General features: G+C 48.6%; 1 protein-coding gene across 2 annotated transcripts; it reads left to right on the forward strand.

The window, feature by feature from the left end:
* Positions 1-1,476: 1,476 nt before the first annotated feature.
* On the forward strand, positions 1,477-59,887 carry USP31 (ubiquitin specific peptidase 31). 2 transcript variants are annotated; one of them, XM_040973206.1, is made up of 16 exons: positions 1,477-2,150; positions 28,174-28,311; positions 29,470-29,558; positions 29,648-29,740; positions 31,071-31,206; positions 33,417-33,561; positions 38,300-38,480; positions 41,643-41,754; positions 42,257-42,351; positions 43,613-43,690; positions 44,583-44,712; positions 47,799-47,918; positions 50,378-50,603; positions 54,408-54,566; positions 55,954-56,106; positions 58,248-59,887. In XM_040973206.1, the coding sequence occupies exons 1-16, from the start codon at positions 1,506-1,508 to the stop codon at positions 59,816-59,818; spliced, it is 4,071 nt and encodes a 1,356-aa protein (XP_040829140.1). In that variant the 5' UTR covers positions 1,477-1,505; the 3' UTR covers positions 59,819-59,887. The 2 variants fall into 2 exon arrangements, with proteins under 2 accessions (XP_040829140.1, XP_040829141.1); XM_040973207.1 differs by lacking the exon at positions 47,799-47,918.
* The last annotated feature ends 10,311 nt before the right edge of the window (positions 59,888-70,198 follow it).

Below are 70,198 nucleotides of genomic sequence, written 5' to 3' on the forward strand. Positions count from 1 at the left end.
GTAAGGTGGCTTTCATGATTTGAAAATTCAAAGGCCTCTTGCTTCCCTCATCCCTGCCTTCTGCAGCAGCCAGGTTAACCCTGTTAGAGGCCACACCTGATGGACTGGGGGGCTGAAGGCAGCGTGGTGCGCGCGCGCGCGCGCACACACACACACACACACACACTTTTTTCCTGTACTATTTTTTCTTAATTGAACCAACACTCAAAAATAGACTTTTCACTTTTTTTTTTTTTTTAAATCAGATGATCTGGCAGTGCTGAGGTCTCATTCCTGCATGGGAACAACCGACTACAGCTGAGTGGTAGCTGCCCCTTTCGAAGGACATAACCGGCAGTTCACCTCTGTCCCTATGGTTCTCAGCCCCTCCCCAGGTCACTTGAAAGGTTAGTAGGTCAATGTGAGACTCAAGATGCACGGCCATGCCCTATCTGGTTCCCAGAATATCTGTGACCTTTGATTGAGAGGTCAAGTTGTGAGACTTTGAAAGCAACTTCCGTTCCAATTGGATAAGAACGTTACCAATCTTTCGAGGTACTGACCATGAAAGACGATATGGCACCCTCGGCCTGAGGTGTAGAACATGAAAACTAACCCATTAAGAGTATAAGCTGCAGAAGGGCAGAAACCACACTACTTTAATTCTTCGACTTAATCCCAGCATTTAGCACATACAGTGTCTGGCACATAAACAGGTGCACAAGTAACTTTTGATTAACTGAATGAATGCATGAAAGGGGTTGGTATGGAAGAGAATGTGATTCTGAGATGACCGTTTAGCCTAAAGTGTAGTCTGGAAGCGCTCTTTCCCCTTCCCCGCGCCTCCCGCCCCGGTTCCCATCCCGCCCCGCCCGAGCGTGGCTGTGTTAAAGCGCTGGGAGGGCGCGTAGGTGGCTGGGAATCTGCAATGCCGTTCCTAAGGGGCCAGGCGGGCGCTGACTTGCCCAGGATCGATGACGGCTACGTGCTCCAGGTGTTTCACACTCTGGTAAAGGAAGGCATCCTGACTCCAAAGCATCGCTGCCATCTGCTCGCCAAATTCTGACACAGATCCCTGAAGGGTCCCCACCACCACCAGCATCCAGCCCACCGCTCTCCCTGCAAGCCTGGACCGTGCCCACACTAGACATGGCCTCCCACAGGCTTCACGCAGCGGGACCGTGCCCGGAGCCTCGAGTCATGGCGTCCAGTTGCAGAGGAGACCTGGTTCCCGTAGTCAACATGGCAGCCACGGTGGCTTCAGCGCCGGGCGGGCGGTGCCAGGAGGCGATCACGTGAGCGGCCCAGCTGGGCTGACCGGAGCGCGCGCGCCCGCCCGCCGGCCGTGGCTGGCTCGCTGGCTCGGCTGGCTCGGCCGTGCTGTGAGGTGTGTGGGGCGCCGAGCGTCCTCCCCGATCCCCCGGCCCCGGTGAGGCGCGGCGCGCGGCGGGATGCGGCGGCGGCGGCCGTGGCGGAGCCGTGGGCCGGTCGGGCGGACGCGGTGATGAGCACCGGCAGCCGCCGCCATGTCCAAGGTAACGGCGCCCGGGCCCGGGCCGCCGGCCGCGGTGGTGGTGGCTGCGGCGGGCGGGAAGGAGAAGCGCTCCTTCAGCAAGCGGCTGTTCCGGAGCGGCCGCGCGGGCGGCGGCGGCGGCAGCAGTGGCGGCGGCACGGGGGGTCCCGGGCCGGCCGCGCCCTCGTCGGCGCGCTCGGTGGGCAGCTTCATGAGCCGCGTCCTCAAGACGCTGTCCACGCTCTCGCACCTTAGTTCCGAGGGCGCCGCCCCGGAGCGCGGCGGCCTCCGCAGCTGCTTCCCCCCGGGGCCGGCCTCCGCGCCCACGCCGCCTCCGTGCCCGCCGCCGCCCGCCTCGCCCGCGCCGCCCGCCTGCGCTGCCACCGCCGAGCCGGTGCCCGGCGTGGCGGGGCTCCGCAACCACGGGAACACGTGCTTCATGAACGCCACGCTGCAGTGCCTGAGCAACACCGAGCTCTTTGCCGAGTACCTGGCCCTCGGCCAGTACCGGGCCGGCCGGCCGGAGCCCTCGCCGGACCCCGAGCAGCCTGCGGATCGCTTTGCGCAGGGCCAGGGCGAGGTCACGGAGCAGCTGGCGCACCTGGTGCGGGCCCTCTGGACCCTGGAGTACACCCCGCAGCACAGCCGCGACTTTAAGGTGAGAGCGCGCGCGCGCCCGGGGCGGACGGGGGACGAGGGGGAAGGGGTGCTGCTCGCCAAGTCCCTGGTGGGGGATGAGCATCAATGCTTGGGTGACTTCCGAGCTTGCTCGGACAGACTGAGACAGATCCCGTTGGTTGTAGGAGAGGTCCGTGCGTTCGTTCATTCATTCGCCATGTGTTTATTGAGCGCTTACTAAACGCACTCCGGGCCCTGTGATGGGCATGGTAGAGGGGAGACTGCCTGGACCCAGAACACCTGGCTTCTCGGAACTTGCATTTTTTGTGGGGTGTGTAGAGCCTGCTTTCAAATCTCGGGGTACTGCTCCTCAGGCAGCCCTGTGACCCCACAGGAAGTCACCCGGCCGGTTTTTGGTATCTCCCTAGTGAGCTGATAACGTTTGTTGGACACTGATGATGACCCATTTTGGACTTTGAGACTGATGCTTGGATAGTGTTGGACCTCCTGGGCCACAGGCACGTTGATGCTGCAGCTGTGTCTGGGGCCCTGTGGATTGGACGCTGCTATTTTTCCAAGTTAAGGGCGCCTGTCAGGCGCAGGTTGGAGGAGGGTGAAGGCTGCTCCTCCGTGGGGGCTGTGGCTCTGGGTGCGTCAGTGTCAGAGAGGGAGACGGTGGGGAGGCCAGGGCTGCGCTCAGGTGTTGGGCAGAAGGGGAAGGTGGTCTCACAGAGCATCAGGCCTGTTTTTAGATGGGGTATGGATATGGTGCCAGGGAGAGACAGTGAAATCTCACAGGGAGGAAATTGATTGCTTTACCATTCTCTTTCCGGCGGGATCATGTGCCAGAGAAGGCCCGGGTTGGTGTTAGACTGCTTCTGACACCTCTTGCTCATTCCCTCTCCATTAAAAAAAAAACAAAAACAAAAAACAAAAACTAATAAAAATAAAGCAACTTCAAGTTGAGAGGCTCTGGCAGGGAACAGCTAGCGTTTAGTAAGGTTATTATGGGTTGTTTCAACTTGTCTTCCATATATGGCAAGTGGCACTGGTCTTCCATTGGAGCTATCAAGGTCTTTTTGTTGTTTGTTTTGTTTTCATATGCTTGTTTAAGTAAAAGGTTTGATTAAAACCGAAGTGGTGATTTAGCAGGAGAGCGTGCGTTTGGGAAGGAGGAAGGCTGCCAGCGAGTGCTCTCCAACTCCTCTGAGTCTGTTTGCTTGTTTTTAACTTAGATTTTGTTTGTATCTGTTTATGTTGCTGGGCTCTGCTGTTTGATCTTGGCAACTGCCATGGAAATACTTGATTGAGATAAGGAGATGGCCAAAGAAGAGAGTAGAGGAGATTGGCAGCTCGCTGTCTATTGTACATTAAACAAAGAAGCCTCTGCTTCTGGAAGCCCCACAGGCCGGTGGACACTTCACAGGGCTAAAGGTCTGCTTCCCACGAGTGTTCTCTCCTGAAAACGTCCCGTGTGTGTGGACATTGCCGTTGCTTTTTATGAAATTGTTTTCACTTCTTCCTCCAGGAACGTGTAAACTGGAGTGGGGTAACAATTCCAGACAGGCAGAGCCTGACGGGCAGGCATACTTTGGCCAGCGTGGACAGATTCTTAGAGGTTGTTACCATTGCCTTTTATGAGGGTGTGTTCACTTATTATTTTTTTTAATCCATTAAGCCGTGAACAGAAGTGGGTCAATAATTCCAGAAGTGCAGGGATTGATTTATGGGCATCCTTTGGCAAAGGTGAACAGATTCTTAGAGGCTGTGTGTGTGTGTGTGTGTGTTTAATGTGATCTTCTGACCCTGATTTCACTCTGCATTCGTTTCTTCATCTCGCTTTTGTTTACAGTCAATTAGGAACGCCTTCACTGCAAGGAAGAAACATCCCTGACCGACCGGGATCGCCTTATGCAACTTGCGTATTGAATCAGCTCCAGTAGGGGACTGGAAGGTGGCCATGGTGACTGGGGGGGGCCCCACAGGGACTCAGTCCCTTTCTGGGGTCTGCCATTTTTAGCTAGTGTTGCTTTGTTGTTCTCAGTTTTGTCACCTCATGGTTGCCTGACGGTGGCAGCTGCAGCACCCAGTCACTCTGCCAGGAAGGCAGGAAGTCATTAGGAAAGTGCAGGTTCTTCCAGAAGCCCCTTTAGCCGGCTTCTGCTATCATCTCGCCGACATGGCCTGTTGTGCTAGAAGCTGGCATTAAGGTTTTCCGACTTTGGTGGAGGAAGTGATTTACAGAAGGGCTTACCTCGCAGGCAGCCCACCACAGTGCCCACTTGCCATGTGCCAGGCCCTTTCTTTTGGGGAAGACACTCCATGCCCACAAAGAGCTACCTCTCATAGGGCCAGGCAGAGTCCCTCAGACAGCCCTTCTCTCATGTTAACATGCACGCAACTCACCCTGGGATCCTGTTATAAAGCAAATGGGCGACTGGATAGAGCTGGAGGGGGCCCAGGATGTTGCGTGTCTGGTAGGCTCTCAGTGAAGCTGCTGGCAAGCTCCAAGGAGCAAGCGAAGCATCACAGAAGAGGCCACTTTGCAACAGAGTTGTGGTGGGGAGGAGGCAGGCTGAGAACTCAGGCACCTCATGGCCAAGAGCCCTACGGAGAGAGGCGAGGGGTGCAGGGAGCCTGCGAGAGCGGGTGGATTGTGAAAGGCCTCTGGGCTGTGCTAGTTCAGAGAGCCTGAATCCCCTGGGTTGAATCCCCTGGAAGCTGAGAATCTAGAGCTGATTTGTAAGTAGGGCAGTTTCATCAAATTGTTTTTTCTACCCCCCTTTATCTCTTTCGATGAGATAAGCTTGGTGGCTCTGTGAAGGCCTGGCTGTTTCATTTTTGTAAAATGTCTTACGAAAGCCAAATTTTGTGGCCTTTATTTTGAATACAAAGGAAGCTGAGCGCTAGGAGGGTGGGTGGGAGGCGGTCCTGTCCGACTCCCTTGCTCCTGTTCGGATAGCTCACGGTCAGCCCCGAACCCTGCACATTGTGGGCCGTGGCAGCCATTACCTGTTGGCTGGAGTTGGCAGAGGAGAAAAAGCCAATTTGCCATCTTCAGATAGTTTGCCTGGAAGTCTAGAAAAGCACTTAGCTTTTCTTTGTGCTTTTATTGTCTTAAAACTTCTCCCCCCCCCCTTTTTTTTTTCTTTTAATAAATGTTTCGCTTAGAATTCATTCCTGCTCTCCAACCACATTGATGTGAACTTGTGAGATCACCAGGTAGGCACTTGTCTGGTTGGGCTGGGTGTGGTAGCGGCTGATGTGGGCTGTTCGCCTCCCAGAATGGGGTGGGTTGACTGGTCCTGACCTTGAGGTGCTGGAAGAGATTACCCCTGGGGACACCTGGATGGCCCCTCGCCCGTTTTACCCCTGCTGTCTCCCTCCCAATCGTGGGCCTGGATGTCTTTGGTCACAGTAGGGTGAGAGTGTGACTGGCACGTGACGGACAGATGTTCTGCAGCCAGGACAGCTGCACACTGGGGCGACCCAGCCTGGGAAGGGCTCAGGGGAATGTTCTGAGCTGCCTCAGCCTGAGTTTTCCAGCCTTGGGGTGACTACCTGCTTACTTTTTTTCTTCCATGTGTGCTTGCAGCTGCGCCAGGTTAAAATTTGGACTTTACTTCCTTAGTAAAACGGTGCGAGTGAATGAATCATCCCGAAATCTGAATACTCAGAATGCCAGTTTAAGGGGAAGTCAGCTTAATGCCTTAACTATATTTAATAGGAGTGTGGGCGCACCAGGTTCTTTCGAATGCCTTGTGCTGTCTAGTACTCAGGGCCCAGAGACAGTTAGCAGGAAGATGAGCGGTGATCTCTTAAGTAACAGAGATAAATTCTGCAGCAGCAGTTTTCCAACTGTCCTCCCCAGGAGGCCAGAACAGAGTGCTCTGCTGACCAACAAACGGTGATGACTCCTTCCAAATGTACAGTAAGCCAGAACGGAATTGATGAATGGACGTTTCCCATGTTTCTTCCCCTGAAATGAGGGTGCCTGGTGGGGCTTATTTATTAGCGGGGTTTCTCAGGTTACAAAGGGAGTACATGTACAGACGGAGAGTGGCACAGAGCCAGCAGTCAGGGGATTACGCTTGCGCGGTTTCACACCGTGCTTTTCCACGGAGCTCGGAAGTGAAGCTGCAGACCTATAATAAAGTTGCCCTGACTTGGAGTATGTTCATGTTTCCCAAGGTCTCCTGCAAAATACTTTAAGGGCATCGCTTGAACTAAGGAAACAGAAAAATAAATCGTATAGATCTAAAACAACAAGTATTTCTCTTCCTATCGGTTTCTTTGTGCCAGACACTGCCACTTGAACTTTAGTACAGCCCCAAGTCTTTGAAGGAGAAAGAAGGCGATAGAATCATGGCGTTCCAGACTTGGCAGGAAAACTGGTTGTGATGTGTGTTGGGCCGCAGCCTTCCTGGGTCAGGGAACAGAGGTGTGCTTGCTGGCTGGAGGCTGCTGGAGCAGCCCGCCCTGGCTGCCTCTTGCCCACCTCTCTCGGACACCCCTGCCTGGCTTCTGCACATGCGGATGCCTTGTCCATGTCACCGCTGACATCATCAAACTTAATCAGGCAGTGTGGGCATGCTGAGACCGGCAGCATTTTTTTCCCTCTGAGATTGTGGTTCTGAATCATGGGGAAAGTTTTCTGCATGTAGGTTTGTGTATCTGTATCTGCCATGGCTCCTTAGGCTTATGTACTTTTGGAAGTCTTCCTTAAAAACACAGCCCTCTGAGTCTATGTGAATGGGTGTGTAAACATGTGGATCCCTCTCCCAATCGGAATGATTATATGTGGCTTCTTATCAAGTTTGGTAAATAGAAATCTTAAGAATTGTAAGAAATCTTCCAAGAGGGCTGTTTGTATAGAATCAAAAACCACAGGACAATTACAGAACTCCCTGTTGGCTGATGCTATAGTGTTCCGTGCTGCTGTACCAGAGTCTCACAGACTGGGTCATTTATAAAGAAAAGACATGCATTTCCTACAGCTTTGGAGGCTACTATGTCCAGTACTGAGGGGCTCACATCTGCTCAGGGGCTTGTTGGTGCAGCTGAGAGAGCTTGCGTCTGCATGAGAGGGATGAGAGAGAAAGGAAGGGGGCCAGACTGGGCCCTTTTTCTGGAGCCCACCCCTGTACCAATGAATCCCCGTGGGTCCGAGTACCTTTCAAACGTGATGATTGTTTCCAACACACACACCTTGGGGGGCGGTCACTTCCCAACCTAGCAGCTGACAGCGGCTACGCTGGCTGCAAATTACTGTTTATAAAGGGGCTGTTTCAGGTTAGCTCGGTGTGAAGATTACAGGGCAAAGGTTCTGGCCCTGAGGAACTCAGATGCTTAAAGGGAAGCAATGTGAAACTGCTCCAACCAGCCGAGCAGCTGAGGCAGAGTTCAGAGAAGGCGAGCTGGTGAGCTCAAGTGTGAGTATGAGATGGAGTTATTTGTCTTCTTTCACTGTGTGTCAGGAAGCAGCTTCTGCAGACTTGAGTTTCCAGCTGCCTGTGCCGCACTGAGCTAGGCACTCCGTCTGGGAGACCAGCAAGGCAGTGAGAACAACGCAGACCTTCCCCTCCATGGAACTTTGATGGTCACAGAGGAGGCAGATGGTAGCATTGGGGAGGTGCTCTGAGCAAAGGGGTGGGGAAGCTCCAGGGTCACAGCAGGGCTGTCCACTTGGGTGCTGGTTGGGCTAGATCGTAGTCTGTTGCGGGGGGCTGCCCTGGCATTGTGGGAACTAGAGTGAAGTCCCTAGCCTTCATCTTCCAGGGATCCCCCTTCCCCACTCTGATCAGGAGAATCAGAAATGTCTCAGATGTGATGATGGCCCTGGGGCAGCAGAGCAAGGGAAAGCTGGTGGAGAACCACTGGGTGGGATTAAGTGGGAAGTTAACGTAGCAAGCCAGGAACGGCTCAGCCTGGAGGCTGCCCTTGCCAGTGATGCCCTTGAGCCTTCCTGAGTTGTGCAGACTGACCTCGGGAGCATGGTGTTTTAGAAGAGTGGGTCTGGTGGCGAGCTGGCATGAAGCTGGGGAGGAGAAGGTAAATGCATGTAGAGGGCAGGTGTGAGGGGAGGAAAGGCGGACCCAAGAGGCCTTTGGTAGGACGTTAGGAGAGCTCATGGTAGAGGTATAGGGATGGCCCGTGCTGCAGGTCCAGGTGGTGGAGAAGCGGTGATTCTCAATAGGAAATTAGGTCGTTTTAAAGGAGAAGTGGTTTGTGGAGCCTGGGGGTCAGAGAGGATCATGCTTTTCATTGGAATATGTGCGGTCATAATACCTCTGCTCCCCCAATAAGAGGATTTGAAAGTTGGTGCAACTTTGGACCAACTTAGTAGACTTGGATATCACTGCATAGAGGTGTGTTAAGTGTACTGGTCAGGAGTCCAAGGCCAGGCCCTCTGGGGAAGCCACCACTGAGCAGGTCAGGAGAGAGGATCTGCTGACGGGATGGAGAGGGGGAGAGCTGAGAACACGGTGAGGTCTGGTGCATGCTACAGTTTGACAACCTTCTGTCAGCCCTGCATCCAGTGTAGAGCTGCACAAGTGTAGGTTATACCCGTTCAGAACCAAACCCAGCTTGATATTTTGCAGACTGGATGTGGATTTATACAGTCCACAGGTTTCCTGCACCAGTCCCGTGTTTTAAGTCGCCAGAATCTAAAGATGAGTGAGGTGGGCTGTGCCCTCAAGGATTCAGGATCTAGAAGGAAGACAGGTGACTAAGGAAATGATTACAGTAGGGTGGAAAGAGTGCTGTGACAGAGTTAAGTGCAGAAGTGCTGTTCAGGGTCATTGCTGTGGCATAGTAGGTTAACATGCCATCTGTGATGCCAGCATCTTATGTGGACATGCGGTTAAAAGCTTTGGCTGCTCTACTTCTGATCCAACTCCCTGCTAATGACTCCAGAAGGCATCAGAGAAAGGCCCAAGTCCTTGGGCCCCTGTACAGTGTGAAGGTAGCTGCAGGCTTTGGTCTGGCTTGCTCCCAGCTGTTGTGGTCAGTTGAGAAGTGAACCAGTGACTAGAAGATCTCTTCTTCTCTCTTAAATCTTTTTTTTTTTTTTTAAGATTTATTTTTATTACTTTTTTTTATTGGAAAGGCGGATATACAGAGAGGAGAGACAGAGAGGAAGATCTTCCGTCCGATGATTCACTCCCCAAGTGAGTGCAAGGGCCGATGCTCCGAAGCCAGGAGCCTCTTCCAGGTCTCCCACGCGGGTGCAGGGTCCCAAGGCTTCGGGCCGTCCTCGACTGCTTTCCCAGGCCACAGGCAGGGAGCTGGAAGGGAGGCGGGGCCGCCGGGATAGAACTGGCGCCCATATGGGATCCCGGGCATGCAAGGCGAGGACCTTAACCGCTTGCACCACCGCGCCGGGCCCTCTCTTAAATCTTAAAAAGAGCTGTGCGGGCTGGCCAGGAAGTAACTGATGGAAGGATGGAGGCATTTAGCAGTGCTTTTTTAGGGGGCAGAGTTCTTTCTAGGGCAGCAACCCAGCCAGTTTAAAGGCTTGGAATCTCCGAGAGCCTGGCTCATCCTGAACATCTCCAGGTCCAGTGTGCACAGCAGGCAGGGCAGGTTTGGGATTGGGCCAGGATGTGGGGAAAGAAGCTGCCCGAGTGAGGACCTGGGCAGAGTGGGATCGGGCAGTCAGTCCTGGGGTGCAGTGCCAGAGAAGAGCATCCTGTGTGCATAGCGCCACAGCCTTTCAGACAGTTTTGGGGTACTGAGACAGTCTTCTTTTTAAAGGAATGGTTGCTGAAGGGTTAGGGCGCTGAGAATGGCTGCGGTGATAGAGAAGGGCAAAGCGAGAGACCAGGTTCAGGCAGCACAAGTGTACATCTTAGCCTCTTGGGTCACACTTGGCAAGCTGAGATGATAGGCATGCTGTCTTAGACATGTTAGAGCTCGAGTCCACTGGTAATGCATGAATGGGGGAGGTGCTTGGTAGTTGAAGTTAGAGATTTGCATTTGATATAAAATCCAGGTGCTGAGGTTAGGAAAGAAGCCAGTGCAGCCAGCATCGTGAGCTAGCAGTGGTCTGTTACTCTGATTCTACTCAGTCGGGTCCTTTACCCATTTGCAGAGCCCTGACGGGGGAACCCAGGCAGTGTGGCCACATCTGTGCTCTTCACTGGGCGCTTTGCTCTCATGTGCCACTTATGTACATTTGGGTACTTGTCCATGTGTGTAGGCATGTGACACAGCTGCCACCGAGGCTGGTGTAGATAATGCAACGTACAAGACTGTCTGCCATGCTTCTAAGTAGCAGACTTCACAGTGTTTAATGTTTAGCATGGTATTACTGCTCTGCCACTGTTAATTTACTTACCCAGGTCTCTTTTATTGGGCTTTTTCTCCATGCTGTTTCCTATTGTAGTAAATATGAATCGTGTATAGATGCAGATGTTTTGTTATTTTTAAAACATTTATTCATCTTTTTATTTGAAAAGATGGTTACAGCAAGAGAGAAGAGAGATCTTCTTTCCACTGATTCAGTCTCCTGATGGCTGCAGCAGAACAAGCTGGGCCAGTCCAAAGGTAGGATCCAGGAACTTCTACGTCTCCCATGCGGGTGCAGGGTCCCAAGGCTTTGGGCCATCCTCCAATGCTTTCCCAGGCCACAAGTAGGGAGTTGGACGGGAAGCGGGGTGGCCAGGATTAGAACCAGTGTCCATATGGGATCCCAGGCATTCAAGGTGAAGACTTAAGCCACTAGGCTATCGTGCCAGGCCTGATTTTCCATTAACATTTTTGTGAAAGGAAAGTGATATGAAGTCAAAAGAATCCATAAGCTTGGGCCCAGCACCATGCCTTTAGTGGCTAAATCTTTGTCTTGCTTATGCCAGGATGCCATATGGGCAATGGTTCATGCCCTGGCTGCTCCACTTCCCATCCAGCTCCCTGCTTGTGGCCTGGGAAAGCAGTCGAGGACGGCCCAAAGCCTTGGAATTCTGCACCCATGTGGAAGACTTAGAAGAGGCTCCTAGCTCTGGCACTTAGGAAGTAAACCAACAGACGAAAGATCTTTCTTTCTGTAAATCTGCCTTTCTAGTAAAAATTGAAAGAAAAATCTTAAAAACAACACCTAAGTTTTTGATACTCTGAAGACATGTCTGGAAATTTATCTTAATGAAACAGTATGGGACTGCACAGTGAAATAACAGGATAAGCCCCTGCCTATGGCACCAGCATCCTATTTAGGCACTGATTCAGGTACCATCAGCTCCACTTCCAATCCAGCGCCCTGCTAATGGCCTGGGAAAACAGCAGGGGGATGGCTCAAGTCCTTGGGTTCCTGGTTCCCAGCTTCGGATTGGCTCAACTCCCACCATTGTGGCCACTTGGGGAGTGAATCAGCGGATGGAAGATCTTCTCTGTCTCTCCTTCTCTGTGTATATCTGACTTTCCGATAAAAATAAATAAAAACTGATGGAAAATGTATGCTGTGAAACAATTACATGGATTTCGAAATTGGTTTGCACTGAATAAACTTATTGCTTAATTCTGTTTTTCTATGAACTTTTGAAGCACATGGGTGTATAGTGTCATGTTTGGAAAACCAAGAAGTCACGCACAAAAAAAAATCGATGTGTTTGACCATAAACTTTGTTCCTCCCTGTGTCGAGTGAGGCGTGCTACAAGCATCAAAAAATCCTGTGTCGAATTGAAGTGCTGACAGTGAATGTCTTGTCTTGCTTCTTGGGATTCGGGGGCACGCTTTCAGTCTTTCACCGTTGACTATAATGTTAGAAACAGGCTTTTCATACGTGGCTTTTGTCATGCTGGGGAGGTTGCCTTCTATTCCCGGATTGTTGGGTGTTTTATCATGAAAGAGTGTTGGATCTTGGCAAGCGCTTTTCTCCGTTCCAATCGAAATGGTCCTGTGTTTTGTTTTTGCCTCCATCATCCCTGTAATGTTTGGTGTATGACGCTGGTCTTTGTTGAAAAGGAGTAAACCCAACTTGGTCATGAAATCTACTGAAGTTTTATGGTTTTAATTTATTGATTGTTTTAATTTTATAATCATTCTTCCTAAAGTATTTGTGAGTATAAAGTGACAAGTTTATAAGTCTTTGATATATTTGATGTAACTTTCTCCGTCTGTGATTCTTTCAGTTTGATGCCTTTGTGTAGTTCAGATTTTAATTTATGTTTTTTTGCTCCTGCTCCTTGCCCATATTGCTTTTATTATTTCTTCTGTGGATTTGGATGTTTATTTGGATAATGTTTGGATTATCCAAACATTTGGATGTTTAGGATAATGTTGCAATTCTTCTATAGTTTTTTTTTTTTCTGTTCTAAAATATTGGTCCTTAAAACAGCAGTTTGGGATTGTGTACGGCCCATGTGTAATTTGGGAGGTTTCTGTTAAGGCTTGCTACTTCTGCTCTGTGTAAGAGCGGTGGAGGGCTGGCGTGCCCTGCTGCCCCTCATCCTCCCCACACCGGCTGCCAGCCTCGGGGTCTGGGGCGCTGCCCTCATGGCCTGCACTTCCTCCTCTGCAAAATGGAGATAAGAGTGTGTCTACCTAATAAGGCTGTTTTGACAACAAATGAGAGAAGAACTTGGCAGAGGGCCTGGGACAGCATCCATGCTCAGCGACTGCTAACCGATGTCACCATTGTTAGCCCAACCTTGTCACCGCCCGCTGGCTCACAGAAGAGGTTTGTGTGCTTGGTGTGGTGACGTAGCTCTGTTTTTGGTATGCTGTCGTATTATTACTGCTTAATCTTCTCTTGCATGCAGTTCTTTAAAAGTGCTCTGAATTTTATGATCCTTGTATCAGATAGTACAAAATTGAGTAATTCTGTGCAAATTTTAGCATTAAACATCTATTAATTTGGAACTGATAATAATTATGTTTACCAAATGCCTTCCTGTCACTGGTAAAATCAGTAACTTTCAACAAAGCAGACCAATAATAATGTTACAGTAACACAGCCACAATCAGCTGATAACAGGAAAACACGGAGAGTTCATTGGAGAACTGGCTGTTCGGCCGCAGAGTGAAGCATTGGGTGGACTGGGTCACACGCTCTTCCTGGGACCACATAATCCTTGCGTTGTATGAACTGTTCAAAAATTAGAAAAGTGGACTCTCAGTGGCGAGAGAATTTTCTTTTTAACCTGTTGTTGTCTGTCTTCCCCAGTTCCTTACAGGCAGCCACTGTGACTTAGCTTTTTTTTTTTTTTTTTGCTTTTTTTTAAATTATATTTTTGACAGTCTTTACATTTGACTTAGCTTTGGATGTCTGTGGCTAGTTTAAAAGAAGTAGATGCTGAATTGGTTAATCTGAGGCCAAGAGGCCATGACCAAGGACAGTGTGCAAATGAGCCTCTGGCACCCAGCTCTGTCGCGACCTGAGTCAGTCCTCTCTGTGATAACTTTGCACTTCAAGCTTTGAAAAAGAAGGGGCGGATTGGAAAAGGGGTTGGCTGGCCTCAGTACGCAAGGTTTTAGGAGGAAGTTGCCTGACCATAGAGAGCTGCCCCCACGTAGTGGCATTTTCCCGGCCCTGGAGACACTAATGCAGTTTTGGGTGGTTCTGTATAGGGTCACACGCCCTACAGTGCATCTGGCTGGGTTCAGTCTATGTTTCTCTACTCGTCTGTCCTACTTCCCCTTGCCTCGCAGGCAGGACCTGTGGCAGCAGTGGCCCCGTGTGAAGCTGGCAGCTTTGTGTGTGAGGAGTGACCCCAGAGCAGGAGGAGAAGGCTGGGATCAGGGTGTCCTTCAGAGGGCGCCCGTTGAGACTGGGGAAGCACAATAGCTGCAGGTGGCTGGGAACGCCCAGTGCAGGTGGGCCGTAAAGGAAAAAGGATTGGAGCGGAAGAGTCCTGGGAAAGCGTTTTTTCAAATGATTAAAAAAGCATATCGTTTTCAGATCCTGTGCAGGGTGAATGAATGAAGTTCCATGGTGACACATGTGGAAAGGAGCTGATGTGTAAACAGAGAAGGGTGTCTCCCCCGAGACATTGGAGAGGCACATGTGACAATGGGAGTGCAGGTGCTTGTCCCTTTGTCCCTCTTTTGTGTGGCGTGAAGTGCTTAGTTGACTGTGCCACCTTTGTCGTTAGCGTGTGGCTTGATGGATTTTTCCTGTCCCCATCTACACACTCGCCACAATGAGGGGCTACTGAATAGGGCAGTGTTTTCTGTTTGTGTAGTTCCCCACAGCTGTTTCCTATAGTAAGGACACTGGAAAACAATGACCTCATCGTTTGCACAAAAAACCCTTTTATATATGGTCGTGGAAAAGAAATCATTCAAAACGGAGTGATTTAAAGTTTTGTCCCGTTGTGTGTGCGTGCGTGCTTCTTGCTTGTTTCCTCCGCTAATGAATCGTTCGCTGGCTGTTCCTCAGATGACCTTTTGTGTTTCACAAACAGCATTTTCACAGCGGAGCGCATCGCATCCGGCTATCTTGGCTTGCACTCGATTGTGATCCTCCTCTGTGGAGAAGTCATTGTTTCATGCTGGGGACCGTGACAGTTCCTAAAGCAATTGGCCAGGCACCCAACATCTGTTGCTTCTTCCCCCCCAGTTGTCGGGCTCCGATGGTGGCAAGCAGTGTGTCCACAAACAGTTTGTACTGCGGGAGGTTTCGTGGGGCTGGTCAGGAGACGCCACCCTGGATGTCTGCCTCCACTTGGAAGAAAGCAGCCTGTCTAAGCTTGTCACTTTAACTCTTGGTTTTCTCATTTCCAACCCCCCTCCCCCCCAAGGTATATTTATTTAAAAGGCAGAGTTACAGGGGCGGGGGGAGAGACAGGGAGAGCTTCCATCTGCTGGCTTATTCCCCAAGTCGCCACTGGGCCAGGCCAAAGCTTGGAGCCTAGACCTGTCTGTGGTCTCCTGTGTGAGTGTCAGGGGTCCAAGTACTTGGGAATCTTCTTTCTGCTTTCCCAGGTGAATTGGCAGGAAACTGGATTGGAAATGGAGTAGCTGGGACTCGAATCCATGCCCACATGGGATGCCAACCTCACTGGCAGTGGCAAAACTTGCTGTACCCTAAAACTGGCCTTGGTATTCTCATTTTTTAAACAAGATTTATTTATTTATTTATTTTTATTGCAAAGTCAGATATACAGAGAGCAGGAGAGATAGAGAGGAAGATCTTCCCTCCTTTGATTCATTGCCCAACTGACCATGACGGCCGGTGCTATGCCAATCCAAAGCCAGGAGCCAGGAAATTCCTCCAGGTCTCCCAGGCGGGTGCAGGGTGCCAAGGCTTTGGGTCGTCCTCGATTACTTTCCCAGGCCACAAGCAGGGAGCTGGATGGGGAGTGGAGCTGCTGGGATTAGAACCAGTGACCGTATGGGATTCCGGCGCGTTCAAGGTGAGAACTTTAGCTGCTAGGCCACTGCGCCGGGCCCCCATTTCTCTTCTTTAAAAATCACCACTTTATACATACAAAATGTGGTGTAAACTTTTAGCTTGGTTTTTAAGCTTTTCCCTGGAGGGGCCCCACCTTCCATGTTTTCATCGGGAGTGAGTGGGACACAGGGAAAGAACTGAAGAGCCAGAGGCTGTGGTTTGCATTCCTGTAGTCCTGTGTCCTCCTTTATGATGCTTCCTCCGTGGATGGCTGTCAGGGACAGGTGGGGTGTCTGTGTGAAATGTCTGGCACAGAGCAGTGAATGCGCATTGCTAGTGTCAGGATCTCACACCCACCTGACCACCTTCCCGCCCTTCATTTATGCCTCATACTTGCACACTTGTCTTGCCTTTTCGCTCTTCTCCTTTGTGCATCCAGAGCTCACCGGTTCTTCGAGGCTCACGTTAAAAGCTACTCCTCCATGAAGTTTCCTTAACTCCCAGTAATTGAATGACTCTCATTTTATTTGAGAATTTTCTGTGGCGCTACTAGATGTATCTCATAATTACATTTAAATCACAGCAAGAATAGCGTAGTGTTCAGAAAGCTCTCTGAAGACCGCAGATGCACACTCAGCAGAGTATAGTGAGCCTTTGGGCACCCCCCAGCTTTGGTAGCTGGCACCCTGCGGGCGTTCCTCTTTCATCGTGGGACCTTTGCCTTTCTTCTCACAGGCTTTTGAAGCAAATTCCAAATATGCTTCCTGCAGAAGTAATTCAGTATATATCTTCGAAAGTTAGGCGTGCTTTGAAAATCACAGTGCCGTCCTCCACCTCAGGACAGTCCCCGTTGGTTCTTCAGTAGCACGAGCCGTCCACCTGTGTTTGCGTCTGCTGCTCATCCTGTCTGGACATGCGCGTGCCTCGGTGTGCGTGCCCAGCTTTCACAGCTCTGTGCTGGGGAGGACCCAGATGTTAGCGGATTGCCCAGTACCCACTAGATTGCTCACAGTCTGTCCATCTCAGTTTTTTTTTTTTCCTCTTATAATTTGCTTGTAGAATGGAATGCTGTTTGTTCGGTAGAGCAGTGTTTTGTGGATTGAGAGTAAGGACTCCTTATTTTTAAAATTTTCAATCTATCATGGATAGTTTGGAAACAAAATAGAAATGAATTATAGATAGTTGACATAAAAATATTGCATCTGTAAGAACAACCCCATTAAAATTATTATGTTCAGCAGACATAGTTATTGTTAATTTATAAATGCTTCTAAACATTTTTTTTTTTTTTTTAATTTCTGCACTTAAGTTGTATTGGACCTGTCCCTATATCATCCTTTGAAGAGCTCAACTGTGGAACTTTCCATAGTGTGAATTTTTTTTTTTTTTTTGTACTGTGTTTGCTAAGATCAAGTGTTTCTCTGTCCTTGTATTTCCGGTAGAATGGTAGTTGATTCAGAGCTGTGAGATTCAAGTTTAAACTTTTCCCCCCTTCCTTCCTGCTTTTTTGGTAAAACTACTTGTGTGGGTAGTGTTGTGAACTAGCTCTGGGAGGCCCATGCTGTCTGTGTCTTCCCTAATATCAGCAGGTACTGGCTCGGGTGCTCCTCCGGGGGGATGACCCATGCTGTCTGATTGTTTCCCTTCACATCAGCAGGTGCTGGTTCATGTGTTTATCTGGGGCTGGTGATGGGTGCAGTTCCAGTGGTTGGGCTCTCTCTTTACTCAGCTGGGACACTTGAACCAAAGTTCTGAGCCTCATCAATAATTGGCATACTCTGAAGTTAGTTTTATTGGAGAAAAGCTAGAAGAAAAATTTCTCGGGTTTTCTTAATTTTATTTTTTAGTTTTTAAAATAATTTCTGGATTTCCAAATATGGTTAGTCAAGTTTTTTAATGTTACAAACTCATGGCTTAAGCTTGTTCTATGTGTTCAACCAGTTACAGGTTTTTTTTTGTTTGTTTGTTTGTTTTTTAATTGGAAGAAGAGAAGGAGAGACAGAGAGAAAGATCTGTCATCTGCTGGTTTGCTCCTCAAATGGCCACAATGGCTGGAGCTGAGATAACCCAGGACAGGAGCTAGGAGCTCCTTCCACATCTCCCATGTGGGTGCAGGTCTCAAGGCTTTGGCCATCCTCTGCTGCTTTCCCAGGCCTTAGGCAGGGAGCTGGATGGGAACTGGAGCAGCTGGGACATGAACCAGTGCCCATAAGTGATTCTGGCACTTGGAGGCAGTGGATTAGCTGGTCGAGCCATTTCCCAGAACCCAATTACAGAGTTTAACCTGATGGTTGTCCTTGAGGTCCTGTGGTTGGCTAATGGGACTTGTTGACTTCCAGATCCTTTTGATATGGTACCTGTAATCTGTAAGGTCAAGAAATTGAGGTGTTCCAGTCTCATCTTGTCCTAGATCTGGAGTTATGATCTGTTTAAGGAGCCCTGGTTTCTTAGGTGCAAGAGTACAGGGATCCCATTCAGGACATTAGGGCTATTTGTGGTTCGTAAGAAATGAATGCTTCATTTTAAAGAGAAATCATATCTATTGCGGCCTTCTCCCTAGAGTCATACTCTCTCCATGCTGAAAGTCCTGTTCCTAACAACATTGCAAATCCTCATATGCATTATCCCACAGTGTACCTGTGACAGAGTAATGATCCCAGTGTAGCATGAGCATCTGAACGTGGTTTAAGATTTAAGTTTTGTTGTTGTCCGCAGCGTTTGCTCGCCAGGACTGTATATTTGCATTACTGTGTCTTATTCACTTGGAATAGTTGTCAGTGTGCTTTGTCACCAGTTGGATATAGCTAAAATCTTTCATGTTGAGTATGAGAGATTGCCCTTTAAAATATAATGTGTTGTGTAATTATGTAAAAAATGGAATATATGGCCTGAAGTAGAATCCACAAAACAGGAAGTATTAAAGGAAATGGCTGTGTCTCTGATTCCTATATTATATTGCTTTTCTCCTTAAGTCCTTATGATTTTTTCTTTTACCGTCTAAATGTAAGCAAATATAGATGAGGGCATATAAAATATGTGTGTATTATTTGTGTGTGTTCTCAGGTTGATAAGCAGTAGCACATTGTGTTTCATTATTTTTCCGTCTTGCTCTTTTCGCATAGCTGATCTGTGTTTGCCAGATGCCCTGTGCGGTGGGTTATGTCACTTCTTGCAGTGTTATAAGGCAGACACACATAGTATTCTTCCACTGCTGCAGGTGAGAAAACAGGCATTTCTGTACAGGTTTGCGATTCTGTGACGCCTCTTGTCCTGTGGGACTCAGTCCTGTGTGCTGAGTGTGTTCATGAGTTGTGTAACTGCTTTACTCTGAGCTGTGATGGAGGCAGAAAGGCTGTTGTTAAACTGCAAGGAAGGAAATCCAACTTCTGGAGAGCAGGCCATGGTTTTCTAGAGCCGGAGGAAGGGAAACGGCAAGAACTGTTCCCTGACCAGAGCTACTTCGAGAAATGACAGGAACATTAAGTGGGAGCAGTCTGTACTCTTCCCCTAAAATAAGAGTTCCTTATTTAAACAGTACAAGGCCAACTTGGTAAATCTCCCTCATTTTAGAGTCTTTATTTCATGGAAGTTGTGATAAATTAGGAGAGCTGGAGAAAAAACAAGTTCCTTTCAAAGCAGCAGCTCATGGAAAATAACTACTGGTTGATGATTTCATGATTTTAATAGTGACAGCCAGAGAGAAGAGGAAAGAGGAGAGCCGTGTGATTTCTCTGCAGTGGAATGGCTAGTGTGTTCATCTAATACACCCTGGGAGGAAGTGTTAGGGTGGGGTGGGGGCCTGGTGGGGCTGGCAGCTGCTTCTCTCAAGCTTCCCCTGGCAGCAGCATAGGGTGGGACCGAAAGGTGCCAGGATCCAGTCCTTTCTGCCAGCATTCTGAGCCAGGAATTTCAACAAGAATTTTTAAGTTGCTAATTAGGAAGTATCATTTTATTGTTTTAATTTGTATTTCTGTAATTAGTGGTAAGGTAGAACAGCCTGACCTATCAATTGTTTAAATTTTTAATTTTTAAAAAATGTATTTGGCAGAGAGAGACAGATTTTTTCATCTGCTGGTTCAATCTCAAAATGCCACAACAACTGTGGCTGGAACAAGATGAAGCCACGAGCCCGGAACGCCATCAGAGTCTCCCTTGTGGGTGGTGGGAATCCAAGTTCTTAAACCACCACCTGTTGCTTCCCAGTGTGCATACCAGCAGGAAGCTGGAGTTGAAAGTGGAGCTGGGATTTGAACTTGCACCGAGAGGATGTGGATGTCTCTGAACCACTGCACCCAGACCCATCGTTACCTGTGCATGGCTCAGGAGCCAGCCCCTGTTGACTGGCAAGGATGCGGTGTTGGCTGTGAAGGAGTAGGATGGGACAGGCCCCTGGTCCGAAAGCAGCTTCAGCCAATTAGGATTTACTGGAATGCTCTGGGTTTATGGCAGTATGAATGTATAATTTATAATGACACTGGCTAGATCTGCTTATAAATAATGTCTCTTGGTTACTACTAATTGGTTTTTCAGCTTTAAAAAATGCCATGGCAGAATAGTGCTTCAAAGCGAGGTCAGAGTGTTTTGGATCTGCTTAGAAGATTGTTCAAAAACATTTTAGATCTGTTACCATCAAATATTAATATCTTGAAGATCAAGAGGATGTGTACTTTGCTTTTTGTGTTACTGGTGTGTGTGTGTGTGTGTGTGTGTGTGTGTGTGTGTGTGTGTGTGTGTGTGTGTGTATGGAAGAAAAACGTGAATACTTGACTTAGTTCAAGACCTTAACTCAACCTTCTGCAGCTCTTTGCCTTGCCCACTTATGCCACCCCTGAAGAAGTGTGGGTCACTTTATTTCCACCCCACAGAGGGGTGCCACCGAGCTGAGTCAAGCTGGCATCTTCTCCTGGCCTGCCTTTGACCAGGAGCTGGCGTTGCTGTTGGTTCTCTTCCCAGGGCTAAGCTGTTGTCTCCCACCGCCTGGCAGGCCAGGGTGGCCTACAAGGACCTCTGGTCGGTGGTTGTGGGCATAAACCTCTTTGGTTTATTTCCTGCTCAGTTCCTGCCTCAGTAGTCATGCAGACAAAAAGTACGGTTTTAAGTCTCTATAGATCTATTATTTTTAAAACAGCTTTATGAAGATATTAGTGATGTAAAAATTATGTATGCTCAAGGCATGCAACGATGATGCTTTTACAACTCTTTTAAACACTTGCAGTGTTCCACAACAGCAGTACAGTGGTTTCTTAGATAGTTGAGTGGTTTTGAAGATGGGTGAAAGGTCGGAATCCACCTGCACCAGCAGAGCAGCTGGACCCCCGGAAGGTGGACACTCCCTTTCTCTTAGCTGAGGGGGCCGAGTGGGGATCCCCAGCCCCCCAGACATGGATGAATCAGTGTCTCCAGCCCTTCCCCCTGCTCCACCCTGAGACGCACAGGAGGCAGCCCTGTAGCCCTTTGCATGCTGCGACTTGATCTTCCCGCATAGTCCAAATTCCTGTGTATCCCTCAAACAATAACAGCTCTAGTAGATAAACTACTTTTTTGTTTCTGGTCCATATTTCAGTCAAGAAAGAATGCAAATTACAGCTGAAAAAAATTGATTAATGAAGATTTATTGAAAAGCAGATAAGCTCCCAGAATTGTCAGATTTAGTGCAGCCAGGGCTCAGTCTCCAGCACATTTTTCTATCTGCCTTGACCAAGTTCTCAGTCACCTGAGAGGAAAAGTCATTTGAAGCTGCTTCATCCAAAAATTCTGGAGAAAGTGTTTGATGGCTTCTCCTTCTTCTTCTTTTTTTAAGATTTGTTTATTTTTATTGGAAATTCAGATATACAGAGAGAAGAGACAGATATACAGACAGAAGATCTTCTGTCTAATGATAGACTCCCCAGGTGGCTGTAGTGGCCAGAGCTGAGCCAATCCAAAGCCAGGGGCCAGGAGCTTGTTCTGAGTTTCCCATATGGTTGCAGGGTCCCAAGGCTTTGGGCCATCCTCGACTGCTTTCCCAGGCCACAGGCAGGGAGCTGGATGGGAAGTAGGGCCACCGGGATTAGAACTGGTGCCCATATGGGATTCCAGCACATGCAAGGTGAGGACTTTTAGCCACTAGGCTACTGCGCTGGGCCCTTGATGGATTTTTTTAATTAGTTGAAGTTGAAAGACCTCAGTAGCTTTGGACAAGTTAGTTCACTTTTCTGGACCCCAATTTTTTCCTCTGTAAATGACAAACATGACAACAATAATACATAGAGGGAAGTTGATTGGAGTAAGTTTTATAGGAAAACAGCGGGATTGAGAATGAGGGCTTGACACGTCCTCTCCTGTCCTGTCTCGGGATGTGGTAGTACCACGGAGCGAGTCCTTTGTACTTTGCCCTTGCTGTTGAAGCGCATGATAGCATCTGTGTACAGTTCCAGAACGTAGGAAATGCTCTGTGGTCTCAGGAAAGCCCATACTCGTCCTGCTCCTGTCTTTAGCTGGAAGGAGAGAGATGAGGGTCGGGAGAGCACGCGGCGAGGAGAGGATGATGGGGGTGTCCTGGGACCCTCACGGTCAGGCTCCCGTCTTTCTATACGGGCTGTGTTTGCAGCACAGACTGATCCGCTGAGTGCTTAGAGGGCTCTTGCTGAGCTGTTGGGAATCTGTGCAGCTTGTTCGTCTTGCTGAATCGCTTGTAGAATATTCTTGTTCATGGATTTTCCTTTTATCCAGCCCCTTCAACCATATTGAAAGCCCTGGTTTTGTGGTTTAACTTACTATAATTTCTTGAAATGCAGGAACCATTGCACAACCCTTAATTGCAGCTTTTTCTTAGAGCTAGCTGTCCTCTCCTAGTCTTCATTTCACCAGCGAGTCTTTGTCTCCAAGATTATGGTATGTAGGATTTTTGTTTAAAATCCAAAGTTAATTTTTTTTTTTTTTTAAATCAGTGCTGCATATATCCTTTACTATCCCAGTCTGTCTAACTCCTGAGTCTGGGATGTGAGCAGCATCTGTGCTCGAGTTATGCTGGGTTGGGCCTTCTGTCTGGAACAGCTGGAATTCTGTGCTAGGAGTCTCACGCTTTTCCCTGTGCCCGAACATGGAAGAATCCAGAGGATGCTGTTCCTGCGGTTTCTTTTCCATTTGAGATAAAAGCCCTTTTCCCTCTACTTCCTGCATTTTCCTTTCTGAATCCCTCCCTCTCCTTCCTTCCCGCCTTCCCTCCCACCCTTGTCCTGCTGAGAAAGGAGAGGGAGAGGGTTGGTTTGAGGTTGGGGCAGGAGGGCATTCCAGTCAGAGAAAGTTGGAGGCTGTAGGGTCTCCTTCACGGGCCTGATGTTGCCACAGCTGCTTGGTACTGCAGCCTCAGTGGAATTTGTGCTTCTCCTGTGCTAGAAGGTCTGCATCAGAGCTGAGGCTGGGGAGAGTGAGGGGCCCAGAGCCCTAGAGGGTGGCCACGGCTGCCGTCTGTGCCCTGGGCTGGATGCACCATGCCATCACATGGCCTCCTTTCTCTGTTGCTGTGTTTTTATGGACCACATCTGCTTTTACAATATCCATCCATTTGTACAAACTTCATGCCTTATGTTTTATGTATTCTTTAGCAATTTAATAGGTGTCTGAAAGATAGAGTCAGAAGATATCCATATCTTAAGACAGGCTTTGGTCTGTTATTTCCCATAGCAGGCCAGAGAGCAAACTTCACTTTTAGATACTGTCTGCAGACGTAGCCAGTTGTATTTCATCTGTTCTTCTCTCTTAAACTGTGAAGACATGCTGAGTATACCTTATCTAAAGGGCTTGGGACCAGAAGCATGTGGCATTTTGCATTTTTTTTTTTTTTAGATTTTGTTAATATTTGCATGAGGATAATGAGCTATGTTGGCGAGAGGACCCAAGTGTAAACACGAAATTCATTTAGGGTCAGTGTACAGCATCTGCTTGTGGCCTGAGGTGGTTGTCTGCAGCGTGGGGAGGACATTGCGTTGTGATAGGCCACCTGTCCATGAAGTCAGATGTGACATCTTCCATCATGTTGACACATAAGAAGTTTCAGATTTTGGATTAAGGATGCTCCACTTCCTGCTTCTCTCTTCTCTCATGTCTAAACAAATAGCTTTGCCCACACAGACTTCTTTTCTTTTCTGAGCTATGTTCTCAACTCTTTCTTTGTTTTGTTTTGTCTATAAGAGGAAAAACTCCAAATACTTTGTTTAAGTATAAGTAAAAAATTTCTTGAATTAAAACTCTGCTAGTTTTTTTTTCCAACTTTTACTTCATTATTTACAGTAGAATGTATAAGATTCAGGTAGTACATTCAGTTTAATATTTTTCTGAAAAGCATTGTACTCAAATTCAGGGTCCACATTCTATTTTTTTGAAATAAAAGTAACACATTTCAGTGATTTCTCAGATTGTATTAAAATGATTATCAATGTTATAAAAACTATAGAATTACAGAAGTATTAATTTTAGGAAAGCAAGCAAAAGAATAAGGTCTATGAGAAAGTAATAAGAAGCAAACTAAAGCCCCACTGTGTGCGGCGTGGAATATAAACTGAATGCTTGCTGGGCCCCTGGAGTGGGGAGCAGGGTGAAGATGAGGAGTGCCTGGGCCCCCCAGCCGTCGGACACACGAGTCCCAGGCTGCACGCATCGCCTCAGTATCCAGCAGCGAAGGCAGTTGAGCTCGACTCAGGTCTGCTCGTTCCCAGAATTTTTCATTTGCTGTGACACACACTGAACAGTTGACTATTAGATTATTCTGCGTTTTGTTTTGTCTGGGAACAAGGTCAGAGGAGACGTGCTCCCCTGGGTGGTTCTCAGTGTCCTGAGGGGTCCAGGAGACAGGAAGAGGAGCTTGGGCATCTGGGATGTGTGCCGTTTCTTTTCCTGATCTTCCCGTTGGAGTGGTGATGCAGGGTGCGGTTCTCCCAGAGCTGTTTCTGTCCTAGTTATGGAGGGCTGTGGGAGGCCTGGTGCCTGTTGAGTCGTGCTGGGCAAAAAAATCTTGCTGAGCAGCCTTCGCACACAGCGATTGGTGGAGATGTGCTGAGTGAGTTGAAGTGATAGTGATAAGAAACAGAAATAAGTTTAATCCCATCCTGATAAAGAATTGAATATCATCTCCACCCATAAACTTGGACAACGGTGTGTAAAATATCTGATGCGTAAGGTAAAGTTTGATTTGTGTTTTGGGATGCTGGTGCCATTAGCCCTGACCAGTGCCCCCTCTGTTCCCAGTAGAAGTAGATAATGAGGGCTCTAAAGAGAAACGTGCTGTCCTCCCGAGCCTGCCCTGACCCAGCCACACACCGGGAGATTTGTTACTCGGCTGGCAGAGTTGAGCCTTGCACTTGACCTCTGTCCTCGGTGTCCTCCACAAACAGCACCGAGCACACCCGGGCCAGGCTGAAGCCAAGTGCTTCTTCCAGGTCTCACATGTAGGTGCAGTGGATCATCTGCTGCTTTTCCAGGCACATTAGCTGGGAGCTGGCTTAGAAGTGGAGCAGCTCAGATTTGAACCAGTACCTGTATGGAATACTGGTGTTGCAGGTGGCAGTTTAGTTTGCTTTGCCACAAAGTCAGTCCCAGTACTTTATAACCCAAATTACAAATGTTTTCCTATTTTTAAAAAACATCTCTGAGATACTAGAGTGTTAGCTGTCGTGTATCCAGTGGTTCATTCCCTCACATGCCCGCAATAGCTGGGACTTGGCTGTACTGGACCCGGCCAGGACCAGAAACTGGGAGGTCAGGACAGGTCCTCCGTGTGGGCAGTAGGAACTCGGCCGCTTGGCACGGGCCGTCACTGTGCCTTTATGCCTTTATGCCTTTTCATCTCTGTTATCATTTTCTCTTTTTCAGTTTTTGGGCCTGCTTTATCTTTCTTCAGCCTTTCTCTTCCACTTCTTGGGATTCCATTCTCCTGTTCTTTTTCTGGGTGGTCTGGTCTGCTCTGAGGTCCCACCTGGAGGCTGTGCTCCCACCTGCTGTCTTGTGGTTAAGTCTGAGCGACCCCTGCCTGTGATTTCCTCCTTGCCCTGTGCCTGGTGTGTGCACCCCGGGGCATGCCAGTTTTCTTTCCTCACGTTAGGTGCAGCATAAGTTCATGTTGACAACTCCAGGAGCTTCACTTTAGCTTTCCTCTTGGCTTAGCTCTAACTTTCTCTCTGACCGAGGCACTTGCCTCTGCCACCACTACCCCGTCTTGTTTTGCTTTATGCATCCACTCTTCACCTCTCGGCCTCACTGGGCTTTTAGTGCCTTACTACGAGATCTTGAAAATGTATCTTACGTAAACATTTATCATTTCAACACAATCATTTTGAATAAGTAAAGCCTGTTGAAGGTTTCAAGGGAAGCTTGTAATCTCCTTACTGGGTAAGTCGTAGAGTCCTGCACTGCAGAGTGGCGCTGCGGTCCGCGATGGCTTTGTGGTCCCAGCCTTGTGTTGCCCAGAGGTACATGGCAGAGTGTGCAGTGACGTTCACCCAACAGAGAGGTCACCCCGCAATGCGTTTGTTGTAACGTATTGCCACCCTTAAGCACCACATAGCTATCTTCATTGCAGAGGATTAGAAAATACAGAAAGTGAGAAGAAAAGAAAGCATCTCTAATTCCCTCACCTAAACGCACCACTTGGAATTTGTCATCGTAAAACTTTGTGTCTGTACCTGTGTGGGCATGCATACATTTCTAACAAGAATATGTCCATTCTTCACACTACTGGTTTATAGCCTATCTTCCTATTTAACAGAACTGTATTTTTTGTTTTAAAGTGGTTTTATTTCTTTATAATGAAAGTCAAAATGGGGTGGAGGGGAGGGGATCTTCCAGCCACTGGTTCAGTCTCCAGATGGCTGCAACACTCTTCTTCCAGGGCTTCCACGTGGGTGGCAGGTGCTGAAGTACTTGGGTTGTTATCTGCTGCCCTCACAGGCCATTAGAAGGGAGCAGAATCGGAAATAGACCAGCTGGGACATGAAGTAGTCCATAGGAGATGCTGGTGAAGCAGGTGGCAGCTTTACTTGCTATGTCAGAACACCAGCCCCAGCTGTATTTCCCCCCCCCCCCCAGTGGGTATGCCATGTAGTTGTTATTGTAAACTGCTGATGAATATCTTAGAAGTCTTGGCATGCTATTCTTTTTTTTTTTCTTCGTTTTTGACAATCTTTACATAGTTGATTAGGGCACAAAGAGTCAAGGGCTACAGGTAAGTGGATAAGACTGTTGTTTCCACATTATTGCTTTTTTCCCCTGTATCTGGGGTAAAGGGGGAGATAAATCGGGAAACCCCATCCAGCCTCCCATCCGTCCCAGGTCCCCGATGTGGGGCATGCTCCGAGGGTCCTGCTCAAGTGGTTGTGATAATTCTACAGTTCTGAATTGCTGCCAGTCTCGTCTTTCAAGCATGATGAAATTGCTGCATAATCCACTGGTTGACACAGCCCATCTTAGAGTCTCTCTTTGCCCAGATTTTCACTGCCAACACAAGGCTGGAGTAGTTGATTGATTTGTTCTGTCCTCTGTCCTCTGTTGTGGTACCACGTGTCCTCTGCAGGTTCTGATGGACTGCCATATATTTCATGTGTACCTGGATATGCTGTCTACTGCTCCGTCTGAGCCTCTGAGGAGGCTTGCACTCTGTGGCAGACCATGGAACCTGCACTTCTGTTCATTGTTGGGCTTCTGAGTTTGGCAGTTCGTTTGGGGAGATCCCCAAAGAAATTTTGGCTGAGGTGATCCCAGATGAGATTCATGTGTGTACTTGCTAGTACAGAGCCTGGCACAGTCCATCGCCCCCAATCAGCTGGTGGTTGCAATCACTGGGTCAGTTCTGTTTTCAACCCTGTCTTCACACAAACCAATGGGTGTTGCAGCCCGACCTGATTCTGGCCAGCACACACTCAGCCCTCACAAAAACCAGTGGGAGCTGCAACCTACAATAATACCTACCAGGCCTGCCTCCCTGCCCTGGTTCCCATGCTTGCCTCTGTGTATTGCAGACTTGTCTGGTCTGTCCCACCTCCCATTCAGCTCTTCTACATGTCAATGGACATTGAAGCCTAGTTCAACTCAACCAGGCCTAATTTCCAGCCCACGCACATGCTGGTGGGTGCCGTTCTGTGCAGCCAGTTCTGCCCTAGTCCTGGTTTTCATGCTATCTGGTGGGAGTGGTAACTCAAGAGGGAGGTGCCCATTATCTCCCTCCTGGGTCCACTCCCAGATCATGCACTTTCTGGGTGGTTGTGCCATTCAACTTGACAGAATTAGCCCCCGTGCCAGCATCTGCCATCTGATGCTGTGGCACAGCCAAACCAACCCTCACCCATTCTGATTTATGCTCGCACCAGTTGGGACAGTTAACCAAGCCTGGCTCTTTCCTGATCTGGTTCACATGAGGCCCAGACCTGTATTTTTTTCATTTTTCTCCCAGTGGGTATGCCATGTAGTTGTTACTGTAAACTGATGAATATCTTCTCAGAAGTCTTGTCATGCTATTCTTATGGTTTCTTTTAGATCTACTTCTGAAAGTAGGATTGCTGGTTAAGTGGGACTCAGGGCCTTTGGTATATGTTTCTGGGGGTGAGGTTTTTACATTTAGCCTCTGGTTGTACATCGCTATGCACTGAACCTGCTTAAGATCCTGCTTCCCCCACCCTCTGCCCCCCTCAGGAGTTTGAATACATAGCTTTGTTTCTGGAGCCAGTAACTCCCCTGTTCACACTGATTTCTTTACCTGTGCAGAGTATCGTGTCAAAGAACGCACTGCAGTATCGAGGAAATTCCCAGCACGATGCCCAGGAGTTCCTGCTGTGGCTTTTGGACCGAGTTCACGAAGACCTCAATCACGCTGTAAAGCAGAGTGGCCAGCCCCCCGTGAAGGTGAGGACACGCGCTTGGCCGGGCGGTCAGCGAGAGACAGCGTCTGGGTCCTTTTCCCAGACCTCTGCTGAGGACTTGGTGCCTGGGTCTAGTTGATAGCTGTAATGGTGCTGGCTGGGCATTAAATCCAGTGGTTACTTAGAGGGTGTTTCACCCTGGTTACTTCAAGAGACATTGTCCTCAAGGAACTTTTACAGTCTGGGAGAGAAGTACTTGCATGTCTGACTACCTTTAGACTAACACTAAGTAATTCCATCTCACAGAACTGTTTTTAAAATGGAATACATTTCCTTTCTAACCTAGTGAGATACATGCCCTGCAGGTCACTGAAATGAGCATACACCCAAAGGAAGTGATGGAAGCTTTGCTGCTGAGATTGGATTTGAGCACAGTAGCTGAGCCTCTAGAATGTTCTAACTGGGAAAATTCATGAGTCTTTCAACTTTTATACATATAATCGTAATATAGTGAATAAAATGATTTATATAATATGAATAGATAAGACTTAAGAGTTACATCCTCATGCAGCTTTTGAAGTTCTTGATAATTCTGCTTTGTACTTCAAATTTTAAACCTCCAATCTGGTAAATTGTTGTTCTGGTTGAAGGTCATTTTGTGCCAAACTTTACCCTATCCTGTCATGTGACTGTGTATGTGTGGCCGACTCGCCCACCAAGTGGCAACACCCCTCATAGAAGGCCAGACACTGTGTCTTCTGTTTTCTTTATATCCCAGTGTCCTGGACACTGTTCCCTGCGTGTGCTGGCAGAGGGTCAGTAACCAGTGGTCAGAGGGAGGGGCTTGGACAGGTAAAAGTATGGAGTATTATGTGATGAGACACCATGGATAGCACAGTAAAAGATGCCAAAGAATCAAGGCATGGTAAGAAAGTGGTTGGAATCGTTTTCTGGAAGGGCTTTGGGTGGGAGACTCAGTGCTGGGGGAAGATTAGAGAGCTGCCCAACTGCACGGACAGGGTGAAGATGGTCCATGGAGGTGAGTCCCTGTGACCCAAGAGCAGGTACCTGTGCGTGAAGCATCTGCACGAGGTGTGTGCAGCGTGTAATGAGAGTCAGGAACATTTGTGATGTTCTAGGTCCATCTTCAATCAAGAATTGGCACTTCTAGTCTGTGAAATTGTACTTTCCTTCTCTTTAGCCCCCGTCGGAGACTGACATGATGCCTGAGGGACCTTCTTTTCCTGTCTGTAGCACTTTTGTACAAGAACTTTTTCAAGCCCAGTACAGGTATGAGCAAATGGAGTGTTCCTTCTTATTTTGCTTACTGCAGGTTTGGGTGATCTTAACGGGGGTGTCTCACGTTTTTGTTTTTGAAGGTCTTCGTTGACATGTCCCCATTGTCAGAAACAAAGCAACACTTTTGACCCTTTCCTCTGCATTTCCTTGCCAATTCCTCTGCCACATACCAGGTAAGGACAGACTCAGGAAAACAAGACTGCATTTTGATGGTGTTCGTCTTCTGCTGGAGGTGCCTATCAGGTCTTCTCACTTAGTTAGGCAAATCAGACGATTGGTGAAAAGTTGAAGCCAATCTCTGTCAACTCCTCACAGAAGTCAGTTTCCGGGGAAACAGGTGCACAGGGCAGGTAGGCGCTGTGGCTGGTTAGGTGATCGTCCACAGATAGCATTGGGCTGGGAGTAACTTACAGACCGTCCAAAGGCCTTACTGTGTGCTTTGAATTACCACTTTTATTTGTAACTGTTTTCCAAAGTGTCCAGCAGTTGTACTGTTTTAAATGTGAAAAGTGTGTTGTGTGTGTGTGTGTATATATGTATATACGTATAAAGATTTATTTATTTATTTATTTATTTTTAAAGATTTATTTTTATTATTTTTTTATTGGAAAGGCGGATATACAGAGAGGAGAGACAGAGAGGAAGATCTTCCATCCGATGATTCACTCCCCAAGTGAGCGCAACGGGTCGATACTATGCCGATCCGAAGCCAGGAGCCTCTTCCGGGTCTCCCACGCGGGTGCAGGTTCCCAAAGCCTTGGGCCGTCCTCGACTGCTTTCCCAGGCCACAGGCAGGGAGCTGGAAGGGAAGCGGGGCCGCCGGGATTAGAACCGGCGCCCATATGGGATCCCGGGCGTGCTAGGCGAGGACTTAACCACTTGCGCCACCGCGCCGGGCCCTATTTATTTATTTTAAAAAAGTTACCAAGAGGGAAGAAGGGAGATCTCCATCCACTAGTTCAATCCCCAGATGACGGCAGCAGTCAGTTCTGGGCCAGGCTGAGGCCAGGAGCGTCATCCTGGTCTCCCATGTGGGTGGTGGAGGCCCAGACTCCTGAGCTGTCTTCCACTGCTTTTCCCAGTCCGTGAGCAGGGCACTAGATTGGAAATGAAGCAGCTGGACCCAAACCAGGTCCTGAATGGGATGTCAGCCTCATGGGTGGCCACCTCATCTGCTGTGCCCCAGTGCCAGTCTCAGGTGTATTATGTTTTTATTTTATGCCCTTTTCAAAGCTCTTAGCTATTGTTTGATAGTTCTGTTTAGCACCAAATGAAATTTCCCATGTAGCTTCTAAATAAAGGTATGGCTTAGCTTCAGTTTGTGTTGATTTCAGAGCAGGTTTATTTTCCATTTTCTGTATGGCTCATGGATTTCACACTTCTTTTTTGTACCAAAGTTCATTTTTATGTCTTCATTCCATTTTTCTCTGAGTTGTTTAAAGTGCCCTCCTAGCTGAGCTGACACAGGTAACTAACCGGAAGCTCTGGCCTTGGTCTGTGCAGGCCTCTCTACGTCACCGTCGTGTATCAGGGCAAATGCTCTCACTGCATGAGGATTGGCGTGGCCGTGCCTCTGTCCGGGACTGTTGCCAGACTGCGGGAAGCCGTGTCTGTGGAAACAAAGATCCCCACTGATCAGGTAATGGGCCCGCTAAGACCAAGTACATGTGACTCACTAAAACCTTGCCTTCTGTTCTCCTAGAACTTTTTAGAATTCTCTGCCAGTGTTGTTAGATAGAAATTGAAAACTTGTGTATAGTGTTGGGGGAAAAAGAAAAGGAAAGAAAATTAAGCCCCCCAAAGAGTAAAATAAAATGTAAAGAAAAATTTTGCATGTTTCATTTTTATTTAGTTATCTATTTTTAAACAGAAAAGCAATGACTTTACACTATGACCTTCTTGTGGCTTTTTTATAAACATAATTATAAACATAATTACCTGGCCACTCTTAGGTCATCCTGATGAATGGCTTTGTAGAGCATCCCTGAGGGTTAGATGTAGAGCATCAGAGAGGGTTAGAATTCCACAGTGGTGATGAGAGTGGACATCGTCTTGCTTTGGTGTTCTGGCCACAGCACATGCCTGATGTGGTTTTGTCTTCTTAAAGTTGGACCCCCACTCTCTTTTATCTTGTTCAGATAAGAGAAAGTTGCCCCCCCCCCTTTGGGGGTTATATCTTTGTGTAAATTGACCTAAGGTATTGGTAACCTCTGTGAGTTTTGCATAGTTTTTACTCAGTTCACTTACGATTTTATTTAGAGAAACATTGGAAAAATATCTGAGTGCTTAAATAGCTTTCCCTCGATAGCTTCCGGAAAACTGCTGTGCAATCACTGAATAATCAAGGTGTTTTGTACTTTGGCCTCCTGTGGCCTTCCGGAGCGTTACCACAGTAAAGCAAAATACCACCAGCAGTGTCGGCTGAAGGCAGCAGGCATCTCCTTTTTCGTTAAGCCATGTGCTGGCATGTTGATAAAGCATGCATTCCTTTCCCTGTTCTAAAAAGCACATTGATTTCTTTTTTTTCCCCTGCAGGGTGAGTGGTGAGATAGAAAGGGGTGCGGGGAGGAGGCTGCGGTGGCGTGCAGGGCGAACCTGGTTGTATCTTTAAAGCTTCCACTGCTCTCTGGCTCTTTCTGCCTGTCGTTTAAATTGGTGAAATTCTTACACATTTGCTTTTGCCCTCAGCTTGCTGGAGAGAGTGAATTGCACTTGCGTGTTCCCAGGCAGAAAAACAGCATGACCATTAAATTTATTATAAGGAAATGTGCCAGGAACATTCTTCCTGGGCTCTTTATGGACCATGCCAGCAGCCTCTTTCCCCACAAAGAATGCTAGAACCATGGAGGCGACCTTATGCGTCCCGTCCAGTTCTCCCCTTTTCCACTCCTATGAAGGAAACCAGAAAAACCACGAGGGGCCCAGGGCAGGGTGGTGGCAGCCTGGCACTGGAACCTCTTCATGCCTCCCCCAGTGCTGCTTGCAAGGCTGGTGCTGCGGAGCGTGTAATGAACTCTGCAGATCTCCCTCTTGTTTTCTTCCCCAGCGTCTTTCTATTTTGTTGTAAAATACCCTGTCATTTCAGAAATAATGACCAAGCAAGTGAAAGTTCTCAGTATCTTGGTACTAGAGGCTACTGGATTTAATACTGTTATATAATATTCACTCGATTTGTTTTTCATGTGCACATGTAACATTATTTTATAAAATTCACACATTTTGTTCTTAACCTTCCATGTCAAGTCTACAGATACAAGGGAGTCCTTAGGAGGTTTATGAAAAATTTGAACTAGTTTATTATTTCTGTTTTCCATTAACTTTATGAAACCCTAACTTGTAGGGTTTTATAATTCCAGTAATATGTTCCATCAGCTACTATTTCACATTTGAGTTGATTTAACTTTTTTCTAATACACATAGGCATGATTCGTTGACATGTTTTATCTTAAAATTTGAAACTTCATTGATGTGGGACAGTCTGAGTAAGGTGTGGAATGTGTCCTCATCATGAGAGTGAGTGAGTATAGAAGCCGAGGCAGGTCTCACGGTCTCTCCCCGGGCAAGCGAGGTAAGGTTAGACGCGATGGCCGCCTGGGCCTTTTCTCCCCCGGAGCTTAGAGGAGCATGGGTCCCGTGCCAGAGAGTTCAGAAATCAGAGCATGCTGTTCTATCAGTCAGAGGATACTGTGCTTCCAAGATTCTCATTCAAGGTGAATAATGAGGGCTCTGTGAGATGCCTCGGAGCCCTCTCCCTGCCTTACTGATCTTGGTGAATGAGAGCAGTTCCTGGTAGAGGTGGGAGGCCGACCTGTATTGATGCCCAGCTGTTTACATTTTCCCCATTTTTAGATTGTGTTAACGGAAATGTACTATGATGGGTTCCATCGTTCCTTCTGTGACACAGATGACCTGGAAACAGTCCATGAAAGCGATTGCATTTTTGCCTTTGAGACTCCAGAAATCTTTAGGCCTGAAGGAATTCTCAGTCAAAGAGGTAAATGAGCACCTGTTTCCGTCCTAAGCACCTGGGTTTGCAGGTTGAGCAAACACCTGCCCTTTTGTCTGTTACATGATAGTGTACATTTTAAAATAAATTGTGATAAAATACAGAGTGTATTTTTAACTGATGGTATGACATTTATGGTAACACATCCCCCTCGCTGAGCCAGCCCCTTCGGGAAGTCCAGCACTTGATAACATCTTCCTTTACGTAGCCTTTTTGGTATCTTGTGATGGCACATAGGACGCTAGGCTGTGCCATAGCTTTTCTTTCCTAGCTTTTCTTTCGTTTTTTTTTTTTTTTTTAAATACTTAAAATTCTGCTGCAGCTCTTATGTTTAATTTCTCAATTCTGAAATCTTTGCTATGGAGTAGGAGTGAGGAATCTCCAGCTCCTAGGCTGTGAGGAGCCAGTGAAGACATTTGGCCTGCTAAGACAGCTGCAGGAGGGACTTGAAATGCAGCGCATCAGAAGCAGGCTAATTTTTAGGTTGATAACTATACAGCCCATCAAATGATGTTATAAATATGCAAATGGCCTTTGATTTAAAAAAGTTTTTCCCCTTTGCTGTAGAGTTTTCTTGATATTTATTTTTAGGATATTTGCATGTCACTGTTCATTGATAAGGAGCAAAACAAATTAAGACTCTAGACAGTGCCATTTCCTTCACTGGCTGCAGTTTCGGCTGTGCCTGGGGAGCTAATAAGCCTATTTTCCCTTTGTGTTCGGAGGGTCATGGGAGCGATTGTGAATTTGAGACTTGCCAAGCAACTCAAGTTTTGTTCCTGGCTTTAGTGTTCCTGAAGGTTCTTCTGGGTCTCCTCTTCATTTTGCTCTGCCCCAGTGGCTGTTACCACCTCAAGTAGTACCTGGGAATCAGTCAGAAATGCAGCTTCTTGGACCTCACCCCAGACCAAATGAATGAGACACTCTGGGACCGGGGCCCAGCACTCTGTTTTCAATAATTCCTGTAGGTGGTTTTACAAACTAAAGTTATGAGAAATACTGCTCCACCCAGCCTTATCAGTATTTTCTACTGCCTTGGTTTTTAGAACTAACTTTCCTGCCAGCCTCATTTTTCTTCTACTTCTGTTTCCATTCCCTGACTTTGACTTGGCTGCTGGAATTGCTACAAACAAAACAGAGGGAGAAAGAGAGAGAGAGACTATAAATCATACATTCACTGTTTCATTCTCCCAGTGACTGCAAAACCAGGTCTGGGCCAGGATTCTGGGTCTCCCACAGGAGACCGGGGCTCTGGTCTGCTGTCCTCCAGGCGTGTTGTCAGGAAGCTGGATCAGAAAGCAGAGCACGTGACGCTTGGACCAATATTCTGGTATCTGATGCTGTGCATGCTGCTCCCCCCTGCCAGGCAGCTTGTTATACTTAGCATTTCTTTCTTAAATGGGTTCTTCCGATATTTCTTTTAACAAAAAACAAAACAGACAAACCAAAAAACCTCCTACAATTAAGGAGGTAGAGAAAAAAGTTTGCAGTTGTAGAAATGTTTGAAGATGCTTAGGATGCGAAGTTGAGAGGGTTTCTGACGGTAAGGAGAGGTCATGGCCCAGATGCTAAGTGGAAGCAGCACACTTTAATATGACAGAAATAATGTGCTCTGGGTTATACACTGGCATTAAGGACACATACAAAGAACAGTGACTTCAGCATTAGGAATTTTAAAAGGCTTCCTATTATATCACCATTATTTACTATTGTTTAGGCTGTTCTGGCCAGTGCAATAAAACAGGAAAAGCAGTGAGGAATCATTGTTGACCTAAGGTAGTTCTTGTTGGGACTGGCAGTTGTTCATTCTCTCTTTCTCTCTCTGCTTGTTTAGACATGAAACAGCTTAATGTATTGACAAGAGATGGGAGTGGCAGGGATGGGATGGAACGGGGAGAGAGCTGCTCTTTTGGGGCAGACTTGGCAGATCTCAGCCTCTGGGAGATTACCAGGTGCATTTGAGGGTCCTTTAAGGACCACAACTGGCCCTGCCAAAGCCTGGGAGGCAGAGATGCAAGCCCCAGAGCCCTCGCCTGCTGCCTCCAAGGGTAGCTCAGCCTGCTGCTAGCTTGCTGATGACAGCAAAGATGACAGGATGCGGGTGTCCCTGCTACAGGACACCTGCTACATCACACACCTGCCCTGGTAGTTTTACACTTTTTATGACTCTTCTGATTTATCCTTTTAAAGCTAAATTGCAGGATAATTTTTTTTCAAGTCTCCTGAATGCCTTTAGGATTGGATAAAATGTGTAGAATTACCCAGGAGATGGTACCCTTCTCACAGCACTGAGCTGTCTGCACTTATTTATGCCCTTTGTGGAAGTTCTGCGACTTCCCCATCTAGGGGAACTGGCACCGATATGGGATGCTGGCGCCAAACATGGAGGATTAGCCTACTGTACCACGGCGCCAACCCAACATTCAAAATTTTTACTGTATGAAGTAGGGCTCCAGGTCCCTTCATTTAATGTGTACATGTTTGATGTCCCAGATCATTTGCCAAAGTAACGATTCTTTCCTATTTGGATGGTCTTGGTGCCCCTGCTGAAAGCTTCCGCTCAGTGTCTCCTTTGTGTTATCCGCCTGCCTCAGATGTCTCTTGTGCCTTTCCTTCCCTCTCCTCTTGGTGATTTGTTGGTTGCCTTTGTCAGTTTGTTAGGTGCCAGGTTAGGGTTGAGTTCCCTCTACTCATGTTGACCTTAGCTGCTTTCTAACAGGGCTCTGTTCCAGTGTTATACCTCCTGATGCCGTGCTTTCATATGTATACTTTGCTAAATGGTTTTCTGCTTTTATTGTATTAGGATAAAAAATACCTGCCCATCAGCGTTGTTCAGAAGCTTTTTTCCTCTCGTCCCCACCCCCTCGCCTCTGATGCTTGCTTGCCTGTCCTTCGTAGTGTCTGCTAATCTTTTGCACCAGCATGTTATGATGAAACAGCGTGCTTTCTCCAGTTTCTTCAACAGGATACTGAAATTTGCGAGGGTTGGGTTGCTTTTTCCTTTGTCTCTCTGTGGTCAGTAATTCAGTACAGTTCCCAGTGTGTAGCAAGAACCCAGCTCATGTTTATTCAGCTGGAAGTTTCCCCAGATTCCCTTATCCACCTGCGCTGCTCAGGGACAGCACCATGCTTCTGTTCACAAGCGAATTTGGTGAGTCCAGTGTCTAGCCAGGGCATGCTGTCGTTGGATAAATACATGACTGCCGAGTGTGTGTCCATCTCTGCTCCCAAGGTCCTCCAGAGGTTTTGTTGGGCCAGGTCATGCTGCTGCTTTCCTGACTGAGGGAGTGAGGAGCTGAGAGCTGGGCTGCAGTTTAACGGTTCTGGGTCACACAGCAAACAGCACTTTGAACCGAGCTTGCTTTCTATGTAGAGAGGTGACATGCTTCATCTTCTAGAAGCACAGGTGCTGCCCATCCGTACTTCTGCCAAGAGTCTGGGAAATGAGGTAATTCGTTGTCTCCAGTTCGGACTTCTATTATTTTTAATTTTTTTAAAACCAGATTTCAAGAGCTGATAAATTGCCTGTTGCTTGTCTGTTTTTTTGGTTTTTTTTTTGTTTTTTTTTACATTTAAGCTTGCATACCCCTCCAGTTGCTTGGTAATGCTTCAACTTTGCTTATTTCTAATTTATCTCTCTCTCCCTGTGTGTGTGTGTTTTAACTGGCATTTATTTGAGCATTTGAGTATAAGCTATGTACTTGTTATATTAGACTGCTTTCATGCTGATGTATCTTAATAGGTTCTACAGGTCTTTTATTGATGGATCCTTGGGTGTTTGCCAGAATTCTGCTCTGACTGCTCTTGCATTAACCATTTTGACTTAGTCCTCTGTTGATGTAATTCTTATGAAAGTGTTGGGAGGGCTTCTTTCTTCTGCCTTCCAGTTGGGAAATCATTTTCTGAAGGTGTCCTTCTACAGGGTTGAAGGAGTAAATGTGTATTTGCTCAGGTACTTTTGAGCTCCTACTAAGCGCAGGTCTTGTGCTGCATGCTGAATTGCCGCATAGCTCTGAACGACAGGGATTTGTACTGCTGGGCACTTCGGAAGGTCTGTCGGATATTTGTCCACTTTCCTGGGTGTTGATCTGGTATAGGCGACTGTCTTAGAGTGGCCTGTTGTCATCTTGGCTCTGGGTCTAGTTGATGCAGTTTATCTCATTTCTTCTCAGACAGACAGAAATCTTCTATCTGCTGGTTTACTCTCTAAGTGGCTGCAAAGGCTGAGCTGAGCTGAGCTGGCCAGCATTGTAGGCAGAGGCTTATTAACCTACTCTGCCACACCGCTGTCCCTTCCAGTCTGGCTCTGTAATCATGGAGAGGCCACTGCTGTTGGACCATTGACAACTATTCTGCATGTTCTTGTCTGTACTTACTTGACGGATAGTGGCATGGCCTCACCTGGAATATTTTCTGCTGTAATATCTTGGCAGACTTGCATTTCTCACACTGTATCTAACATTCACCAAAGTGTAGAGTTTTAATTTTCAGCTTACAAGACAAGTAAGACTAGTTTAAAAGGAATAATGGATACTAAAGAAATTATCTTCATGGCTAGATAGGTAATCTCACAGTAGACCATTTGTTCAGTTTCCTTGGGGCAGCTTAAATAACATGATGACAGTTTCTTATTTTCTCTGTTGGATACATTTCTTTGTGATGAATGAATGAAAAGAATTTCAAAGAGGTGTTTTCATTTCGAAGAGTTGTTTTTATTCCATTTCAGGAATTCACTTAAACAACAATCTAAACCACTTGAAATTTGGCCTGGATCATCACAGACTGTCCTCGCCTACACAGACAGCACCAAAGCCAGGGAAAACGGATCTGCCCAGCACCAGAGCAGGAAACGACAAGATTGTTCTGTTGGTGTGCAACCGGGCCTGTACCGGGCAGCAGGGGAAAAGGTAAAAACTGCTCATTTCCAGTCATGAGCAAGACTTTTAAGGATTCTAGTATTTTCCAGTGTTTTACATAGCAGAGGTGTAAAGTCCTTGCTTTTTAGTGGTGCAGTTTTGATTCTGGTGTTACAAACGATGCATGTTTACCTGGATGTGAATGAGCGTGTGCCTGCTGTGTTAGAATGTGATGGCTGCCTGTGAAGGCTATGTTTACCCGAGTTGAGGCTCGGAGTGGGGAGCTGGCCACATTGCTCTGATGGCATCTGAGTGCAGGGGTTCCTAGAACTCACCTCGTTTTTAAAAGCTCACTTCATGTGTGTGTTTGCAATTCAGGCTTCTCTTGGGGCTCTAGACCTTTCTCCGGTTATTTTCCTAAAGGCTTGTCACAAAAGTTGTCATTCTGAATGTATCTGCTTGGCTGGGAGGTGGCCCTGAAGCCTGCATACCAGTCTGAACTCATTGTTGCTCTGTGTACTGCTAAAACTGGCCCTCCAGTGTTCTCCCGTCACAGCAGATGGCACCACTGCTCACTCAGCTTCCCACGTCAGAAAGGTGGGCACTGGCAGTCTCTCAGATCTGCCTGCCTTCTGTTTGTAAAGTGACGTCATCACAGTAGTGCAGTGTAACCCGAGTAATCACAAGGGGAAGATAGTGTTTTGGAGAGAAAAGGCTCTAATATTTGTGTCATGATTTTTTGTTTGCCTCTTATAAGTTTGTTCATTGGGAAGTAAGATAATTGTAAAAGATGTTGATTAGTTTATCTGGGGAATTCATGAGTGTTTATTTTATTGTGTCAGCTGTTCTTTTATTTTTATTGAAATGGCAGATTTACAGAGAGAAAGAGAAACAGACAGAGAAATATCTTTTAACCACTGGTTCACTCCCCAAATGGCCGCAATGGCCAGATCTGAGCCAATTTGAAGCCAGGAGCCAAGAGCTTCTTCCACGTCTCCTGTGTGGGTGCAGGGACCCAAAACTTGAGCCGTCCTCTGCTGCTTTCTCAGGCCATAAACAGGGAGCTGGTTTCAAAGTGCAGCAGCCCATATGGGATGCCAGTGCCACAAACAGAATTAGCCTGTGAGCTGCTGTGGCAGTCCTGGCCCTTGTTCTGAACACTGGGCATACAGCAGCAGACAAGATAAACAGAGTCTCCATCGTCTGGGAGACTGTACCTTAGCGTAGACCAGGTGGAAGTAAGCAGACACATTGGACATCAGCCGATTGTTAGCACTTTGAAGACATTCAGATAAAAGAAGGTTCCATTCAATGCCTGCAACCCGTAAGGGACTGAGTTCTGACTCAACTCTCAGTTCCAACTTCCAGCAGGTACTGATTCCATTGGTTGAGTCCCTGCTACCACGTTGCTGACCTGGATTGAATTCCCAGCTCCCATCTTGAACCTGGTTCAGTTTTGGCCTTTGGAGTTATTTGAAGAGTGAATGAGCTCATGGGAGTGCTCTCATGCACTCGTACCCTGTCTCCATTCTTCCCTCAAGTAATTACAACAAAGAAGACAGCAAGAATGATTGATTCTGATGGTGGGGATGCAAGACTGCAGTAGAAAGGATGGTGAGAAAAGGTGGCCGTGGGCCAAGCTCTGATGAGGAGGAGGAACTTGGGAGGTGCGTGGCCGTGGAGGGCAGGGATCCCATGCAGAAGGAACGCCTGGTTAAGCAGTGGGGCTAGAAGGGGCCTGGCTTGTTTACAGTCCCAGAGGAAGGGGCTGCTTAGTGTGCTTCCATGAAATGAAGAACTGGTGGTACCCCCTTTGAGATGGGATGATTTACCTGTGGCTTCCAACATTCCAGATTGTGGCAGTTTTCAGGCAGATTGGTTGGTTGTTAAGTACTGCTGCGTGTAAATGGTTTGTTCGCTGTTAGAAACACATTTCTTGTGAGCTTAGCATTTCTGTCTCAACCCAGGCCTGTGTCAGAATTCATCTTGTTAGAGTAGTTGTTCATTTAGTCGTCCATTCAACATCTACAATGTTTTAGATGAGGCTCCTAAGGAAAGAAGTTGCTGTTTGTGCTGTCAGGTAGCTCACAGCAGAGGTGAAAACGGTCAGGAGGTGGTGTTTGCAGTTCAGGGCTGTTAGTACTGTGGTGACCAAAGGGAATACAGTGCCAGGCTGCTCCTGGAAAAGGACCTCCATTGACTCTTCCTGGGAGTGAGCAGGTGCTGACCTGGAAGTGGGGAAGGGTGGTCCGTGTGGGAGGGAATTAGATGCCTTCAGGAACAGCAAGAAGGGCTATGGATGAGAGTTGAGGCCGGGTTTGTGGTCTATGACTTTGGCTGCATATTAGACCCACCTGGGAGTTCTTGGACCACAATGCACATGGATCTTTTCAGAGTCTCTGGAGGCTGAAATTGGACCCTGTAGTTTTCTAAAGTTCCCTTGTGATTGCAGGCTATAGAGCAAGGCTAACTCTATGGAATTGCTTCTGGTTTTCTAGAATATAGGACTGTGGCAGAGGACAGCCGGCTTCCGGGGTGCCGTCTGCTTGCCAGGGCCTCCCTTGTTTCCCAAGACCACCAGGATGTGGCTGCTGCTGGTTGGATCTTCTAGCCCTAAATAATTCTTGCCCACTGTACCACAGTGCCCACCCCCTTGTTGGAGGTTTCATCTGCATGGTGTTCTAAACTTGTATCTACTCTTATTCCTGTTCTCTCAATTGTAGCATCATATTTCCCTGAAAGCTATTTTGGTACATGAACTATTAAATTCCACTTAGAAATCTAAGCTGTTTTTCAGACATTTTCATCATCTCTTTGAGTTAACCATTAAATTTCTTGTTTTTGCTTTGGGAACTCTCTGAAACCAGTTATATTGTGATTCCATTTAGAAGGGCAAGTGCAAGGGGTTGGGAGTAGGCATTTAGTCTAGCAGTTAGGATGCCTGTGTCCATGTTGGTGTACATGGGCTTACTTCCTAGTTCTGGCTCCTGACTCTGCTACCTGTCATTGCAGACCCTGGGAAGTTCCTGGCTCCGACACTGACCCTGGCCCAGCGCTGGCCACTGTGGGCATTTGGGGAGCAAACCAGGGAATAGGAGTTTCTCTCTCTCTCTTCTGCCCTCTCCCCCAAACTAAAAAAGAAAATAAATAAGGGATTATATCATTAAAGAAATAACTGTACTTGGTGGTGATTTCAGTGTTTTTGTGTGTTAGGTTTGGACTGCCTTTTGTGCTGCACTTAGAGAAGACGGTAGCATGGGACCTTCTGCAGAAGGAAATCCTGGAGAAGATGAAGTATTTCCTGAGGCCCACAGTTTGCATTCAGGTTTGTAAGCACTTTGATATTCTGGCAGAGCTCGCATGTATACCCATGGAAGACACATTGCCATGAAATTTGGGTTTTCTGTGGTTGGATTTTGAAGACTTAATTTGTGAAAGGAGCTGGCTACTAGAGATGTTCCTTAAACTGCAGTGTAATCCTTTACAGTATTAATCTAACAAAGTTTAGCGCATCATCAGTCTGAAAGGTTTTAGCAGAATATCTGTATATCTTTAAAATAATTTCCGATGGTATGGTATGGCCTCCATAGAAGACTGTTCAGTGAGAGTAGCGTGGTCCTTGTCACACATAAATTGTATGATATGCCAAGTACATCTGGGTAAATCATATTTAAAGTATGAGAGTGGCTCAGGAACCCAGCAGAACACCCTAGAGAAAACACTGAAATGAACAGTTTGCTGGACCTGCCATCTGGGTTGCAGGTGCCACTGTGCAGCATGCCCTGGTGGGGAAGTTCAGCCTAACTGCCCTTTGCCATTTGATGCAGGTGTGTCCCTTCAGTCTGCGAGTGGTCAGTGTGGTGGGAATCACGTACTTACTGCCCCAGGAGGAACAGCCCCTGTGCCACCCCACGGTAGAAAGGTAAAGGAAATAAAACCCACCTTTTGAAATTTAACAGATGCGCGAGTGTGATTTCAGGTCGTGCCTGGTATAGTTCCCACACAAGTGTACGGGGTTCTTTAGGTTCGTTGAACAATGAAGCGCTTGGTTTATTTCTCATTCGAGTGTGATGTGTTTTATAATCTTCCTTTTCGGCAAAAAAGCCAGGGGCCACACATGTCAGGAAAGCAGGCAAGTGTATTTCCTAGCACTACAGATCAATTATATTTTCATATTTAGCAAAAAGGAAGTCTTCGGAAGTAGCATTCTAATCAGTTCTCGTTCCTCCTTGCAATCCATAAAGCCCGAGTTCACAGTGTATGATGTTTCTCGTGGTTCCCTTGGGCCTGGCTGATCCCTTCACCAATCCTCAACTTCCTCGTTTGTGTGTTCACTGAGGCATGGGAGGTTTCCTTTGGCCTTAATTCCTTTCCTTTAAGCCTTCACACTATTTTCCCCAAAGAATTAGTCACTCTGATTTTCTACCTCTGCTTCCTTTAGCTTCCTAGTGCATTGTTAAAGTAACACTGGAAATCTGTATGTATCTGCGTATGCACACAGACACATACGGATACATAAATATAAACACATTTATTGTAGTGGCATTTTAAACAAATACTGTTGTGCCTGCGTTTCAGGATTCGGAAAAAGTATATAGCTTGGCCCTGTTTGAGTGATTACTGTTTGGTGTTAAGAGTCAGAGTTAATGGATTATTAGGGATCCAAAATATTGAACAGCATTAAGGAAATGTTGGATAAGATGCTGAATTTCTCAGGAGCAGGCCATGACATTGGCTGTGGGCCAGAGAACTGCCAGGGGAGTGGCTGTGTGAAGAAAGGAGAGGGAAGGCACGGGGTGGATCTGGCGTGGTCTGGAGATCCGGCATGGTGTGGGCGAAGTGGGGCAAGCTCAGGTTTTGTCTCCCAGGGATTGTTGTCCAGTCTTTAGGCCAGTGAAGAACATTTGAGAGTGACAGAGTGGACAGTATTGTAGTGTGATACAAAATTGTTTCCAATTTCTGTTTCTATGTTGGACATTCTATTCTGGTTGTCAGAGTTTTCAGCCCATTTGTATCTCAGTTACTGAATCTGAAGTTACAACGGTCTCTCTAAGAGCATTTTCTAATGGGAACTGTGATGGTTTTTTGCAATGAAATGATGATTTCAGAAGGATATAATCACACTTAAGTAAAATCGTTTACTTAGAAGATAATATGTGGCTTTTCCTCCTTGCATTCTGTAGGGCATTAAAATCCTGTGGGCCAGGTGGTACTGCTCACGTGAAGTTAGTAGTGGAATGGGACAAGGAGACAAAAGATTTGTGAGTATTTTTTTAACTTTTATTTATAGACTTTTTAAAAAGATATATTTTAAAAAAGGCTTATTGATTTATTTGAAAAGCCTATATATAGAGGCAGAGACAGGGAGAGAGAAGGAAACAGAGAGAGAGAGGGGAAGATCTTCCATCCACTGGTTCACTTCCCAGATGGCTGTAGCAGTCAGTTCTGCGACAGACTGAACCCAGGAGCTTCTTCTGAGTCTCCCACATGGTGAGGTCTAAGCACTTGGGCCATCTTTCACTGCTTTCCAAGGTGCTTTAGCAGGGAACTGGATCAGAAGTGGAGCAGTTGGGCCTCCAGCTGGCACATATGTGAAATGTTGGCATGGCAGGTGGCGACTTAACTCGATACACTATGTCACCCCCTAAAGGCCCTTTTTAACTATTTCTGTCAGCATTCTCTTGCTATTTCAAATGAACTGAGACAGATATCTTTTTTGTTTATTTAGCTAAGTATACAAATATGTTGTTAATTCTTTTTCAAAACAGTTCATTATTTGTTCCATACATCTCTCACATTTGTTTGGAGCTGAGCTAAGTTATATATTCATTAACTACTGTAAATGTCCAATTATTTTCATGTTTATTATAGGCCCATTAACTCAAAGTGTGTGGAATGCATGCACTTAGATATACAGGAGAATTCTTGATTTGATTGCAGCTTACAGCCAGTCCGAGAAAAACCAACTAAGTTCTTGAAATGATTTTGCAGATATTTTCAAGAGCTTGTTAAAACATAAAGCTGGATTGTCACTTTTGCCCTGTTACGTATTGGTATAGTCCATTCTGAATTTGTAGCCGTTGTTGTGAGGCTGTAATCGCTTGTATCTCATTTGAAGACCTTCTCTGCTAACCACTCTGCCTCCGATCTCAGCTTGTTTGTAAACACAGAAGAAGAGTATATCCCTGATGCAGACAGTGTCCGTGTGCAAAAGGAGCGTCATCATCAGCCTCAGACCTGCACTTTATCCCAATGCTTCCAGCTCTACACCAAGGAGGAGCGGGTGAGGGCCTGCACAGCACATCCTGGGGTCGGAGGGTCGGTGGGCGGGGCATGGCAAGAGAGACCGTGTGGCACTTCCTGGGGTCCGCGCATGGTAGGCATGGGGCATGGATAAAGGGCTGCGCAGTTCTTCCTGGGGTCCGAGGGTGGTAGGCATGGGGCATGGGTAAGGGGCTGCACAGCTCTTCCTGGGGTCCGAGGGTGGAAGGGGCCTGGGCAGGAGGGTGGGGAATAGACAAGTTGGCTCTCAGAATGTCTCCCAGGATTTTCACTTGCATAGATTTGACACAGACAATGGGGTAGCTCAGTGCTGTGTCTTTTAGGATGTTGACAAAAAGTAGTTTAAATTTCTTTCTTATGGTTAAAGATCGGTTTATTTTGTTGTTTGTTGCAGTTTAGAAGTTTAAAGTTACTGTATTTGGCAGTGAAACAGTGATTCTTACCTTGGCGGCTGTGTGCTGAGAGCAAAGGGTGCCAGGACCTATTAACATAGGGACAAAATAAATATCCACTTCCTTAGTTGGCATTGGCTGCATTGCAGGTGCCCAGCAGGCACGTGGCTAGTGCTGCCTGTGCTGATTAGTGCAGATAAAGTTGTGTTGGACAGTGGTTCTTTCAGCCACTCCATACGGTGCTTTACAGGTAACAGGGACTTGGTACATTTTTAGATTAACAGATGACAGATAAGTGGAGAAATAAGTCTTTGGGGAGGGACCCAGGCCTGTGCAGTTTCATGCACTTGGAAAAACCTTGACCAGAGCACTTGAAATTCATCTGATATTGCACTGGTGGTTGGGATCATAAGTATGACAGTTGAGTTATTTGAAAGGCAGAGTCACAGAGTGACAGAGAAGCAGACCAGCTGGCAAGCAGGCAGGCAGACCTTCCATCATCTGGTACACTCCCCACGTGGCCAGAGCCGGCCTGGGCCGAAGCCAAGACTGTCTTCCAGGTCTCCTGTGTGGGTGCAGAGGACCAAACTCTTGGGCCATCTTGACGCTGCTCTCCTAGGCACATTAGTAGGGAGCTGGATTGGAAGTGGAGCAGGTGGCACTAGTACTGCATTCATATGAGATGCTGCTGCAGATACTGTTGCACAGTGGCCTTATTCACTCACCACAGTGTCACACCCCACTGTTGGTTTTCACTCTTCACTCATGCATCTAGACAGACATGCCATCTCAGCATCAGGAGACTACAAAATTTTTTCCTTGATGGTTTGGTTCTTGAACCTAGTTTCAGATAGGTGATTACGTAGCTTCTGAATGTGTGGGTTGCTCACTGCAGACTTGACTCAGCCTTTCCTTTGGGAGCACTGAAGGCAATCAGAGTTAACCTGAGCCACATTCTGTGGTTCCTATACACAATGGCTGTTCTCACTGGAGTTATAACTCAGAAGTCTTAATTTTCTTCCACTTGTCTATCTTTCAGGTATCTGCAAATAGCTTTTCTATTCTTACTGAATTTTCTCTCCCTAGCTCTTCGTGGCTGGTGCTTCTAAGCAATAGATTTTCATAAACATATTTTTGTTGTTTATGTTTTTGTTTTGTTGCAGTTTTGGGCTTAAGTCAACATAGTTCACTTTGAAACTGCATGCAGACTCTTTAACACACCTTGTTCTAGTTAGCTTTTTAATTGTCCCAGGAGATTTTTGAGAATGACAGACTAAGGGTGAGTATGTGTCCTAGGCGACAGCTTTGATACCTACCAGACTTCTTGCTGATCTAGAGCGCTGAATTCCTACTGGAGGGATAGAGTTTACAGAGTATTGGTGCATACCAGGTGTTGCTCAGGCCCGAGGGTTACAGCAGGGACCGAGACAGACAGTTTCTCTGCCCTCACGTTATTTACCATGTGGAGAGGTTGAGCAGGGTGGAAGGAACTTGACACAGTTGACAAGCGTTAGGGAGACCAGTGTGGCTAGAGCACAGGAGGTGAGGGAGATAGTTAAGACCGTTTAAGCTCACAAATGTAAGGACTTCATCTGTCTGACACTAAATGATTTCAGTGTCTAGAAAAGTAGGCTGGCCCTAGAGAATGTCGAGTCAGCATGCCCTAGCATGCATGAGTGTCACTTGGGAAGTCCAGTATTGAGTGTAAGAACAACAGAAAGAGGGCCTGGTGTGATGGCTCGATTGACGAATCCTCCACATCTAAGTGCCAGGATTCCTATGGGTGCAAGCTCATGTTCTATGTGCTCCACTTCCCATCCAGCTCCCTGCTTATAGCCCGGGAAAAGCATCCAAGGACCCTGGGACCCTGGACTGCATGGGACCTTGGGGCCCTGCACCACATGGGAGACCCAGAAGAAGCTCTTGGCTCCTGACTTTGGATTGGCTCAGCTCTAGCTGTTGTGGTCATTTGGGTGGAAGATCTTTCTCTTTCCTTCTCTCTATAAAACCACTTTTCCGGCCCGGCGCGGTGGCGCAAGTGGTTAAGTCCTCGCCTTGCACGCCCGGGATCCCATATGGGCGCCGGTTCTAATCCCGGCAGCCCCGCTTCCCTTCCAGCTCCCTGCCTGTGGCCTGGGAAAGCAGTCGAGGACGGCCCAAAGCTTTGGGACCCTGCACCCGCGTGGGAGACCCGGAAGAGGCTCCTGGCTTCGGATCGGCATAGTATCGGCCCGTTGCGCTCACTTGGGGAGTGAATCATCGGATGGAAGATCTTCCTCTCTGTCTCTCCTCTCTGTATATCTGCCTTTCCAATAAAAATAAATCTTTAAAAAAAAAAAAAACAAAAACCACTTTTCCAATAAAAAGAAATAAGTCTTAAAAAAAAAAAAGCAACAAGAACAACAGAAATGGAGATGACAGGTGGGACCTGCAGTACGCCACGTGATCAGGCCCAGGTTGGATTTTCTACAAGCAGTGCCCTGTGAGTGTCAGTGTGTCGTGCTGCCTTAGGGCTGCTTGAGAAGCAGTGTCAGGACTCTGGTGGTGGTGGCATTGCCCTTCTCGTTACTGCCAGCGCTCACTATTCAGAAAATGATAAAGTGGGACACCTCCCACTGAGAAGTCAGGCCAGCCTTCTCTGTCGCAAAGCTTTGCACGAGGGGGTGCTGACAGCAGCTCTGCTCCTCGTTTGCAGCTCGCCCCGGATGACGCCTGGCGTTGCCCACACTGCAAGCAGCTGCAGCAGGGGAGCATCACGCTCAGCCTGTGGACCCTGCCCGACGTGCTCATCATACATCTCAAGAGGTTCCGGCAGGTGAGGGAATCCTCTCTGCGAAGCCCGACAAGTGAGGCCGCCTGCTGGCTGAGCTTCTTGGGTGTCCCTGTTTGATTTCAGTGAGTGAGTGAGAGAGTGAGAGAGAGAGAGAGAGAGAGAGAGAGTGTGTGTGTGTGTGTGTGTGTGTGCAGGGGTGTTTACAGACAGGTGTGCCTGTATGAGGCAAAATGTGAGCACCCTGTGACCCTTGAAATCCTAAACATTTCAGTTCACTTGGCAGATTTTTACTTTGTTCTTCAGGGTTTGCACTAGACTTATAAATGTCAGGCTGAATTTTGGTACATGTGCTTTGGGGTTAGTAAATAGAGATGCTTGCTAGGAGAGTTGGAATCCCATGTCTGCCTGCTGTAATGATGGGTGTTGGCCACCCTAACGGTGCTGTTGTACTGTGGGGGAGATGAGTCATAAACATGTACAAAGAAAATCTGCTTTGGGTTGTATTGCTTTGTGAGTCAGTCACCCCTCTCTCTGCAAAGCTGTCTGTTCTCTGAGGTAGGGTTATCCTAGGCAGCCCCGTTTATAGAAGGAGGGTGGGGATAAATGTTGATGGGGCTGTGAGATCAGGCTGCAAGGTTTGTCTCTGCAACAGAGCAGGTGTTTCTCTGCAACTTCCCAGGAGAAGAGGGAGCAGCAGGTTATAGAAACAGCAGCGTGTTTGGAGCCAGGCCGGAGGGAACTGCCTGTGGTCAGGGGCTGATAGTGCTGGTGGGACTGGCGCTGCGGGGTGGGCCGGTGGTGGGAGTTGGTGGAAGAAGGGAGCAGCGGCAGGTTGCCCAACATCCCCTTGGGGGCTGAGTAGGATTGTGATGAAGGGTTTGCAGCAAGTGTGTTTTTAAGAGATCATTCTGACTGTCATTGGGAGGACAGAGCAGAGGCGACCAGAGTGAAGGTAGGGGACCTAAAGGAGGTCGATGTGGTCACCAGTGTCATGCTAAGGGCCTGGTAGACTGTGGAGATGGAGAGATGTTTAGGACTTGCTGAGGAAGTGGAGGCGTCAGGGGTGACACACACAGACCCTGTCTAGGACTTGCACACTTGCTGTGGGTGCCCCAGCTTCATCCTCTTGGGCTCTGCAGGTGGATTGCTGGGCAAGGCTCTGGATTCCAGCCTGCTCTGTTTGCTTCCCACCACACAGACACATGACTCTTGCTTTCTATTTCTTTCGAAGGCATATTATCACCCTTCCAGCAACCCACACTCGGAAGGGCAGGGTCACCTTTCTCACTTCTTTTTTTGTCCCTCTCACTAGATTCTCACTTCTGTGGCTTGGCTGTGGCTCCTCAACTCCTGCTTATGTGTCTTGCCCTCTCCGCTCTTACTGGTACCATGCCAGTTCAGACTCTGTTACTTCCCAATTGGTTGCAGTCTTTCCGTTGATTCCCAAGACCTTTCCCCACATGTTGTGCATACTGCTCGCACATTCCTTCACTCCCAGCTCGGGGGTGTCACCTCCTCCATGTGAGCCCCAAGGCTTTCCCCTCGACTGCAGAATAAGGTCTTAGTTCATCAGCCAGCCTTCCTGACTGTCTAGCATCCATCTTCCCTTTCTTGTAGGGATATTTTTCCTTCCCTGAAAAGGTCCGTACCTCTCTGGGGTGGGCATTTCCATGCTCGATTAAGTTTTCAAATATGAGAACCGTGCACACAGTAAGCACCTCTTTGGCCAGGGGTTATATTTTCATGGATTTCCCCATGGGCTGAATGGAAAGTACAGATGATTCAGGATCGTCAACTAGGAGCTCATCAAATAATAGGGGACTTCAAAAAGTTCAAAAATGGAATTCACAGAGAAGTTTATTTTACTTCATGGAAGTTTTACAAATCTGTGCGTATGAAAGCTCTTCAAGAAATTTATGGAAAGTATGTATTATGAATAAAACCATGTGTGGATTTTAAAGTCTTTTGGCTTAACCAGAATAAACTTATTTTTAAATTCTGTTTTCCTCATACATTTTGAGTCTTCTGTATCTGAAGCTAAGTCAGGGTTAACTTGTGCTCTGAGGGAGGTGGGGAGGGATGGGGCACTGCCCACTGCAGGCCGTTCTGGGCCAGGCACCGGGGTTTGCCCTTTGCACAGTCACCATTCCCGGAGTGTTTGTGCCCTCTGCGACACAGAGGTATCAGCATGGACTATCTGAAATTGCGGTTTTTTATGCAAGTCAAAAATCTAAGAACTTCAAGCAGATGAGGAAGTAAAGATTCAGAGATTCACACTCGGCTAATCCATAGATCCTCACTGGTTCTGCTTTTTGTGATATTGAAACCTGTTCCTCCAGGTAGTTAAAATGATTATTTCCCTGCTATGTGTGTGTGTCTGAGTGGTATCAGATAGGTGACTCAAGCAACTTCAGCTGATAGGATCCTCATTCCATGCTAAACCGATCTGCCTTTTGCTTCCGTTAAAATGTCCTAAGAACTTGTTTTTCTTCTTGCAACAGGAAGGAGACAAACGTATGAAACTTCAGAACATGGTCAAGTTCCCTTTGACTGGCCTGGACATGACGCCTCACGTGGTTAAGAGAAGCCAGAGCAGCTGGAGTTTGCCGTCGCACTGGTCCCCGTGGAGACGGCCCTATGGACTCGGGAGGGACCCCGAGGACTACATCTATGACCTGTATGCGGTGTGCAATCACCATGGCACCATGCAAGGGGGGCACTACACAGGTCTGCAGCGCGTGAGGCCGTGTGTCTGTGCTTCCGCTCCTCCAGGCAGGCTGTGTTGGGCCAGAGGGCCGTGGCTTGAGGACCTCCGTTTCTCTTCCCATAGGTTGCGTGCCACCGGTAAAGGTGGTCCCCGTCCTCTGTCCAAGGGCTAACGCACTAAAGCTCTTCCTGCTCTTTCCGACTTGGATCTTCCCGAGGTGACCTTACCTGGCTGGGCCAGCAGTGTGAACACAGGTGGCATTCCGTGGTCGTCAGAGGGTCTGCCTTCCGTGCACCTGACTCACACTCTCCCCACAGACGACTTTGCTCTGCTGGCTTCAAGTTTTAGCCTCTCACTTATTTCAGTTGTGAAGCACTATTGCAGTGTCTTCACGTGGCTTGGGAGGGCTTTTCTTTTTAAACTTCAGTTTTCTTTCTTTTTTTTTTTTTTCTTTTCTAAAGCAACTGAGTTCAGCACATAACATTTAGAGACTAGAGATAATCAGAAAACATACCATTACATGGGGGCTCTAGTACAACCATTGGTAACACTTTGAAGAAATGTGATAAAACATAGATAATAGAATTTACCACCTAATGGTGTATTCTTTAGTGATGTTAGGTACATTTGCATTGCTGTGTAGGCACCATCGCTCCTCATTGCCAGAGCTTATTTCATCTTCCCAAACAGAAATGGTGCCATGAAACACTATTTTATATTACCCACAAGCCTCTAGTAGCCACCCTGCTTTGGGTCTGAATTGACTTCTCTTGATACCTCTTAGAAGTGGAATCAGCCAATATTTGTCCTTTTGTGACTGGCTTATTTCATGTAGTCGGATGTGTTTAAGGCTCATCCATGTTGTACCATGTATCAAAGTTTTTATCTTAGAGGTTAAGCTGTCAGTTAAGACGTTCACATCCCATATTGTGTAGGACCTGGGTTCAATCCTTGCTGGTTCCAGCTTGCTGCTAATACAGAAGTGGGAGGCAATGGTGATGGTTCACATAATTGACGGAGAACTTTGATTGGTTGATTCACTCCTTAAAAGGCTGTACCGGCCAGGGCTGGGCTAGAACAGGGCCAGGGCTGGGCTAGAACAGAGCCAGGGGTTGCCTCTATGTCTCCTACATGGTACCTGGAGCCCAAGGACCCAGGCCATCTTATACTACTTTTCCAGGTACATTAACACAGAGCTGGATTGGGTTGGAACTGGAGAAGCCAGGCCCTGAACTGGTGCCAAGTTGGGATGCTGGTGTCGCAGGCAGTGGCTTTACCCACTGGTTTTAAGTTTATTTTACCCTGAACTTTGACTTGGGCGGAGTTTTGATAGTTTATTATATTTCAGGTCTTGCATTTTTTTGTACTCGTGTTTTCTGGGGGCCGCTTGTACTGTGTGTCTAGTTGGAATTTTGCTTCTGTGGCAATTCTAAGCATGTTTGTCCTCTTTGGCAGTGAGACATGGAGTTGTAAACTCGCAGACTCTGAGGGGAAGGGACTTGGAGTTCATTGAGTTTCCCTGGCATCCCACTGTGGCCCTGCCTTGGCCAGCGTCCCCACCTCATGTTCAGCTTTGATAAAGAGTGCATCTCCCGCTTGTAACGCTTCTTAGGAAAATGACTTGCTGAGTGGTCTTAGGCAAGAAATTGTTGAGGAAAAATAAAAATAGGGTGGACCTGAATTTTACATATTACACTGGCTTTTTCGTAGAGGAGACTGGAAAATGCCTCAGCTCCCTTTTTGTGAAAGGAGCTTGGGTGAGAAGCCAGACACCTTTCCCTCACCCTGCCTTAGGTGGGTACCGCAGTAGGGAGCCAGCAGTGACCACCGTGCTTCACAGGACCCTTTAACTTAGCGGATGCTCGGATGCTGTCTGGATCCCTTCCCCTTTTCCATACTCAAGCCGTTCTGTGGCTTCTCTGATCTATAGGTTGTTTACTGGTAGTTTGGAGAACATATTGCACACTCGCTACATTGTTGGCTTGAAGACACTGCTTTAAAGTTCCCGTTTGGATCCTGTCTCCTCTCGTTTGGATCCTGTCTCCTCTCGTGTCCTTGACTCTGCTAGTTCTAGCTGTAATTACATGGAATGGGTTTGGCTAACTTGGGGAGGGGACTCTGGAACAGCGCTTCCCGAGCCGTCTGCGATGCTATGATTCTATTTTAAGTTTTTTAATCCTTCACGAACCAGTGCTTCTACACAAATACAATCAGAATATCCCAGCAGTATCGGGTTGCTATAAAGGCTTTTAAATGCTGGTCTCCAGTTCCTTCCTTCTCTGCTTGAGGACTGGCCACAATTTGAGGAATACTGGCCTAGAAAACACTGCAAGAAGTTAAGCTGGGGAGGAAGGCCAGTGGGGTCGTTTTGTGATCACATTGTCCACGCCTCAGTGGGTTACTATGCTGCCTTTGTTTCCGCATCATGACTAACAACAGACCCTCCTGAGGCGAACCAGACTAGCGCTAGCAGAGGGCCCTTCTGTCACTGTCCCTTCGGTGTGGTCCCCTCTCACTGTTCTGATCCCAGTCAGTGCAGCAGCTGGCTCACTCAGACCTCCCGTCCGGCCCGACGCTGTTTCTCCAGCTCCATCTGCCGCTTCTGTCTCCGTTCTCTCCCTGTCTGGTTCTGGGGAACCTAGCTACAGTTGATTTCCCTCTCCGCATTCAGAGGTTCTTCACCCCACTCTGGTTTTGAGCCCTTCCTTGTGTGGCTCCCTTTCATGCTGTAGGGTTGCATGCTTGTGGGAGTGGCTGCGGCCTATTGAGAGACTCACTCCCAGTACTTCTCCAAGCCTATGTGCCCCGCTCCTGGGACTGTGCTGTGTGTATTCCAGCCTTCTGGCAGACATTCTGGTGCATATTTGTGCCCACCCAGCAAGTGGGTATTGCTGGAGAATGTGGTGGTAGTACACTCCCGCTGGGTCAAGCTTCCAGGTCCCCTGTGGTAGGGTTTCTGGGGTTGGTATTGAGTGCTTTCGTTCTAGCTCAGGCCTAGGACTTGAACTGGAGGGAGAGCCTCCTGAGTTGTTGCTTTCCCAGGTTCTCACATTTCCAGAGAACTACCGTGCTGAGGGAAGCTGGGCAGGGTAGGGGTTTAAGTGCAAGCTCAAGGACCAGGTAAAGCTGGAATGAAACACTCATCCTTTACCAGTTTGGAGGCCTCGGGCACCCCAGGGTAATCTTACTGAGTCTTTGTAAATCAGGAATCACAATAGGACATGTCTCAAAATTAAGTGGGATGCTTGGCACATTGTACATCTTAAAAAAAGTACTTGCTATGATTGATACCCTCCTTTCTAGTCCTATTATTTTTGTTGCTGGCAAAGACTGAAATGTTACAAAACGTTTGAGTCAAGGTTGGTGGCCCCTGGCATCTTTGACATTTTGGCTGCATCATCATTCAGTGTTGCAGGGCTGTCCTGTGCCCTGTAGGATGTGCGGGAAGGTCCCTGACTTCTCCCTCCACCAGGAGCTAGGAGCCACAGTAGTGACAGCCAGAACCTTCTGCATTCACTGCCGGTTGTTGCTCACGGGACAGAACTGTCCCTGGCTGAGATCCCTTGGCTTGACAAAGTTAAGTTTATTCTTCCATGTTGTTAGCTGAGCTAGTACTGCATATACTTGGACTAGGTTAAACTAGTTTCCTGAGACAGTCTGCCTGAGTGTGATATGGAGTTTGGATATATTTTCACCTCTGGGTTGCTACCTGCAGCCTTTGAAAGTTCTTGGGTTAATCCGAGAGGCAAAGCAAGGGAGGCTGTGCGGGGTGGTCTGGGCCGCCTGCGTCCCTGCCCGGCTCTCAAGGCAGGCTGTTTCCCCAGCGTACTGTAAGAACTCCGTGGATGGCCTCTGGTACTGCTTCGACGACAGTGACGTGCAGCAGCTGTCGGAGGACGAGGTCTGCACGCAGACAGCCTACATCCTTTTCTACCAGAGGCGGACGGCTATCCCGTCGTGGTCAGCCAACAGCTCGGTGGCAGGTAAAGCCAACTCTTGACCTTGGGTGGGGTGTTTTTCCTCCCCCCAGAGTAGATGATGGTCATTAATGGCCCAGAGGACCTTTCCGGAAGGCCTCATGACTGTTGACTTGATTGGATTAATTTTCACATTTCCGTTTCCCGTGGAAACCAGCGTGATTGCAGTCGAGCAAGAGGGGTTGGGTTGTGAGAGCAGGTGTGGGCTGGCGGAGTTCACAGGGAGTCTGGTTAACGTGTGGGGAAGCCAGAAGGCAACCTGGCATGCTGCCCTGCAACCTGGTTGGAGCAGTACCCCCAGGGCCACGTGCACGCCATCTGTGCAAAGCTGTAATGACACCCACCTCACGTCACATTAGAGGAAGGCGTGCCTTCTGTTACGGCTAAGTATCTCTGGACACAGGTATTTTCATCCAGTAATATTAATCCTTTAGGTAAAGGAATAATACAGAGAGCCTCCAAAAAGTTCACTGGAAAATGTACATTGTCTTTTTGGGTCTTTTAAAAATGTGCTTTTTTTTTTTTTTTTTTTGAATTGTGTGAGTTGCCTTTTAACTTCGTTTTTTGGTGAAGGCAACTCTTGCAAGAAGCCTTAGGGTTTTGCCTGATTCAGAGCCAGTACCCATGTGTGGCATGGATGCAGCCACGCTCACCCACACAAGGGGCTGCGTGCACACTCATGGGGAGTTGGACTGACCGAGGACTCGAAGTGATGATGTATGGCTGGTAGGGAGACTAGTGGGGAAGCATCACTCAAGTGGGGAGACCCCTGCCGGGATCCTCCTCCAGTCCCCGCCCACTGGCAGGCAGGTGGCTCACTCACAGTGCCAGTGCGGGTTCAAAGGCTCTCGGCCTCCCCAGTGCTTCCAGGGTCGGCCGTGCTCAGCAGTGCCCTCTTGAGGTGTACGCCTGCTGTTTCATGTGCACAGTTCAGGAACAGTTTCTGTTGGCCTAAAATACATTTAAAGGCAACCCTAGAGCAGACAGTGACATGGAGGGGTGAGTGTGCTTGTGTGTAAAGCATGTCCACAGACAATGAGACCCAGAAAAATCCAGTCCTCTATTCTTCCTTTGTTTCTGAAGTGTAACTGCAGGTGCTCAAAAAAGCACCTGGTAGGTAGACAGTGAATTTATGCATGAGCCCTCCTCTTACAGCCTCTTTAAGGCTCAGACTTTGCCTTATGAAGTGTTCCTCTTACGTGCATGTCACGATGCCAAACTCCCTCACGTACTGGAATCTGCTTTGCATCTTTGTGTGTATCTGGAGGGGCGGTTTGGGGGTCTTGGGAGTTCATGCTGACTTTTGGGTGGGGACGTTCATCAGGGATGCCAGCTCAGTCACGCAGGCCGCCCCTGGACGCTGCCTCACCAGTGCCCGCTTCCTTTCCTGCAGGCTCCACAAGTTCTTCCCTGTGTGAGCACTGGGTGAGCCGTCTCCCGGGGAGCAAGCAAGCCAGCGTGACCTCTGCGGCTTCCTCCAGGCGCACCTCGCTGGCCTCGCTCTCCGAGTCTGTAGAAATGACCGGGGAGAGGAGTGAGGATGATGGTGAGTGTGGGGTTTGGTGATAGAGGCACCATGCCTCCCACTTAGGAACGAGTGTCCAGGAGCCTGGGAGAACTCAGAGTGTTGCTGAGTGGGACTGCCTGCTGTGGTCATGGTCACGGTCATGGTCATGTGAAGTAACTATGCAAACAGGGACATTTGCTCGTGTTTCTAATGACTTTCTTCTCCAGCTTCTTTAGTGTAGGGTTAGGTGTAGAAACTGGTGCTTTGACTGTTTCTTTCAAAGTGCTCTTGGGGGGTGGGGACAGTGTTGTGCCCTCCTAGGGCCGCCTGCAGAGGGGGCTGTGCTGATCTGACTCCCAGCGTCTGTTTCTGAAGACAGGCTGGGTGTAAAAATTTGGAAGCTGGGGCGCCCTTTGTTTCCTTTCCACTTTCCATTACTGCTTGAGGAATGACAGGATGGACAGGCACTTCCAGCAGGGTCCCAGGTGGTATGGGAGTGTCGGGCAGCCAGAACTGAGAGCTGGGAGGCAGAGAGGAGTGAGCTCAGCTTCCGGAATGAGCCGGTGACTCACCCTGCAGGAAGCGTCACTCTGCGGCCAGCAGTTCGATCGTGGTGATCCGCTTCTGGCGATGATGGATGCGTCTGAAAGGGTGACCTGGAGTGGGGCTTGCTGGAGGTTGCAGGAAGAGTGCCAGCCCGGGGGTCTGCCGCAGCCCTCCCTCTGCCACCTCTTCTGGCGTGTTGCTCCTTGATCTGTAAAATGAGAGCATTGGGCTGTCCTGGCTAAGCTCCTTCCAAGTCTTTACAGCTTCGAAAGACCGGCTAGTGAGCCTTTGCTTGTTTAGGTAAAGGTTGTTTTCAGCACAGCCTGGACAGCCTGGGGGTGGCTGGTCCCCATGTGTTGTTCAGCGGTGTGCTGCTGCCGTCGGCATCCGCCTAAGCACCACCTCCCTCCAGTGATGCTGGGCGGTGCCCCGGGACAGAGCTTGGCTTTGAGGGGCTCCTCCTCGTAGAGGTTTGTAAATGCCACAGCCACAGTAGGCAGTGGATGAGAACCCCGGTGCAAGGTCTCCACCACCCTGGAAGACCCAGTTGGAGTTTCAGGCTCTTGGCATTGGCATGGCCCACCCCTCAGCTCTTGCAGCCACTTAGGGAGCGAATCAGAGGCTAGAAGATCTCTGCCTCTCCCTCTCTGTCACTCTTTTCAGTAAATAACTCAATCTTTAAAATACTTTTAAAAATGTACTTGCATTTTATTTGAAAGGCAGGAAGAGAGCTCCATCCACTGATGTACTTTCCAAATGCTCCCAGCAGCCAGGGCTGAACGGCAGTGAGCCCAGGAGCCCAGAACTCCAGCCAGGACTTCTCACCCAAGTGGCAGAGACTCAAGTACTTGACCAGCCACCTGCCGCTTCCCAGGTGCACATCAGCAGGAAGCAGAAGCAGAGTAGCTGGGCCTCTAACCAGGCTTTCCAGTTTGAAATGCTGGCATTACTAAGTGGTAGCTTACCTGTGATATCAAACATCCACTGGTGACTTTTCCAGTCAGTCATTAGGGGCCAGTTACATGTGGTAGTGAAGTGTGCTAGTAAGGGGCTGTGGCTGTGCCATTAGCTTGGTCAAAGACTTCACTTCTGCGTGCCCTAACCATCCCTCAGCGAGCTGAAGAAGCTGTCAGTAGCTTGTGCCTCATGGGCATCTCTGGGGTGCAGTTGCCCTGCCAGCCACAGACCTCCCAGCAGACTAATCCTCGCGGAGTTAGACCGAGGCTTGGCAAAGCAGCCCGAAGCCCAATCTGACCTGTGCCTTTCTCCGTAAAGGAACTTCCTTTGAAACACAGCATATCTGTTATGGCATCACCATGGCCGCCTCGGTGCCGCAGGGCCAGAGCTGAGGGCTTGACCTGCCAGGACAATTGTGCTGATCCTTGATGTCGGGCAAGATGGAGTGGAGACTAGCTTGCTGGCCCCGGAGCAGGAAGAGCCCTGCTGTATGGACAAGGGAAGTGGGCTCCTGAAGGCTGAAGCCCACGGTTAGCCTGGGCCTCAAACGGGCTGCCTTTAAGGACCATGCTCTTCTCACCCCATGGGCTTGCCTGCCTTCCATCTTCATCATCTTTAGGGGTTACTTGAATGTTTCTGTGGGTTTAGCTTAACGGTGTTCTCTTTGCTGTGTTCAGGAGGCTTTTCCACCCGGCCCTTTGTGAGAAGCGTCCAGCGTCAGAGCCTGTCTTCCAGGTCTTCTGTCACCAGCCCCTTGGCTGTCAACGAGAATTGCATGCGGCCTTCCTGGTCCCTGTCTGCTAAGCTGCAGCTGCGCTCCAACTCTCCTTCCAGGTTCTCAGAGGACTCTCCGATTCACAGCTCGGCGTCCACCTTGGAGAAGATCGGGGAAGCAGTGGATGACAAGGTCTCCATCTCTTGCTTTGGGAGCTTGAGGAACCTGTCCAGCAGTTTCCAGGACTCCAGCGACAGTCACAGCCGACGCGAGCACAAGGCTGTGGGCCGAGCGCCCCTGGCCGTCATGGAAGGTGTGTTCAAAGATGAGTCAGACACCTGCAAATCGAACTCCAGTACCGTCGCTGTGCAGAGCAAACACCCGGCCCAAGGGGACCGCTTGCCCCCTGTCTCCGATCCCTTTGATAACAACAACCAGATCGCTTACGTGGACCAGAGCGATTCCGTGGACAGCTCTCCAGTCAAGGAGGCCAAAGCCCTGAACCAGCCAGGCTCCCTCCCGGGGAGGCCTGAGAGCACAGCCACGAGAACCCCCAGCTCCAGGGGCACTTCGGAGCCGGAGAAGGGCCCGCGGAAGGGGCGGCCGGCCCTAGCGAGCCAGGACTCTTCTGTTTCCAGCACATCCCCTTCCTCTCCCGTCCCTGTGAAAGTGTCCCTCAAGCCCTCCCGCTCCCGGAGCAAAGCGGAGGCTTCATCCCGGGCCAGCGGGAGGCATTCGTCCCCCGCCCCGGTGCAGCCCAAGAAGGAGGCCTCGCCCAAGTCCCGGGACTCCGCGTCATCTCCCTCACCACAGAAGCAGAAGTCGGCTTCTGCCCCCGCTCACACTGCCTCGTCGACATCTGCCAAAAAAGCCCCTGGCCCCGGCCCGCGAGGCGCCCTCCCGCCCGGGAAGAGCAGGACCTCAGAGTGGAGCCTCAGCCGGGAGGCTTCCAGGCAGAGTCTGGGTTCTGACCGAGCCGGTGCCACCTGCTCCTCCAAACCCAGCTCCCCCCGGGTGAGCCAGGCCAGGGCCGGGGAGGGCCGAGGCGATGGCAAGCATGTCAGGAGCTCCTCCATGGCCAGTCTGCGCTCCCCGAGCACGAGCGTGAGGGCCGGACTCAAGAGGGATAGCAAGTCAGAGGACAAGGGGCTGTCCTTCTTCAAGTCAGCCTTGAGACAGAAGGAGACCCGGCGCTCTACCGACCTCGGCAAGACGAGCTTGCTGTCCAAGAAGGCCGGCAGCGGCTCGGCCAGGTCGGCCTGTAAGAGCAGCACAGAGGAGAAGGCCGAGCGCGGCCCCCCGGCCCCGGGCTCCCAGCAGCCCCACGCCAACGCACTGGGGAAAGAGCCGCCCGTCTCCAAGGAGCCTGCTTCCACTAAACATTCCCTGTTGTCCGCCCGCAGATCCAAGTCTTCGCAGCTGGATTCCGGGGCCCCCTCGTCTCCGGGGGGCAGGCAGTCTGCTGAGAAAGCCCCCAGAAAGTTATCTTCTAGCATGCAAACCTCTGCACGGCCTTCTCAGAAACCTCAGTGATATTTCCGCAAAGCCAAGTGTTTTATCTGTAAAGACGTTTATTTATTTGGAGCCCCTCCCCTCCCACCAATGCCCTGTCTGCTTTTTTTGTTTTTGTATTTTTGGAGTCATGTGCCTGACTCAGTGTGTGTGTGTGCGTGTGTGTGTGTGTGTGTGTGTGCAAGACAGACAGAAAGAGAATTCAATCGCAAATTGTTAAAAAGCGTCGCCTTATTCTGCCATTGAACCAAATAACAGCCATAGGCAAAGCGTTGAAACCAAGCTAACTGGAATAATGTGGCCAGTGGCCCTTAGCGTTGTGCATACTTGTGTCTGGAGGACTCGGACGACTTCCGTTGGACACTAGGATTTGGAAGGCCGTCCAGCTGTCACTGGTTAGTGTCCACGAGGATGAGTTACCTGGCACAGGTTCCCCCTGCACAGGATCAGTGCCCGTTGCAAATGGCAGGGTGGCACCTGGAGCTCAAGAAAACTGTGATGCAGATAGCGAAACAGGCCGAGGGAAAAACCGTTGCTTTCTGCACTTCGCTGCCCCATCTCCTAGTCTTCGTGAAGGGCAATATTCTAAACACTAACGTTTCTCAGGTATCCGCTCAGCTAGTCTAGATTGCAGAAGAGGAGGGCGTGCAGGCGACGATGGTGACATGTCTCCTCCTGCCGCAGAAGCTTCCGGGCTGGGAAGGAAGTCCGTTCACTTCTTCCCCATCTGCAGAGGCAGGCATGCCATAACCCGGCTTGACCCTGGGGTGTGTCTGAACAGGTGGCAGGTGGGACGGCCGGGGGGCAGTTAGTACATTGGGAAGAGTCTCGGGGCTGGGGGTGTGTAATGGATTCTGAATTAGATGCCTGAATCTGCAGTTTCAATTTCCTTTCGTAGCATTGCTTTTGTTCTTTTTCTTCCTTTTCCCGTTGGAAGTTGAACGCTTCGTGCTTCCCTGGGTCTGTGTGGTGGTCGTGTGTCCTCACCTTGTCTGTGGCTCTGAGAGCCACGATGTTGCCTCCCGCTGCACGCCAGCCGTGGTAGGCGGAAGCAGCCGAGCGGAGAGTGGGGTGCACGGGCAGTTGTGGAACCGCACCCCGGTCTCCATCAGGCAGCTGGTCACCTTCTGCCTTGCGCTGAAGATCCACTCTCAGGCCCAGGACTCGTAGGCGGGACTTGGAGAACGCGCCATCTGACAGTGTCACAGCAAACCACATTCCTTGTCAAAAGAAGGGGAACCTCACCAAAGTCTCACGTTTAAATGCAGATACAGTTTTCCAGCTTCTCTGGTGATCCCGTGGCCATACTTTTCTGCTGCAATTTTAGGGCTTTTAAAAAAATTATTTGTTTTTAGTTTTTTCATGTCAAGAGAGTTCACGACTTTGATGCTCCCTGATCAGCGTTTGTCACTTTGCGATTAAACGTGGCATGTTATGTTTTTATATGATTTTAAATATTAACCTTGAGGCAGGTCCTAGAATGTTCAGGTTCCTACTGAACTTGGGTGTGCTCAATCATTCATCTTCTCCCTTTTCAGTATTGCTGGGTTTGAAATGAAAATATGCACATACAGTTATCAATCCAGCGCTGCTACTGCTTTTTTTCTTCTCTCTCTCTCCCTTTTTTTTTTTTCCATGAATACCTCTTGGGAAATAATTTCAGTAGGGTTACTTAACTTTATTTTGCTGCTATTTGGAGCGTTCGCTGGTAACTTGCAAGCCTGCAGGCCGTTGATGTTGAGGGTAGCTGGAAGTTGAGACCCTAGCAACACATAAGACTTAACGTGTTCAGCCCTGCAAGTTAGCACGAGTGTTCCTTGTCGTCTGTCGACGTGAGCCCATGGCCCCGTGCTTGCCCTGTCCTGTGTCCACCCCCTCCCCCCGAGGAGGCTTTGCTTTCCCTGTGCAGATCTCCAGGGACGTCCCAGAGCAGCAGGACCCCGCTGCTGGAAGACCCCGCCGCCTCGCTCGGTGGGTTCCCAGCCCCGTCAGTGCTTGCATCGTGCTCATTTCCCTGCAAAGGTGCACCAACCATGGATCGTGTCGGGAATTGGATGTCTGACTTGAGCCTCTCGTCTCTGTCTACTACGTAGATAGCCCCCATGCAGTGTCTCCTAGATTAAGCTCTGACACAGTCTTAGAATTACAGTTTGGTTAGACAGAGGGTTTTAAGAAACTTTTTTTTTTTTTTGTGATAGTTAAGCATTCATTGCACTCACCTGATTCTCACGGCAGTAGGTTTTTTTTATTCCCCTTGAGTTCTCTAGAATTGTTTTTTCCGTTATGTCCGGTGTCTCGGGCGGTGGTGGGGGAGGGATGGACCTCTAGAACTCCCTTTACTTTTCCATGAGATCTAGAAATAACATTTCTATAATTTAATAAAATCTGTAAACTATGTGTCTGAAGTTTAGTCCTTGTTTCAGATTCACTGAAATGGGAAAACAAAAAACAAATACGGCATTGTCCAGGCATCATGAAACCATTGTATTTTCAAGGTCAGTAAACACTGAAAATGCTGTCCCCTAAGTACAAGGTACAACTTTAAGCCACAGTAGAGAATATGTCGCCTTAAAGTTCTGGGGGCGGAATGTCCTGGTCCACACCAGTAGTACTGTGTGTATATAATTTTTTTTTTTAAAGACAATTTCTTTCTTGATTTCTTTTTCTGGCACCATTAAGGCCCTGCCTTTGTAACCCTTAGAGGACCTGGAAGCACAAAGAAACCCTTGTCAGACTCCTGTCACTTTACGCCGGCTCCCACCCTTTTCAGTTTTCTCTTCCTGAAAGCAGCTTAACCAAAAGTTGAGAACAAACATGCTGGACCAACAGGAATGGATGCGGAGGGTTGTGGGTAGCGTACGATGTTGTAATTAGCTACGAGGTGGTAAGCATTCCTTCCTCATTCACTTCTTCATTGTGCGAACAGTCATCGAGAGCCTGCTCTGCCTGTAAAGGCGTTTTCTGTGGAGCTGGGGAGGACCGTCTAGCCACACGTCAGGGATGCTGGGCTGACCAGTGGACACGCTCCAGCCGGTGTGCCTCTGGAGACCGTCAGGTATTCCTGGAAATCAGAAGACCCCTTCATCTCTGCAGACACTTCATTCTCACATCTGCTCCTGCAGACTGAGCTGTCTCCCCTGGAGAGGGATCGAAGCTACATTACACAGCTGCTGCCTGTTAGGGCTTGGTTGCCCGTGTGGAATGGGTCTGGGGGTTTTTGGGGAACTGGGCAAGAACTGGGAAGGGAATGGGGCAGCAGCTTTAGGGAGAATGAAACAGAAGAGCTGTGAGCAAAGCTCAGGTTTTTCAAGTAAGGGTGGCTTTAGACAGACATGTGACATTCCATCATAATTCCTGAGCTGAAGTTCCTGTTTCCCAGATGGGTTTTGATAATCAGTGCACAGATAATTCATGTTTCGGGTTGGAGTCTGAGAAAGCAGGCCCTTCTGACCACGGTTTGAACAACAGCACGAGCACTGGGCATGCAAGGGCAAAGCTCATTGACAAACCAGTGCTTATCATAATCCACCATGCAGGCTGTCTCAGTCTTTAATTTCATAATGGGAACATTCATTTTTAAATTTCAGTGCATATCTTGGGACGAGATTTAGTGCTTCCATTTAAGTGAAACTTGGTATGTATCGCACTAGTTTTGGTCAAACCCCGGAGAGTTTGTTTTTGCAGTTGCGTCTTGATTATGACCAGTCATTTCTTTCCCAAGTAACAAACACATTTTGCACAGCCCCCACCTAACCCAGAACACACGCTCTTCCTACCTGTGCAAACAACCCATGAAAAATACAGCCTACACTATGTGTTAAAAAGGCAACTGTATGAAGCTCCATTTTATTTGTAATTTTTTAAGCGTGGCTTAATCAGGAGAGCATGAACGTGATCTTTTGTTTTGTTACATATATTTCTCTCCGACAATGTTTGTGCTCCCTGGTCTGATTGTGAAGTGCTTTTGCAAGCAGAAGTGCAGTCGGCTGTGTGGAACATGGGTTGTTGTATATACTGTATTTAGACCGAAGAGTTCCCAGAAGTATTTTGTTCTAGAAAATAACTTGCCATTTTCTATAGATGATAATTTTTCTATATCTTCTAGGATTCTATTGCAGTCACAAGGAAAGACTGCAGCTTCAACCAGGGCTAGCAGTTTTTAAATGCCTTCACAGAGATTTGGAGTTGTTGCTAAAGGCCTGGGCAGTCCCACCATCTGGTTGCGTTACGACTCAACCCAGTGAACTAACGGGGGCGTTGTACAGTGGATTCGGCTCTAGATCCATCTCACATGCCATTAAAACCAGTGATTCTGGGCCTGGGGAGAAGAGAGGGGGTTCCTAAGAGGCTTTTTTTGAGTACCACACGTAGGCCTCTTAGTGTCTTATCAGCCATCGAGTTCACTGTCATCGTCTCCAGGGCACCCAGTTCCTCTGAACTCACACAGCCGGGTGCCAGGAGGACCTCCTGGTGTCTCCTGGCTGCAGGCCGAGGTGAACACCGCTGTGAACACCACTGTGATTCCCCCGTGCAGTGCTGATGGCCAGCAGTACTGCCATGCAGGGGCCTCAGCCAAGCCCACAACATGCCCATCTGTGGGCACCTGCCAACTGGGGCGTCCTTCCTGCCATTGCAGGGGGAGGTGAGACCTGTAGAGCAGTAGAGAGATCAGGCAGAGTTAAAAAAATACCCAAGAAGAAATGAGAAAGCAGCCTTTCCAGCCTGTTCGTGCGTGTGGTAGAATGGTTGTCTTTTTTTGTTTTTTAGGGATAGAGCCCCCAGGCTCCCTGCTGGTAGTTCTTGCTCTGATGCTTGGCAGTGTCAGCCAGAAGCAGGTGAGATTCAGTTCTGCTCCATAGTGAGCCAAGCAGGTGTCAGGCTCAGGTGGGTTCAGTCTCGTGGGCATCAGGTGGCCCATGAAGAGAGAGAGACACAGTTTACCTGGTGGGATCGTCCTGTTCAAGAAGGGAAGATTCCAGAAACTCTCCAAGTTGGAAAGCACCCCTCTCCTTCCCCCGCCCCTCGTCAGAGTGGTGGCATGTGAGAATGCGATATGGGACTTCCTGGGTGCTATCCTAAATGGGGTGGTATGATCCTACTGGGCAGAAAGCTGGTCGCTGCGATCCTGGAGCCAGCGTTGGCTCGCTGGGCCTTTCACACACGCAGTGCCCCGCAGATACCCACTCTCCAGCTGTGCCCCTTGGCCCCGGTTGGAGTTGTATTCAAGCCCCATGCCAAAAGTGGCTTCTCAATGGAACCCTTCAGCTTGTGCCCTGGGGTTTCCAGCAGTGTCCTGGCAGTCGTGTGTTGCATCGCCATACACCCGTTACCTGGTACCGTTTGTGCCCCACTGCTCAGTGGTTTCCGTACCATTCTACGTGGCTGTACAGTAACCCGGAAAGCAGGACGTGTTTTATTATTCAAGGCATAACTTATATTTTTATGTTTAAGGCATTTTATTGCTGAAATCGCAGTTGGCTCTACAGTTGGGAATTAAAAGTGGAAAAATGTAACAAAATATAATAAGTTGATTGCACCGATGGCCTTATCAAAGCCTGCTTGCTCCCCATTGTCCATGATGATGCTTCCGGGGTTGACAAATAATGTGTAAATTAAGTGCTTTAAAATCGCCTTGAATTAAAACTTTCTAAAAAGGATACATCCAGAGACTCTGGAAGACGACAGATCACATCCATGCTCATGTGCTTTCGTGATTAAGGGTCCCAAGCACAGGAACTTGACCTTGAGCCATGGCATTCACATGTTAACCCAACCCTAGATGCTCTACATTTTGCACATATTATTTTCCCTCCCATCACTGTTGTTGTCCCATTCTATTTCTGTTGTTACAACGGATAGCAATGTTTTTTTTTTGTTTGTTTGTTTAATTTTTTTTCCAGCCCTTTAAATTGATGATATTTTTCCGGCTATTCCTCTTCAGGACAGAACTCTGTGTATCGAGGATGTCATATCACTTGCGACCACTTGGGGGCACTAAAGATCACCGCAATCCGATGCATTTTGGAAGGCCAGGGTACAGCTTGCTAGCCTGTCAGCGTGTGCAGGTACTTACTGCAAGTTGGGCTGTTTGGTATCCAGGAGCGGTGAGTTTGTGCAGATTATAGAGCAGGTCTCGTTTTGCCTAAAGCACAGCGTTAACAGTCCAGGTTTAGACTCGGGAGGCCCGGTACTTTGTTCTTTTTGGGATGGTGAATGCTGCCTTTGGCTGAGATGAGGGGTTTAGCCACAGTACCCCCGCTTGCTGGTGCGTGGATGTGGCTATGCAGACGTCTGAGGAGTGTTGTGTGGGTCGCCATGGAATGTGGAAGATTGTCTTCAAGAACATCCCCACCACCCAATTCCCCGACTGCTGAGGACAGCAAGGCTCCTGGCACTAGGGTACCCTACACCCCTGCACTCCTGATGTGCCTGGTCCTCTGACTCAGCAAGGTGCAGCTGCAGGCCCAGCCGCTGTCCAGCACCCTTCCCCCGGGTGCAGCCTGTGTTTTTCCCCTCGGTGTCCCTGTTCTGTTTCTTAGGCAGCTCCCCATGGGCCAGCTGGTAGATTTCACCAGCAGAAGGGCTGGGTGCACCGCCTGCAGGGCCCTTGGAAATTCGTTCTCAATGTGCCTGGGCTTAGCTCTGTCAGCCTGTCACTGCCTGCTGCTCAGAGAGGATAAAGGTTCCCATGGCCCTGAGGAATGCTTGTGGTTCCCCGTGTAACCCAGCGGCCTCTGGTCCTGCGTCTAGCACTTCCAGGGGTAAGAATGAGCTTGACTTGCTCTTTGGATTGGAACTGCATTTTGCATGGGTTGACAGGGATGATGCTGCAGCGTGGTTGAGGACGGAGCGCTCCACCTCGGGTGGGCTACAGCCTTGTGGCATCAGGCCCGTGGCTCGTGAGCATTCCCCGGAGGCCCGTCGACCTTGACATGGACCAGTTCTAAAGGCTCAGGCAGGGGAGTGAGGTGCATCCTTCCCCCCGAGCTTTGGGGATGGGATGCCTCAGGAGGCCAGGGCTGTGAGATGGAGGGCGGGGGACACCTCAACCCACAGAGGGGCTGCCTCACGTGGTGTCATTCAGAATCAGAGTCAAGTTCCCTGGCTGGACCTGGGTGCCCAGCTGGAGGGGCTGTGACCATAGCTCCTGCTGCGGACTCCCTGGTGTGGGGCCCAGTTGCGTGATCATAACCATTGACTCGTCGCTCCTCCTGAAGCCCTCCCCACTTTGAACACTGTCCTCTGAGGTGCCACGTGGCTTATTCCTTCGCCTCATTTACATCTTGTTGGGGATTCCCCATTTAACCCGTCGCTGACCCAGCCATGCACAGCACTGCAACGTGTGCTTTGCTCTGTCCCCTCCCTGCTTGCGTTTCTCCGGTTCCCTTGGTGCCAGTGCAGGTGGCAGCGCGGGGAGCCTGGCCTGCTGCAGTCTCTGCCCTTCCCCGAGTCCCCGGGGCGGCGGCCAGGCAGGTGGTAGTTGCTTAGTAAATGAGTGCTCACCGCAGTAATGGATTTCCTCGGGGAGCCTGCTGTAACACACTGTAACTGCTGGCGAGCGGAAGTGCGAGGGTGACGGGATGGAGTGGCTGCCATGTGACTGCACAGTGTCCAGCGCAGACCTGGCACTCAAGGTGCCACGCAAGGTTGTAACAACAGCCACGTGGAGGGGGAGGGGAGGGGCTGCTGGAGTGTGAGCTACACCCACCAGGGAGGGGAACCCCAGGTGTTCAGGCTCCCTGGCATGCAGGGCAGAAGGAGGCAAGAGGGGACAGGGAGTGGGCAGAGGGACCTTTCATGACCCACCTTTGGACCATCCAGGAAGAGATTTTACTTCAGTTTGTGCCCTAGCAAAGTCGTCATGGCAGCCTGCGCGTGGAGTGGGGGACAGTTAGGAGCTTGTCCCTGGAGTATGGGTGCCATCTGGGATGGGCTGAACCCTAGAAGTGCTGGGTGGCACTAGAGGAGGGCGCCCCTGCAGAGGTGGCCGCGCTGGGCTGGAGGCCTGCCATGGTGACTTGGGCTGGCAGCCTGGGGCAGGAGCCAGGACCTCACCGTCTGGGATGTGGGTGCCGATGTCGGCGTGGGCAGTGGGAGGCTCCACTGGGGAGCTTGCCTGCTTTGCCTCTCTCTTTATTGCTAAGGTGTTAGAACTTTATCTGCCAGGGCACTGTGCACGTGGTGTTTGTTCCGCTTGTCTTTGCCCGTGTTTTCTTTGAGATCCATCAAGTATTTTTTACAATTCTAATTTTCTTACACCTCTGATTAGTGAGCCTTTTCACTCTTTGTGGTTGTTGTGACTTTAGCTTGCATTCTTGATTTCTGTGTGAAATGATTCAGAAACTTTGTGCTTTATTTTTGCACCTTTGAGGCGTTTAGGACTTTTTAATCCCCTGCTGCCTCCCACCGCTTGCTCTGCGCTGCACCTCTGATTCTGTGGCCTCCCGCCTCCCGTAGCTGCTGTTATTATCCGTTCATTTTCATCCCATGTCTTCTGCCTCTCGCTCTTTATGTTGATAAGTTCCTTGTTAGTCTTATTTCTATTCCTTTGATGATCTGCATTTTTTTTTTCTGAATGGTTTGAAAATACTCTTCCCCCCAGCTCCCCTTTGCAAATCAACTTTGTTGCAAAAGACCTGGTAGTGGCTTTTGTTTTGTTTTGATACTCTGCTCATCCGCCTGAGTTTGGGAAGCCTCTGGGCCCTGACCTCTTGCTTGCTTTGGCTGCATTTTTCTATCCCCTTGTGTGGTCCTAATGTCATGTACTTGGTCTTTTCACTGGTTAGTGAAATGTTTCTTTCTTAGTCATGCGTTCCACCCTTTCTAACCCTCAGATACCTCAGTCGGTGTTTCCTGCTGAGCATACCCTCTTTTTGCCTTTACCTCGTCTTGCTAGATGTAAACAAATCCTATTTTTTTTTTAAAGATTTAAACACACTTCATTTTCTCCTTCCTCTTTTTTCCCAGCTTGCCATGCTAGCCAGCATCATCCACCCCCTATCAGAATCCAGGGCCCCATTCTTATATCTAATCCAGTCGCAAGCTCCGTCCAGCTCCACGTGCACAACCATGCCCTGCGTCTGCCTGCTTCTTCCTTTCCGGGGACAGCACACCCACTTCACACCACCGTGGTCTCTAGACTGAGCTGCTGTTCCCCATTCTGAAATCTGGCCGTGTCCCTGCTCCCCTCTGCCTTAGCCTGTCCCTGCTGCCCACACGGGCTGACTCAGGGCCAGGAGACATCCATGGTGTGCAGCTCCGGAGGCTGGAAAAAAACACCCCCGCCAAGGACCTGTTCCTCCTGCTTGGTGCCTGCTGTGTCCACACGTGTGCAAGACACACACCAACACAACACCCTTTTCTAGTGCATTACCGCTGCTCGTGACCTCAGCACCTCCCAGAGACCACCTTCCTCTCAGGACTGCCACACTGGGGAGCTGCTGGGACACACCACCTCTGGGACTCCAGCCCCCCTGCTATGTCTGTTCCTGGGTCAGAGCTCCCCCTGCTGGCTGCCGGGAAGTCCCTTACCACCCAGTGTTCATCGGCCGGTTCTCTGACACCTGCCATGCTGCCACGTTATCCTACAGTCACTCTGTCACCAGACCCTGTGGCTCTGGCTTGCTCCCATCTCTTCCCCGGCTTATCACTCATCTTCCCCGGTGGACCGCAGTCACCATGAGAGCGGAAGCTCTGGTCTGTCTTGTACTGATGCTTGAGTCATATCTAATCACTCTGCTATAAGGAACAACATCCAGCCACAGTCGGCCCCGCCGCTTCAACCTTGTACTTGGGCTCAGAAAATAAACCACTCACCTGCAAATCACACTGAAAGTTAATGGTGGGTGTTGGCTGTGTGCCTGGGCCTGTTTGACTTCAAAGCTTGTATGTGTGTTGGTATGTATGTAGTTAAAGGTTTCCAAAGCCCTACACCATATTAAAAAAGGAGCAGTTAGTAACGAACATACACCGAGTATTGCAGTTACCAGAACAGGAATCCTTAAGTTTCTTCTGCAGTCCTTTTCTTGGTAATTCCCAAGTAAATTTCTTTTATGGTAGGAAATAATGCAGAAACGTTGCAAAAACTGTTTGGGGAAATAATTCACATTTCCCCTTCACCCAGCGCCTGTTGGAGCATAGCTGTCCAAACCGGAAGTTCACAGTGGTGCTTCCACTGCACTGCCAGTTGGATCTGGGTTCACCTGTTCCTCCACCAGTGCTCCCCCCGGCCGCCACCTACTGTTCCAGAGTCATTCCTTTCCCTTCTCCTTGTTTCTTAGTCTTTCTGAGCTTGAGGCCTGCAGAGGGTGCTGGCCACTTCTCTAGGCCTGCTCCTTGTCGTTATGGGGGTCCACCTCAGTGTCACAAAGCGTGTGGACGCCTCAGCATCTCCTATGGGAC

Source organism: Ochotona curzoniae, unplaced genomic scaffold, assembly GCF_017591425.1.
Source record: "Ochotona curzoniae isolate NIBS_2020 unplaced genomic scaffold, NIBS_Ocur_1.0 contig_2321, whole genome shotgun sequence".
Classification (NCBI taxonomy): Eukaryota; Metazoa; Chordata; class Mammalia; order Lagomorpha; family Ochotonidae; genus Ochotona; species Ochotona curzoniae.

Coding starts and splice junctions, on each gene's coding strand:
- USP31 (XM_040973206.1), top strand. CDS start 1,506: ATGTCCAAGGTAACGGCGCCCGGGCCCGGGCCGCCGGCCGCGGTGGTG. Junction 33,562..38,299: donor AGGAATTCTCAGTCAAAGAG/GTAAATGAGCAC, acceptor ATTCCATTTCAG/GAATTCACTTAAACAACAAT. Junction 50,604..54,407: donor GCAAGGGGGGCACTACACAG/GTCTGCAGCGCG, acceptor CTGTTTCCCCAG/CGTACTGTAAGAACTCCGTG.